The sequence below is a fragment of the Nelumbo nucifera genome, chromosome 1 (assembly GCF_055504915.1).
Source record: "Nelumbo nucifera cultivar China Antique chromosome 1, China Antique-T2T, whole genome shotgun sequence".
Lineage (NCBI taxonomy): Eukaryota > Viridiplantae > Streptophyta > Magnoliopsida > Proteales > Nelumbonaceae > Nelumbo > Nelumbo nucifera.
In genome coordinates, this window is record NC_142649.1 from 31,779,644 (window position 1) to 31,851,732 (window position 72,089).

Sequence of the window (72,089 nt, forward strand, 5' to 3'; positions counted from 1 at the left end):
GATGAAGTGGTTGGCCTTGAGATGAATCCATATTGGCATCATCAGTTGTTGTACGAGGCCTATTATTATTGGTTGTTTCCAATGGAGAGATGGCATCATTTGTGATCGGAAGAGGGACCACCACTGTAGAGGAAGTATTAGCATTGTTGTGATCAATAAGCTTGAAAGGAAATTGATCTTCACAAAATATTACATCCTGAGATATTGATATTTGCTTTTTGTCAAGATTAAAAACATGGTAACCCTTCTGGCCATGAGGGTATCTGATGAATATGCATTGTTGTGAACTTGGACTAAATTTATTCCTACCACATTTATATGTTGTGGCGTAACAAAGACATCCAAATGTGCGAAGATGATCATAGGAAGGCAGCCTTTGAAACAACATTTCATACAGGGTTTTGTCGGACAAGTTAGGAGTGGTTACTTAGTTGATCAGATATGTTGTTGTAAGAACACACTCCTCCCAAAACTGAATTGGCAATCTTGCTCGGAACCATAAGGCTCTAACCACCTCAAGAATATGACGGTGTTTCCATTCCACTCCCCTGTTTTGTTGTAGAGTTTCAACATACGAACATTGATGGATTATGCCATTCTCAGTAAAGTATGCCTGCATAGGCCCAAACAAAAATTCCAACCCATTATCAAATTGGACACATTTAACTCATGTACTAAATTGAGTTTGAACCATAGCAAAGAATGTAACATAAGCAAGTAACAATAAGCACCAGATTTGCATTGCATCAAAAAAGACCCATGTAGCTCATGAATTATCATCAATAATAGTAAGGAAGTATCTAGCCCCTATAAGTGAAGGAATACAATATCCACCCAGATATCTACATGTATTAAATCAAAGCACTTAGCAACATGTGTCTTACTAATGGGAAAACAATGTCAAGCATGCTTTACCATCATACAAATGTCACAACAAGTATTATTAGGTACAATGATATGTAAATCAGGAATCAATGCAAGAATATGATAAGAAGCATGTCCAAGTCTTGAATGCCATAGTCTGGAGTCAGCATCATGTATAGCGTGAAGAGCCAAGGATGGTGGACCAGGCAGGAGATAATACAGACCATCATGCATCAAACCGAGCCCAATCACCTTCTAGGAGATCAGGTCTTATATCACACATAAATTCGAAAAAAAAAAAGCAAGACAACACAATTAAGTTGTGAGGTTAATTTTCTGATGGATAATAGCTTGCATTTGAATTCTGGCACAAATAGAACATCCCGTAGGAACAAATTTGAGGATAGTGCCAAATCAACATGTGATTGTATTAGCATTACAATTCCATTCGGTAAGTGAATTGTCTTGTTGGGTGGAGAAAATATGCAAGTGTTCAGACTCATGGTAGAGGGTGCCATGTGATTTGATGCACCACTATCTAGTAACCAAGGTCTTGACTCTAATAGCCAATGTAAGCTAGAGGCCTTAGACTTGAGAAGACTCAAAAGTTGTTGGTATTGTTCCATTATGAGGCTTGCTATTGGGGGAGAATCAAAGGCATTTGAAGCATGCGAGCTTGACTTTGGAGTGTTGGCATTATTCTTTTCTTGATAATGGATTTTCTTTATGCCAGTTCTTCCCTTTGCATCCCAGCTAGGAGGATAACCAACGAGTTCATAGTAGAGATCCTTGTTGTGTCCTATCTTTTTGTAGTGATCACAATGGAGCTTTGGTCGATCTTTGGTGTTCTTGGAACCACCTTTGGCCTGATCAATTACATAAAAAGTTGTTGCTTCAATCGTTGGAGCATGTTGCTAACAACCAACTGATGTTTCTCCTCTTGTGTAATTAAGGCATATTCCTTGCTCACGGATGGAAGTGGCACCATTCCAGGAATATTGGAGTGAACAGTTTAAACCAATCATTAAGATCCATGAGAAATTGGTAGATGCGATCCTTCTCGTGTTCTACTATCGGATCTTTCATCACACCACAAGTGCAACATGTACAAACTAGCATTGGAATATAAGTTGAGAGTTCATCCTAGATCACTTCAACTTCGTGTAAAACATTGAAACAGAGAGGTTGTCTTGTCTGAGCAGCGCCAATTCTTGTTTTAAATGAAAGACACGAGGAGCATTTCCTTGTGAGAATCTCTCTTTGAGATCTAACCAAATTGCCTGAGCATCATTATCATCCATGTATGCAACATTGTCATGTAATTCTCTAGTTAAGGCATTGTAAATCTAGGATATGACCATTGAATTACATTTCTTCTAGGAAAAAAGCTCTGCTGGTTTTGTTTGATCTGGCTTCAAGATTGTGCCGTCAATAAAGTCGATCTTATTTTTAGTCTAAAGAGCATTCTTCATTGCTCTTTTCCAAGTCGGATAATTGTCACCGTTCAGTAGAGTGGTGACCAGCACCATGCCAAGATTGTTTGAGGTGCCAAGGTAGTATGGAGACGTAGGATCAGAGTAGTCTGCATCTCCAATGTCCACGTTTCTACCTGCATTACTTCTAATAGCCATCTTCTTGTGATTGAAAGAGGAGTAGAGTCGACAGCGTTATAGGGGAGACCAAGATGTAATGGAGGATCAAATTGAGTGCTCTAATATCATGACAAAAGCTACGGAGATGCGATAAGGAAAAAGTTGCGATGAGGAAATGCAAAGTTCAACGCAACTAGCGATGAGGAAAAACTATATTGCGTATTTCTTATTGGTACAAGAATGTATTTATAAATACAATTGACACCTTAACCTTTTGACGAGCAAGTGGCAAGAACCAAGATCAAGATCAAGAATTGGATGCCAACTAGAAAAGTTAGTTGGAACGTGGTCATGATGTCATAATAAGTAATGCCAAAGTAATCTTTTCACCTATAACTTGGAAGATTGGAAGAACCTTTTTTGGTTTCGTGATAACGTGATTAACCTTGGGGAAAACCTTTGTCAAAATGACTAATGGTGCACTCAAAGAAAGACCTACCCCTTCTACCTTCTTATTATTCTTTTCCTCTTTCTTAATTCTTCAATCTATAATCACCCTCTTTATGCCCTACCTTTCTTATAGAATGTACAATAGGATGGAAGATCTTCGTAAACAATCTTTTGCTAGCTAGAACCCTTTCCTCCCTATACCAAACGAGACACTCTAGGGATTATCCTTCAAGATTCAACTTCCACACGCAACCAAGCCTTAGTAGTTTAAGTGAGTTTGGATGTAGCATTATCAACTTAAGTACTATCCCTACTACTTTAACACAATCAACTAGATAAAAGCATCACTGTATATGTTAAAACCCAAATCATAAGCAAGAGACCATTTGAAAAGCCTGAACTGAAAAATCTTAATTCTGGACAACTAACAAAACCAAACCCTAAGGAATTCATCCTTAGCCTCAAACCAAATGAGCACATTACATGAGTCAAGAGAGGTAATTACCAGATTGCATTTCAAATGAAATTTGTTTGGATAGATAATGGGTTTACAAGTGGATTCCAATTTGTCCATGCTATTGGTTTCTTTGATTTGGATTTTATCTAGAAAAAATCTCTTTGAATATGCAATTGTCTAATTGTGGACTTAAAGAGAGGGAAATAAGCCATTTGATGTAAAGGTATGGCACAAGTCATTGATTTGATAAGGGTGACCTTGCCTACTTTGAGCTCCTTTTCTTCTACAATTTTGCTCAAAAGTGGAGTCATTCCTAAATATTTAGCTTTATCTTTGGAAATTGGGATCCTTAGTTTCCTTTATATTATTTTTTGGTGTCTTATTGGATTATTCTTTGAGAATATTCTCTCTTTTTTGTTGTTATTTACCTTTTGTCCCAATGCCTTCTTGTAGTCTTATAAGATTTCTAAAAGCTCATAATTACATCCATTGAGGGAGGCTTTACAAAAAAAATGAGGCAATTCTCAACAAATTGCAACAGAGGGATCTTTGGATCATTTATGAAGGCACACAACCCTATGTAGACACAAATATTTCTAGTGAGGGTTTCTACATAGTGTATGAAGATATATAGAAAAAGGTAGTCCCTATGTTTAATTCCTTTGGACACTTGGAATTTTGATCCTAGAAGTGGGGATGCAAACAGATCGGATCAAATTTGAATCAGGGTATATCTACATCTGATTTGATAATAAAAATTGTAGATCCCATCGAATCTCCCAAACATCGATTTAATCTAAATTTATGAAGGATATTAGATATTCGAGTATGATCCAATCTAATTTAATTTCTAAAATTTTTAATAAATTATTAAAAAGAAAAACATAAGATTTTATATAAAGAAAAACTATATATATAGGGAAAATTCCTTATTAGTACCCTGCACTTTGGGCCTAGTGTTACTTTGGTCCCCGAACTTTAAAATGCGATAATTCAATATCCAAACTTTCAAAACGTGTCAATCTAGTACCTATCATTAATCAGTTGTTAATCAACCATTAAATGCCTTTGAAAAAGATACAAATGCCCTTCAAGTGTCATCTAATTTTCTTTATCAACCATCCAAACATTGACAAAAAAATTAACAGTCCTAAATCCTTGTCTCTTTTATTTAAGAAAGTTAGGGTCCAGAATGCCCACTGAGATGTGACCCCAACTTTCTCGAATAGAAGAAAGGATTTGGGATTGTTAATTTTTTGTCAACGTTTGCATGGTTGATAAAGAAAATTAGATGACACTCAAAGAGCATTTGTGTCTTTTTTAAATGCCACTTAACGGCTGGTTAACAACTGGTTAACGATAGGTATTGAATTGACATGTTCTAAAAGTTCGGGCACTGAGTTGTCACATTTTAAAGTTTGGGGACCAAAGTGGCACTAGGCTCAAAGTACAAGGTGCTAATCGGGAAATTTCCAATGTGCTTTTAATCAGATCACATTATTTGATTCGATCTAATCCAAAAATCTAATAGGGCGATATCCAAATCCAACAATCCGACAAAATAGGATATGATCAGTTCATGATGATTCGATCCATAGACGAACTTTGACCATTATTCTAAAGGACACTGAGGAAATATATGCCATGGTCCACTTGATCCACTTTTAACAAATTAGTTTTCTTAGGCATTCCTTAATAAATTTCCATTCTAACCATCATAAGCTCTCTCTATGTCTAGCTTACAACACATCCATGTTTTAGTGCCCTTAGTTTTCCTAAGGGAGTTGAAGATTTCATGTACAATTATAATGTTATCCATAATATATCTTTTAATATGAAGGAACTCTGATATGGTGAGATTAACATTTCCAAGAGAAGTCTCAATATATTAACCATCACTCTATTTTTTTTTTGGTGATACACAACACTAATAACCCCCTTCTATGCTATAACAAACCAACTAACATACTGAAGGGATGGGATATCCATCACATGGACGTCCAAGTCTTGCGGAATAGATTGGGTGAATTTCAAAAAAAATTTCTCCCATCTTTGCAGGGAATCAAATTCCCTATTTTGAAAACATATTTTCAAGGATCAATCTTAAACCATGAATCAAATCAGATCTGAACCAAAAGGGGTAGGAGGGAGGATATACCTGATACGGAGAAACAATATCTCCCAATGGAGGTGCTCACGCCCAAGGAAAGATCCAAAATCTGCTCCCACTGAAAATGGCGCAGTGCAGTATGGAGCAGAATTAGCAATGTTCTTCCAAAAGAACTTGACCCTTCGCAAAAATCAACTGGATGGCTTGTGAGTGCAGCTCCAACCAATCTTTTCCCAAAATATTGGAATCAAGATCAGATCTTGATTTCTCCCAAGAACTGGAGATCGAACTAAAGGCAATGGCGGCGGCAGGAGAGAATTCGCAGAGTGCAGAAATCTCTCTTTCTGTGATTTTTCTCAGCTCTGAAGAGAATCAGATGTGTCTTTCTTAGGCTGCCGCCCCCTTCTTTTGTTAACCTAAAAGATCAGCTCCTAATCCTATTAGGAGCTGCTTATCCAAATCATATTTGGATAAGATCTCTCTTTAGGTGATAGGGATAAACCCTTATCTTATCTGCAGATTAGATCAACCATCTCCTAATCTAATTAGGAGGTTTCCAGATCTAAATCTTATTTAGATCTTGAACTCTCTAAGTGGATAGGGTTTAGGCCCAATCCTAACAGCTGATCCATCTCAGAATTCGCCCCATAATTAATTAAACAAACAACCCAGTTCAAAATGGGCTTTAGGCCCATTAAGCTTATGTACTCACTTAACCTTCCAAATTGCTGCCCAGTTGGGCTTCCTTGTAAGGCATGGGACCCAAACATTGATCTACATATCAGCCACATGGGTTTGGCCCAGCCTTTGTTACAAGGCCTGGCCGAATACACTGTTAAAGACAATGCACCCCCTGAAAACCCATCTTATGGGCTCTATGGGCCCAACAGTTACCCTAAGTGGTCCCTGGGCCAAGCCACCTTGTAACACCCAAGGACTGTGGGCAGATGCAAGAATAGCCCATCAGGTATTATCCTCAATGGTCTTACACTTAACCTCTCAGCCCATAATGATCAAACACTGCCCGACAAGAGAGGACCTCTCCCTCGGTTGCAAGGAACAGTGTTGCACTCTCCACTTATATGGATCCCGGGAATTAAAACCTTTTGCAAACCATTTCGAAACCATAACATATATGTATATATATATTATATTTTGCAAAACAAATCTCAACGATTGAAATCGGCTACCGGCAGTCTTGGTTTCCATTAGTGAGAGTGCATCCCCGATCATTACCTTTGTCCGACAAAGGGGCTGATCCTGTCACTATGATCACCCACTTAGGTGAATTCTCAGACAGTCCCAACATACCCAGGTTTTGACCCCCGCTAAGGATCTCACTGAATGGTATATCAAAGACAGCCGAATCCGACACCTAGTGTAGTATCATAATCGAGTCTAGGGGTCGGGTGTAACTTTCCAGTTTTGCCCATCAATCTCCAAGGTTCAGGGCAATACTGGAAATCTGGTCCGGTTCGAAGGTTCTATTAATCCTACACTGTATGTGCCTAGGGTCTCACCCTGGCAGCTGAGACAGGCCACCCCAACCGACTTGGTGGCACCACAGTGTCAGCCTTGTCAGGATAGGTCTCCCCAGACCGATCCACTGGCTGTGAACGTTCTAAACTAACACGAGTCTCATTAAGTGTCCAGTTTAAGGGTATTACACAGAAACATACCAAGGGAACATGAATCAAATATGCACTTTTATTCATTTACAATAAACTCAAAAAGTACATCATTCTGATTGAAGCTAAGGGCATACAAAACTGTCTAACGCATACCAACTGAGCCACCCCTCTAGAGCAAACCATCACTCTAGTTCTGATCTTATAAATGAGATTACAAAGGCTAATAGGTTTTTAGGTTCTCTATATTCTAAGGGTATGTTTGGTTCTAAAGAATAGAGACACAAAATCGGAATCAGAATGGTCCATTCCAATTCCAACCGTTTGGTTGTGTGTAATCGGAATTAGATTCCCACTCCAGGCTAAATAGTATTCCCCCATTTAAGGGAATGGCCATTCCCTACCCACCCTCTCAGAATCAGATTTCTATTCTAGTTGATTAAAACAAGAAAATGAAAATGACAAGAAAAAATCCTCAAACCTCTGATTCCAAGTTTCCAATCCTCTTTCTCATCTCTCTTCACTCCCTCCTTCAAACCCATCAATAGTTCGACAGCTGAACTCTGAAGATCTAACCTGAACTACTCCCAACCAGGTAAGTGATCATGGATCTCTCTCTCCCTCTTTCTCTTTTCTCTTTCTTCTAGGAAATGAAAAGTAAAAACCCTATTATAGTGCTTCCATTTTTGCGTCTTGAGTCGAGTTTGGAATTGAGCTTTCATGGCAACGACAACAGGAGGGTATGAAGGAGTAGGTGGGAAATTCTAGAAGAAGCCGTTTTGGAGAGTCACATCGACGCCTTATGATAGGCCGACAAGCGTTGTCCCGAACCCCATAGACGTGGGGAGAAGAGGGTGGTTGTCAAAACTTGTTGGTCCATCTTCAAGGATTATCACGAAAAGTGCATAGTTATTCTTCTTGTCTGTGTTCCACAAGGATCTCCCTGCTCCCTCGCCCATTTCTGGTTTAATTGTCCTGCATTTCTTTGATCACATGCTTGTTCTTGTTTGTTTCTGATGCTTCTGCACGACTCAGTGGTTTCGTACTTATCATTCGAGAGTGTTTGGATTGGATTAATTAGATCCAATCTGATCCATTTTAATTTAAATGGATTGGTTTGGGTTTGGTTTGTACTTGATTTGGATTGGATTGTATTAGATCCCATCCATTTATAAATAGACACAAGTTGGATTGGATTGGACCAAACCTGGTTTAGTTAATATCCGTATCTATCTCTTTACATGTTAATTGGATTGTATTGGACTTGAAATTTTTATAGATTTTTTATTAGGGGCAAAATTAGAAATCATGGTTGATTCTGATTGCAGCCTCTTCATGAACCAAACAAGTAGGGGGAATAGACCATTCCGACTCTGATTCCAAGGGATTCCCATTCCGATTCCAATCACAAACCAAACAAACCCTAATTCATTCTAGACTTTAAGATTAAGTTAGGTTCTTTCATCATTTTCTCATGGTGAAAACATGCCTTGATCTTAGTAATCACACTTCCATGAACAATGTCCCAAAACCTTTTGAAAAGATAGCATTGAGTTGGGGGTGGATTCAAACTGAATTGAGCCAAATATTGAGCTCAACTTGCCAGTATAGTATAAGGCTCAATTTGAGTCAGATTCTTGAGCTCGAGTTCGGCTTGAGTAAAAAGCTCATAAGCTTGAACTCGATTGTAAGCCAAATGTTTTATAAAAACAAAATATTATATATATAATTATTTTTTATCTAACATGTAAAAATTAAGAATTATAAAATCTAGTCATTATTATAATATATAAAAAATAAAAATATTATATATAACAATTTTATTATATATTTATATTATTTTCTATAAGACTTTTTACAAAAAAATAAAAAGTTTCACTTATTGGAAAGATTGGTGATGTTTTAGAAAAAAATGTTCATATTTGTGAGCTTAGAAAATAAAATTTATCTTTGGACAAAATTACCCTTTTCTTCCCTTCAAAGATTTTTGGGTGATGTTTAACCATTATCATGTTGTTGTTAAAATGGCTTTGCTAACCATCCGATAAGAGAATAAAAGGACCAATCATCTTAGATCAAAGAAAGGGAAGATCCTGCACTCACCAGCCCAAGGGCCCTACTCCGTTCCATTGCCTAGACTATCCGTCGTGATGCACCTCTTGGACTAAAAGGTGGGTGGGATTGCAACACGGAGGACTAGCAAAAGTTTTGCCAAGCTTGGTTAGTGACCATTTAGCTTTTTTTTTTTTTTTTTTTTGAGTAAACTCAATTTCATTGTAATAATCATCCTAGGGTTCAAAGTCAAAAACGTCAATACCTAAGAACTTGGACTTCACCGATCAATGGCTACAATCTGTAATAGTTGCAGCAACTCTTACTCGACTCATGACCACCCCTACTTGCTAGAATATACCCTATAGTTTCATGGATTTATTTAAACATGTCTTATAGTTTTCATTTTGCTAAAATACCCCTATAATTGTAAATAACCTTCCACTAAGAAGTGTTTGTTTTGTTATCTAAAAATAGTAACATGATCACCTAAATTGAGAGGAAAATGTTTAATGGCATGGCCTTGTGATTGTTTATTCTAGAAGTACCTCTAGCACTTCTTCATATATAAGATAAAATTGACTAAATAGAGTGGTTGCTCGTATCTTATTAGGGGCAAAAATGGTATTTTTATTTTTATTTTCTTTTGATTAAATTATTCAAATAGACATTAGGGTCAAAACTGCCATTTTCCAATGTCATCTAATGGAAAGTCGATAGTAAATCCATTATAAATTATAGGGGTTGTTTTAATAAAATGCAAACTATAGAGTAGGTTTTAATAAATCCATAAAATTATAAGGGTGTTTTTATAAATAACCCTTAAAAGGTGATTTCATACGTTAACTTCAGCGGTTCAGCCTCAATTTCTCATAGCATCCCGTACAACGCACGGTTCCAACTAGTGAAAAGTGAAAAACAAAAGAGGCGGGAAAAAAGAACAGACAGAACCAGAAGGTCCAGAACCAAAGATTGGACACTGGATGATTGGAACAAGAGACTGAGAAGGATGAGAGGAGGAGCCGGTGGGCGGCGACGCCCAAAGGACTCTCTGCAAGATCGATTTCCGGTCGATACTCGCCAGTTAAGCACCATCCGAAACCGAGATTCTGACGCCAGTTACTGCAGCAGCCGCCCCTCCAACTCCTCCATTGGGATCGGCCGCGCCCCCGCCGGCCCCATCACCGATCGCGCCCATCAGGCCTCCGCCATCCGCGTCATCAACGCCTACCTCGCCTCTCAATCCTGCTCCACCGTCATCAAACCCCCTCTCCCCTCTGCCAAAGACATCACTGACACCATTCGCTTTATCTTCACTCGCCTCGACTGGCCCTCTTTCAAACTCGAGGAAGATCTTCCCCTTCTCCTCAAATACCTTAATTGCCCCTTCAAACTCAACAAATCTGCCCTCAAAGCCCCCGGAACCCCTCACTCCTGGCCTTCCCTTCTCGCCGTCATTCACTGGCTCGTCGAGTTTGCTCTCTACAACGATCACATCGCGTCTTCTCCGACAACCACGACACATTCACTCTTCCGAGATAATAGGGTTCTTACTCACATCGTAAACAGTTATTCGCTCTACATCCGCGGCGACGATGAGGGTGTTGAAGCTCTCGACAATGAATTCAATAGGCAAATGGAACAAGAGAGTGATGCTGTGGCTGAGAAAGTTAAGTCGTTGGAGAAGGAAGTTGCTGATCTTGAAGCTCAGCTTGAAGCATTGAGATCGGGGCCGTCCGAGTGGGAGGTGCTCGAGAAAGATAAATCTATGCTGGAGAAGGATGTTCAGAAGTTTCACACTATTATTGAGGAGCTTACTAACGCAATTGTGATGGTGGAGAAGACGCTGAAGGAGAAGGAGAAGGAGTTGGACGCCAAGGTTCAGGAGCAGCAGAGGATTTCTGAGGAGAATGAGGAGCTGAAGAAGAGGATTGATGCGCAGACTGTGAATGCGAGGGATGCGGAGAGGATGAAGAGGGAGCTCCAGGCTGTGGAAAGAGATATTGTGGAGACAGAGCTTGCGAGGAACGCTTGGGAAGAGAAGTCGTGGGACCTTGATGTCACTATAGGACATAAGCTTAAGGAGCTTGAGAGCCTCTCAATTGAATGCAATCAGGCTCTTAGGAGGTGAGTTGCTGAGATTTGCTTGATGCTTTGCATTTTGAATTGTTTTTGCCAATTAATCTGTAACTAGTGTGCTGGAGCTAAGTCAATTATCTGCTTTAGAATGGTGTATTGCTTCATGAGCTAAATAGGTCAGAAATCATTTTAGTTTTAATTTTATAATCGAAGCATCTTGCCTTGTGGGTTTTTTAAGTCTTATTTGAAATTTTATTCTATCATAGTTTTTAGGACTGGTTTATTCCTTCTGTAGAATATAACAGGAATGCTTTTGTTAAAATTTATTTTTGAAATTGTTGCACCAGCATAAAAACAAACACAAGTTCTTGAATTGTGTTTTTGTTTTGAAAATAAAAAAAACTAGTTTTTTTTTTCAAATAAAAACAATTCACATTTGTAAAACAATCAAATGATGGTTTTTAAAACAGAAACAGATTTTGTAGTAAAGATATTACATAATTTATGTAACATGATATTAAATAACCAGATGAAAACATAATCTTTAAATCAGAAGTTTAAGGGCATGTTTTGGTTGGTGATGCCAACTGGCTCAGTTGGTAAAGTCTCTCTGGTTGTGGTTGAGACTTTGGGAACAAATCCTACTGACACCAGGGTTGGGGGGTTATGGGTAGGGGGACGGGCTACCCTCTGTGGTGTAGCCACATGAATAAAAGCATATTTTGGTTCTAATTTTTGAAACGAAAAGGGCATATGTAATGAAGAACATGTTTTCTGTATTTTTTTGATTTTGAGAACCAAATTGTTTTCATATCAGATGGTTTTGATTTGTTTTTGAAACTCACAACAAGAAAACAATTCACATTGAAGAACACTCCCTTCAATAACTACAACATGGTTTCCTTTTTGTCTTTTCTAGGATAAAGCTTGGAGTTAATTATCAATATGTGCTGAATCCCAAGGGATCAACCCCTGCTGAGGTGTTGGGAATTGACTACAAAGCAACACTTAAACCTTCCCTTGATGAATTTATGGATAACATAAAGAAAAGCTCCAAGGCAAAGTTAGAGGAATTGATTTCTCTTCAACAACAGTCTGTGGAAAATGCTTCTAAGATTGAGAGCAAAAGAAATCGCCTTGCAGCCCTTCAATCTAGGATTGATGAGGTATGTTTTTGGGATTCCCATACAATAGGGCATGATGTTTATTGGTTGATGTCATGAAAAATCTCCATTTTTTCTCGCATTCTTTTTAATAGATGCTCAAATTTGTTTTGGTTGTATATTCTAGAACCAAAAAAAAAATTGCAGGTATAACCACCTTCTATCTTTTATTAAGGCTGCAGCAGTTAACATGATCTGTCTGGTTCCAACAATATTGAATTTTTTTAATCTAGACTAGCAATAGGTGTTTTTGTGTTTATACCAAAACATGTTTCTTGTTATGTTTGGATAGGACCAAAACATTTTTCTTAGTGTTTGATTCAGATATTGATACACCATTGTAAGATCAATACGATTAGTCATGAGGGGAGATGGTCGCCGCTGAGGGGAGATAGGGACTGTGAACTCTGAGGAAGGAAGAAAGGGGGAGAGCTCAAATGTTTTGAAGAGGGTACCCCAAAAAACTCCTTGGGGAAGGAGGTGGGAAGCAGAGAATTGGTATAGCCGAGGAGGGCCTGATGTGATAACCAGGAAAAACTTTTCCTACAGCAAAGCAGTGGCTGTTGGAGCTTGGCCGAAATATGGTGCAACAGAACTGAAAAGTTGGAACGATAATCTGGTGGTTATCACAGATCAACAAGGGGTGGAAGATAGAAGAGAGTTCCTAAGAGGCTGCCTTATGGGGAGATTCCGGTGGAGAATAGAGATTAGAGAAGTAGAGGACTGGGTGAAGAGAAAGTGGTGAGAGGTGGGAGGTGTAAAGGTAAAGAAAATGGCGGACAAACTTTTTCTGTTCATTTTCCTGTTGAAAGCTGAAGCCGAATGGATCCTTAGAAATGGCCCGTGGCAATTGGAAAGAAATCAGCTACTACTCGATTGGTGGGGGGCAAGCGCTGGCTGTTTCTATCCGGAATCAGATTCAGATTCTGTCCATAACAGTCCAACCTCGGTAAGGATTTATGGTCTCCCCCTAATCTTCTGGTGCCCAAGCGTGATTAGAGCTATCAGAGATAGGTGTGGGGGGTTTCTAGAAACAGACGATTCTCCATCGGAGCTAGCCACCTGTGAGTGGGTCAGGATGAAGGTGTGTGGTGGTGAAAATATACCAGAGAAAGTAGAAGTTGCAGCGGTTATCTTCACAATTAGAGTCTGGTCGGAGATCCTCCCAACTCCTAGAAGATGGAACTTATCGAAATTGGGAGGGAAACAGAGGACTCCAAAACTGTTGTACTTTTAGATGTGGAGGAGAGTCAATCTTCAAGAGAAAATGCGAGAGAAGTGACGCTCAGCTGCCCTATGTCAATATGAGGTAGGTTGCAGAAGAAGTGGGCCCAGTTTTAGAGGAGTTAGGATTGAAGAGAGTTCAGGCAAAATCTGTTTTTGATAATTTGGCAGTTGAGGAATTAAAGTGGATACAAAGAGCTAAGACAATCTGGCTTAAAGCAGGGGACAGGAACACTCACTATTTCCATAAGATGGCAAATGCTAGAATCAGAAATTCTTCAGTTAGCAAACTAATTTGGGATGATAAGGTTGGAGAATCTGTTGCAGAAATCAAAGTAATTGCAGCTTCCTTTTGTAAAAATCTTTATAAGGAGAATTGGAAGTGTAGACCTCTCCCCTTAAATCTCCCCTTTAAGAGGTTGAGTGAAGATCAAAGAAGCTCCCTTGAAAGACCTTTCACTGAGGAGGAGATTAAGTCAGCAATCAGCAATTTGGGAAATGAGAAATCTCCTGGGCTGGATGGTTTTTCCAACATGTTCTATGTCAAGTGTTGGGGTTTCGTGAAGCAAGACATCCTAAATACTTTTTAGGCTTTCCACTCAAGTGCTTCACTGCGAAGAAGCTTGACCAACACTTTTACCACTCTTATACCCAAAATTGAGGGGGCTGTGCACTTAAAAGACTTTAGGCCAATAAGTCTTCTGAACAGCTTCTACAAGATTCTGGCTAAAGTTTTAGTTGAAAGGATGGAGGTGTTAAATAGTGTGATCTCAAGCACTCAAAGTGCCTTTGTGCCGGGTAGACAACTTATTGACTTGGTTCTAATTGCAAATGAATTGATTGACCCTAGGAAGAGAGAGGGGAGGCCTGGTTTAATGTGCAAACTGGATATAGAAGAAGCTTACAACCATGTAAATTGGAGATGCATAGATAGTGCTTTGGAAAAAATGAATTTTGGTAAAAAATGGAGGAACTGGATGAAAGTTTGTTTTTCTTCCCCAAAATTTTTCATCTTGTTAAATGGACAATCCGTAGGCTTTTTTGAGAGCTCCAGAGGGCTTAGGCAAGAGATCCCCTCTCTCCTCTGCTCTTTATTTGTATTGCCTAGATTTTATCTCTCTTCTGTCAGGAGGCAGCTAAATCTGGTATGTGGGAAGGGTTTGCAATTTCCCCAGGGTAGGAAAAAGTCAATATCCTCCAATTTGTTGATGACACTTTATGCTTCATAGATCCTTCCCAGGAGCAGTTGGAGAACCTACTAGGGATTCTCAGCTGGTTTGAAGTAGTGACAGATCTGAAAGTCAACCTCAACAAAAGTCAAATTATCCCAGTGGGTCAGGTTTCTAACTTGGTGGAATGTGCCATTGTTATTGAAGGGATGAGAATCCATCATATGGATGGCCGAACCCCGTAGGTAGGTTGGGTGAAATTTCAAAAATTTCTCTCCCATATGGGAATCACATTCCCTGTTTTAGAAAACTGCATTTTCAAGGATCAATCTTGAACCCTAAACCAGACCAGATATGAAACCAAAAGGTAGGGGAGGGATATACCCGATACGGACTAGCAGTAACTCCCAATGAAGGTGTTCACGCCCAAGGAGATTACCAAAGACTGCTCCCACTGAAGATGACACAGTGTAGGGTGGAGCAGAATCAGTAGGGTGGTCCTTCACCAAGAACTTGATTCTTCACCAAGAATCTGATGGAGGGCGAGTGAGCACGACTTCAGGTAAGCTTTTCTGCCAAAAGTTGATATCAAGAACCTTTCTTGATCGCTCTTACAGGTGGAGATTGAACTGGCAATGGTGGCAATAGTAGGAGAAGGCAAGAGCAGAAGATGGCGTCAGTCCAACTGTATGCTGTCTTCTCTCTTGTATCAGTATGACTGAAGGATGAACTGGGGTTTGCCCTTCTCCTCTATTTATAGGCTTAAAGAGAGGTTCTCCTAATCCCATTAAGAGTTTCCTAATCCAAATCTTGTATTTGGATCTGGACTCTCTTTAAGAGATAAGGATAATCCCTTATCTTATCTACAGATAAAGATCAGCCCTCCTAATCTAATTAGGAGTTTCCTGATCCAAATCTCTATTTGGATCTAGACTCTCTGAGTGGATAGGGATAACCCCTTATCCTATCTGCTGATCTAAATCCCAGAACCGCCCCTCTTTAATTAGTCTTATTAAGCCTATTCGAATTGGGCTTTAGGCCCATTAAGTCCATGTTCTCACTTATCCTCCAAACTGCTGCCCTGCTGGATATCCTTGTATGGTGTGGGACCCAAACATTGATCTACACATTAGCCACATGGGTTCAGCCCAGCCTCTGTTACAAGGCCTGGCCGAATTCACTATAGGAGACAATGAACCTGTAGAGAACACTGATGTGGGCCCCACAACTACGGTCCCACTGTGTTCGTAGGGTAGAAGGTGTTCTAGTCTTTCTAGGGTTAGCTGGTGGCCAGTTAGTTATTTCAGTTGTTATTTATTTCAGTCTTATTTTGTTCTATTTGTTATGTAAATACTAAGGGCAGATCTGTCCTTTCCATGTAATGAGCATAACCTATAAATACTAAATAAAGTGGTGGCAGCAGAATATTAAGCTTCTGTTCCTCCTTTCAACTCTTGTGTTCTACTGCTCTCTCTTCTCTCTTTCTCCTCTCTTCTCTATACCTTTTCTTCTATTTTCGAACCTGAAATCCATTAGGGTTCAAGACTGATAGCAGTCCTGAACGTCTACTTGGTATCAGAGCTAGGGTTTCTCATGTGAGTCTAGTCCAGCCGACCACATGAGAACCATCTAAGGCTAGAAGCTGAGAAAGTAGAGTTCGTTGACTGATTCTTGGAGATCGCCAGAGGGTTTACCAACTGTTTGAAGATTTGCCACGGTTGCAGAGTGTTGGTGATCAGGAAGAATCAGAGAAGGCTTGGGTTCAGGTAACCTTGGAAGGCAGCGAACAGCATTCTCTTGTAAGTTTTTATTTTCTGAGAGAAGTACTATCAGAGAAGATAGGTTGGACCTATCTAGAAAGGGCGGCCGAACCACTCTAGGGTTTTCTTTCTTCTATTCTCTAGGGTTTTGTCTTAACCCTGCGGCAAACCCTAGTACTGGGTTGAACCTTGTGATCTACCTGTGAAACTTTTCTTAAGTTCTCTCCTCAACATTGATCAGTTTTAGGGTTTCATATTAACCCTACTACAAGTCTTATCCGTACGGTATTGTCTGGAGTGTGCGGCTGAGAATTTGCTTTAAGGGACTGATTAAAACCCTAATTCTGCTTCAGCATATCAGATTATTCTCCAAGCTGTTTTCAGATTGTTTTTGGGGGGCTTTGAACTCTTCTAAGGGGTGAAAATTGTACGGACCGTTGCTGTTGTGTTTGCTAATTGGTTTCAGATCAGACTTATACCTGTTTTATGCACATCTACTGTGAATACAGATTGGTTTTATACTGATTTTGTGATTGTGGTTGATAGTCCAAGTGCTGTTTTGACTGTAGTAACCCTAATTTTGAGATTACTGGTTCTTGACCGGAATGGAGTTTAAGAATCAGGCAGAAGGTAGTTTTGGGAACAGCAGTTATGGTGGTGTTTCTGAGACAGGTTTTCAGATTACAACCGTAAGATTTGATGGATCAAACTATTTGAAATGGGCCCAATCAGCCATGATGGCTATTGGGGGAAGGGGTAAAGTAGGGTATCTCTTGGAAGATGTGAATGAACCCTCCAAGGGAGACCCCATGTATACTAAGTGGGTCCAAGAAAACTACTTGGTTATGACATGGCTGTGTAATTCTATGCAGCCTCATATCAGCCGAAATTACTTGTGGGCAAAGACAGCCAAGGAGATATGGGATGTTATGAAAGAAACTTACTCCCAACCCCTAAATGTTGCCAGAGCATATGAATTGAAATGTGAAGTGAATACCCTTAAACAAGGAGAGAAACCGGTTTCGGTCTACTTTTCTACCTTGAAGTCCCTGTGGCATGAGATTGATCACTTAGAGACTCTTGAGTGGGAGAGTCCCAAAGATTCACAGACCCATAGAAAGCACATCGAGACAAACAGGGTGTTTGAGTTTCTGGCAGGCCTGAATTCAGAGTATGATATTGTGAGGCAACAGATTTTGACCAGAGATAGTGTGACCCTCTCTTAGGCATACTCCTTAGTGCATAGTGAAGAGACCAGAAGGAAAGTTATGATGCAACCTCAGCCTCTTACACCGGCCCTTGTAGCTGTTAAACCCAAATCAGGGGGTGATTTAGAGAGGGACAGGAAGAAGGAAGATAAAAGGGATGTGGTATGTGAGTATTGTAAGAAACCTAAACACACAAAAGAAACACGTTGGAAGCTGCATCCTCATTTGGTCCCGGCAAAGTTGAGAAACAAGAAGGGTAATGCTCATGTGGCCGTGACTACTGATTCAACATCCTCGTCTGGCACAAGAGGCACATCCTTAGAGACCTTAGCTACAGTTCGGGCTGCTCTAATACAGTTGGAAAAGGAAGTTGGCAACTCAGCTCAGTCACCGCAGTCACCATCAGCCCCTGCCACATCTACTTTCGCACATTCAGGTACTCCAGCCTCAACCTACCATGCCTCAGCTCCAGGTACTACTGAACCCTGTTGGGTAATAGATTCAGGTGCATCCGACCATATGACTAGCTTGCCTTCATTGTTTACCACTTATCATTTATCTTTTGGTAGGGATAAAGTATCTATTGCTGATGGCTCTCTTGTCTCCATTTCTGGCAAGGGTGACATCAAACTATCGGATACTATCTCCTTGTCTTCTGTCTTGCATGCTCCTAAACTTGATACTAACCTTCTTTCAGTTAGTAGTATTACCAAACATATGAACTGCTTAGTAACTTTCTTCCCTGACCGATGTGTTTTTTCAGGACCTGGAGACGAAGAAGGTGATTGGGACTGGCCGTGAGACGAATGGGATCTATCTACTCGGGGAGAGTTCTCGTCGGGAAGAGTCAGTGGATAAGAAGTCACTTGTTTCTCAGATTGTGAGTCCGGTTATGCTTTGGCATAACCGATTGGGTCATTTGTCTTTTCGGTCCTTAAAGAGTTTGTTCCCTACTTTGTTTGAGTCTGTTGAGTTGTCCCAGTTGAAATGTGAAAGTTGTGAGTTTGCTAAACATTGTAGAAACTCTTATTCATTGAGTAATAGTTATTTTGATATTGTGCATACTGATGTTTGGGGGCCATATCACATCCCTTCCATGGGTGGGTACAGATATTTTTTGTTATTTGTTGATGACCATACTCGGTTTTCTTGGGTTTATCTTATGTGTTCACGAGATGAGGTTCCCGCCCTGACCCAAAACTTCCACCAAATGATCTTAACCCAGTTTGATGCCAAGATCAAAGTTCTTAGATCTGATAATGCAAAGGAATACTTTGCTAAGCCATTGGCATCTTACCTTCTTAATCATGGGGTTATCCACCAGAGCACTTGCCCTCCCTCATACACCTCAGCAGAATGGGGTTGCAGAAAGGAAGAATAGGCACATCTTGGAGGTGGTTAGAAGTATTATGTTTACCTCCAATGTCCCTATTCGCTTTTGGGGTGATGCTATCCTCACGGCGGTATATTTTATTAATCGGGTTCCTTCCCGGGTTCTTGATATGAAATCTCCTTTTTCCCTTCTATATCCAAATGAGGAGTTGTTTACTGTTCCCCTTAAAAACATTTGGTTGTACCTGTTTTGTTCAGCTTCTCGGACCCCATCACTCCAAGTTCGAACCCAAGGCCTCCAAATGCATCTTTCTTGGTTATGCACTGTAGAGAACACTGATGTGGGCCCCACATCAGTGGTCCCCACTGTGTTCGTAGGACAACATGTGTAGTTATTTGTTTTCAGTTATAGTAGTGTCAGTTTGGGTCAGTTTGTTAATTCAGCTGTTATTTATTTCAGTTTTTTATTTATTTTATTTATCATGTAAGTACTAAGGGCAGATCTGTCCTTTCCATTATGTACTGAACATAACCTATAAATGCTAAGAGTGGCGGCGGCAGATGTGTTAGAATCTGTCCCTCCTTTCAACTCCTTGTGTTCTCCTGTTTCTCTTCTCTTCCTTCTCCTCTCTCTCACTTTTCTTCTACTTTTGTAAACCTAAAATCTATTAGGATTCAAGACTGATTATAGTCTTGATCTTCTACTTGGTATCAGAGCCTATCTAGGGCTTCTCATGTGTGTCTAGTCCAACCGATCACATGAGGACTAGCTAGGGCTGGAAGCCTATGAAGAAGTATTCGGCGGCTGATTCTTGGAGATTATTAGGAGAGGTTCGTAGCAGTTGAGGACTTGCTGCGGCTTGTAGAGAGTTGGTAATCAGGAAGAAACAGCGAAGGTTAGGGTTCAGGTAACCCTGGAAGGCAGTAAACCGAGATTCATAAGTAAGTTTTTTATTTAGTTTCAGAGACTACAATCAGTCGAGATAGGTTGGATCTATCTAGAAGGAGAGGCCGAACTGTTTTAAGTTTGTTTCTAGGGTTTGACTGTTGGGCTGAACCCCTCTTCTCTCAGAGGTGATCAGTCTTAGGGTTTCATATTGACCCTATGACAGGTCCCACTTGTACGGACTGCTTGGAGAGTGCAGCTGAGCACTTTTTTTTCAGACCTACAGTTGAAACCCTAATTCTGCTCTCGCAGCAGTGGGCCCCACAGTAGTGGTTTCAGAAAATAGCATCTCAGATTGGTACTGTGCTTGCCGATTGATTTCAGATCAGATTTGGGTTGGTTTCTTGCATATACTGTGATAGCCGATTAATTTCAGATCAGATTTCAGATAAGATCAGATTTCGGATCAGATCAGATTTCAGATAAGTTTTGTGTTGGTTTCAGATCAGATTTCATACCTGCATTGATTTTACTATGTTTTCTGGTGTAGTGGCTCTAACAGTTTGTAGCCACTGGTTCTTAACCAAAGATGGAGTTTAAAGGTCAGGGAGAAAGTAGTTTTGGAAACAACAGTTATGGTAGTGTATCTAAAACCGGGTTTCAGATTACAACTATGAGATTTGATGGGTCAAATTACTTGGAATGGGCTCAATCAGCCATGATGGCTATTGAAGGAAGGGGAAAAATGGGTTACCTCTTGGGAGATGTGAAAGAACCTTCCAAGGAAGACCTGACATACACCAAGTGGGTTCAAGAGAACTATTTGGTTATGGCATGGTTGTATAATTCTATGCAGCCACATATAAGCCGAAATTACTTGTGGGCAAAGACAACCAAAGAGATATGGGATGTTGTGAAAGAAACCTATTCCCAACCCCTTAATGTTGCTAGAGCCTATGAACTGAAGTGTGAGGTGAACAACCTTAAACCAGGAGAGAAGCCAATTTCTGTCTACTTCTCTACCTTGAAATCCTTGTGGCATGAGATTGACCATCTAGAGACCCTTGAGTGGGAGAGTCCCAAAGATGCACAGACTCACAGAAAGCAAGTCGAGACAAATAGGGTATTTGAGTTTCTGGCTGGTTTGAATTCAGAATATGACATTGTGCGACAACAAATATTGACAAGAGATAGTGTGACCCTTTCTCAAGCATACTCCCTGGTGCATAGTGAAGAGACCAGGAGGAAAGTCATGATGCAGCCTCAGCCCCCTTTCCCAGCCCTAACAGCTATTAAACCTAAGTCAGGGGGTGATCCAGAAAGGGACCGGAAGAAGGAAGATAAACGGGACCTGATATGTGAACACTGCAAGAAACCCAAGCACACAAAAGACACTTGTTAGAAGCTACATCCTCACTTAGTCCCAACAAAACTAAGGAATAAGAAGGGTAATGCTCATGTGGCCGTGAACACTGATTCAGCATCTTCATCAGGCACATCCCTAGAGACTTTAGCTGCTGTCCGGGCTGCCCTCATACAGTTGGAAAATGAAGTTGAGAGTTTAGCTCAGCCATCTCAGTCACCATCAGCTCCTGCCACATCAGCATTTGCACATTTAGGTAATCGAGCCTCAGCTTACCATGCTTCAGCTCCAGGTAATACTGACCACTACTGGGTAATAGATTCAGGTGCATCTGACCATATGACTAGCTTGCCATCATTGTTCACTTCTTATCACTTGTCCTCTGGCCGAGATAGAGTATCCATTGCTGATGGCTCTCTTGTTCCCATTTCAAGCAAGGGTGACATCAAGCTATCGGATACTATCTCTTTATCTTCTGTCTTGCATGTCCCTAAGCTTGATACTAACCTGCTTTCAGTCAGTAGTATTACCAAACACATGAACTGTTCAGTAACATTTTTCCCTGACCGATGTGTTTTTTAGGACTTGGAGACGAGGAAGGTGATTGGGACTGGCCGTGAGACGAACGGGATCTATCTGCTTGGAGAGAGTTCTTGTCGGGAGGAGTCAGTGGATAAGAAGTCTTTTGTTTCTCAGTCCTTGAGTCCGGTTATGCTTTGGCATAATCGATTAGGTCATTTGTCTTTTAGGTCTTTGAAGAGTTTGTTTCCTGCTTTATTTGAATCTGTTGAGCTGTCAAAGTTGAGGTGTGAGAGTTGTGAGTTTGCCAAACATTGTAGAACCTCTTATTCTTTGAGTAATGAAAGGAGTAATTCCTCTTTTGATATTGTGCGTACTGATGTTTGGGGGCCATATCATATCTCTTCTATGGGTGGGTACAGATATTTTCTACTATTTGTTGATGACCATACCCGCTTTTCTTGGGTCTATCTTATGCGTTCTCGGGATGAGGTTCCTGCTCTGACCCAAAACTTCCATCAGATGATTCTCACTCAGTTTGGGGCCAAAATCAAAGTCCTTAGATCTGATAATGCAAAGGAATACTTTGCTAAGTCATTGACCTCCTACCTTCTTAGCCATGGAGTTATTCACCAGAGTACTTGCCCTTATACACTACAGCAGAACGGCGTTGCGGAAAGGAAGAATAGGCATATATTGGAGGTGGCTAGAAGCATTATGTTTACCTCCAATGTACCTATTCACTTCTGGGGTGATGCTATCCTCACGGCAATATATCTCATTAATCGGGTTCCTTCTCGGGTTCTTGATATGAAAACCCCTTTTTCCCTTTTATACCCAGACGAGGAGTTGTTCATTGTTCCCCTTAAAACCTTTGGTTGTAGCTATTTTGTTCAGCTTCTCGGGCCTCATCATTCCAAGTTTGAACCTAAGGCCTCCAAATGCATTTTCCTCAGTTATGCACAAACTCAAAAGGGTTATTGCTGCTATGATCCGGTTTCAGGGAAAAGGTTTGTCTCCATGGATGTCACATTCTTTGAGGAGACACCCTATTATCCTAGGGTTTCTCCTCAGGGGGAGAGCAGTGAGAGTGGGGCTGTTTTGAGTTTCTTTCCTCAGGGGGAGCGCAGTGAGAGTGGGGCTGTTTTGAGTGCTGTTCCGTTACCTATTCCGCTGGGTGATGAAGGCTGTAGTGGTGAGGGTGGTAAGAGGGATCAGGAGTTGAGAGTCTATCACAGGCGATGCAAGTAGGTTGATCCTAGTCATCGGCAGTCCTGGCCAGCTCCAGTTCCGTTTGTGGCTCCAGATCCAGAGTCTACTGAGACACCTTCCATTGTTGCCACTTCCCCTCCTGTGGATGACCTTGATCTCCCTATTGCCATCCGCAAAGGGAAACGACATTGCACCACTTCTACAACTCACAACATCTCACAGTTCTTATCCTATGATCGCCTATCTCCCTCTTACCGGTCCTATCTCACTTCCATTGCCGATGTCCCTATTCCAAGAACAGTGCAAGAAGCCTTATCAGTTCCAGAATGGAAAGATGCAATGCAAGTTGAAATGGATGCCCTGTTGAAGAATAATACTTGGGCACTGGTTGATCCACCAAAAGGAAAGAAACCGGTGGGATGTAGATGGGTGTTCACTGTGAAGCATAATGCTGATGGCTCCATTGAAAGGTACAAAGCCCGGTTGGTTGCAAAGGGGTTCACCCAGACTTATGGTATAGACTACTTGGAGACCTTTGCCCCAGTAGCCAAGATGACCACCATCCGAGTTTTGTTATCCCTTGCAGAAAATCATTCTTGGCCCTTGTTCCAGATGGATGTTAAAAATGCCTTTCTGAATGGAGATTTACAGGAAGAGGTCTACATGCAGTTGCCTCCTGGATTCTATGATACAGAGACAGGTAAGAAGGTTTGCCGACTGAACAAGGCATTGTATGATTTGAAGCAGTCACCTAGAGCCTGGTTTGATAGGTTCAGGTTAGCCCTTGGAAAGTTTGGTTATGTAGAGGCCCAGTCAGATCATACACTATTCATCAAGAGGGTGGAGTCCTCTCTGACACTACTTGTACTATATGTTGATGATATTGTGGTGACAGGAAATGATAGCCATGAGATTGAGTCCCTCAAACAGCTCCTTCATCAAAAGTTTGAGGTGAAAGATCTTGGTGCATTACGGTACTTTCTAGGTATTGAGGTTGCTAGATCCAAGCAGGGGATTTTTATCTCTCAGAGAAAATATGTTCTAGATCTGTTGGCGGAAACTAGAAAGTTGGGTGTTAAGCCTACTGATACACCCATTGAACAAAATCACAAGATTAGTGCAGAGGGCGGGGAGTCTCTTGAAGACAAAGTTATGTTCCAACAGTTGGTTGGAAAGCTCCTATATCTCTGCCTTACTCGGCCAGATATCAGTTATGCAGTGAGTGTTGTTAGCCAGTATATGCATTCCCCTAAAACTTCTCACCTTCTTGCGGCAAAGAGAATATTAGCATACTTGAAGAGATGCCCGGGTAGAGGTATACTGCTCAAGAACAATAATCACATGAGGGTGGAGGTCTATATAGATGCCGATTGGGCTGGGAGTGTTGATGACAGAAGGTCTACCTCTGGATATTGTGCTCTTGTGGGAAGTAACCTTGTCTCTTGGAGGAGTAAGAAGCAGAGTGTTGTTTCCCGCTCCAGTGCTGAAGTGGAATACAGGTCAATGGCTAACGGAGTGGCTGAGATCACTACTTGAAGAGTTGGGTATTGACTATGAAAAGCCCTTAATGCTGTATTGTGATAATCAGGCAGCTATTAATATAGCCCACAACCCAGTGCAACATGACAGAACTAAACATATCGAAGTTGATCGACATTTTGTGCGAGAGAGGGTCACATCACACGAAGTGTGTCTTCCGTATATCACATCTAATATGCAGCTCGCGGATATCCTCACTGTAGACAACATTGATGTGGGCCCCACAGCTGTGGTACCACTCTGTTCGTAGGGTAGAATGTACCTAGTCACAGCTGTGGTTATTTTGTTGTTCTGTTATTTCTAGTTTCAGTTTTATATTGGTTGTTATTTGTTAGTAGTTATGATGTAAACACCAAGGGCAGATATGTCCTTTCATGTAACTAGCATAACCTATATATATTAACTTAAAGTGGCGGTGGCAGAATATTGACATTCTGTTCTTCTCCTCAAAATCTGTGTTCTATTGCTCTTCCATTTCTCTTTCTTCTACATCTTCTTCACTTTCTCCTCTCATCGAACCTAAAATCTCTTAGTGATCAAGACTGAATAGCAGTCTTGAAAACCTACATGGTATCAGAGCCAAGTTAGGGTTTTTCATGTGAGTCTAATACCAGCCGACCACATGAGAATCTCCTAGGACTGAAAGCTGAAAAGGAGGAGTTCGTAGGCTGATTCTTGGAGATCGCCAGAGATACTAACAGCTGCTGGAAACTTGCTAGGGTTGTAGAGTGTTGGTGGTCAGGAAGGATCAGAGAAGACTAGGGTTCAGGTAACCCTAGAAGGCAGCGAACTATTTTTCCTTGTAAGTTGTTATTTTTTAATAGAAGTTCTTTCAGAGAAGATAGGTTGGACCTATCTGGAGGGGAAGGCCGAACCATTCTAGCCCTTTCCTTCTTCGATTTCCTAGGGTTTTACATCAAACCCTGGACCGAACTGTGTTTCTCTCTACTCTAGGGTTTGAAAGTGATCTGCGGCAAGCCCTAGTGGTTGACTGAACTCTGTGATCTATCTAGAGCTACTCTTAAGTTGATTGGTAGGTCCGATCAGATTCTAGGGTTTCTTATTAATCCTACTGCAAGCTCATCTATACAGTTTGGACTGTGCGACTGAATTGCTTCCTTTCAGGACTGATTAAAACCCTAACTTTCCCTAGCATATCAGTTTTGTTTTAAAGCTGTTCTCAGAGTTCTAAGGGGGTTAGAGATCTACGGACAGCTACTGCTGTGTTGGCTAGTTGGTTTCAGATCAGAATTACTTCAGTTTTGTGCACATACACTGAGAATACAGATCAGGCCTATACTGTTTTGATTGTGATTGGTGATTCAAGTACTGTTTTGAGACTTGATAGAAATGGAGTCTAAAATTCAGGCAGAAGGCAGTCTTGGGAACATCAGTTATGGTGGTATTTCTGAGATGGGAGGTCAGATTACGACCGTAAAGTTTGATGGATCAAACTATTTGGAATGGGCCCAATCAGCCATGATGGCTATTGGTGGAAGAGGTAAATTAGGGTACCTCCTTGGAGATATGAAAGAACCTTCCAAGGAAGACCCGACATATACCAAGTGGATGCAAGAAAACTACTTGGTTATGACATGGCTGTGTAATTCTATGCAGCCTCATATTAGCCGGAATTATTTGTGGGCAAAGACAGCTAAGGAGATATGGGATGTTATGAAAGAAACTTACTCCCAACCCCTTAATGCTGCCAGAGCATATGAATTGAAATGTGAAGTGAACACCCTTAAACAAGGAGAGAAACCGGTATTGGTCTACTTCTCTACCTTGAAGTCCCTGTGGCATGAGATTGATCACTTAGAGACTCTTGAGTGGGAGAGTCCCAAAGATGCTCAGACCCATAGAAAGCACATCGAGACAAACAGTGTTTGAGTTCCTGGCGGGACTAAACTCAGAATATGATATTGTGAGGCAGCAGATTTTGACTAGAGACAGTGTGACTCTCTCTCAGGCTTACTCATTTGTACACAGTGAAGAAACTAGAAGGAAGGTTATGATGCAACCCATATCAGCCTTTGTAGCGGCTACACCCAAATCAGGGGGTGATTCAGAGAAGGACAGGAGGAAGGAAGACAAGAAGGATGTAGTATGTGAACATTGTAAGAAACCCAAACATACAAAAGAGACATGTTGGAAACTGCATCCCCACTTGGTTCCTGCGAAGTTAAGAAACAAGAAGGGCACTGCTCATGTAGCCATGAACACTGATTCAGCATCCTCATCTGGCACAAAAGGAACATCTTTGGAGACCTTAGCTGCAGTTCGGGCTGCACTAATACAACTAGAAAAGGAGGTTGGAAATTCAGCTCAGCCACCGCAGCCTCCATCAGCCCCTGTCACATCTGCCTTCGCCCATTCAGGTACTCGAGCTTCAGCCTATCATGCCTCAGCTCCAGGTACTACTGAACCTTGTTGGGTAATAGACTCAGGTGCATCTGATCACATGACTAGCTTGCCTTCACTGTTTATTACTTACCATTTGTCTTTTGGTAGAGATAAGGTATCTATTGCTGATGGCTCCTTGGTTCCTATTTCTGGGAAGGGTGACATCAAGCTTTCAGATACTATCTCCCTATCATCTGTTTTGCATGTGCCTAAGCTTGATACTAACCTTCTTTCAGTCAGTAGTATTACCAAGCATATGAACTGCTCAGTAACCTTCTTCCCTGACCGATGTGTTTTTCAGGACTTGAAGATGTAGAAGGTGATTGGGACTGGCCGTGAGACAAATGGGATCTATCTGCTCGGGGAGCGGTTTCGTCAGGGAGAGTCAGTAGAGAAGTTGTTTTTTGTTTCTAAGAGTGTGAGTCCGGTTATGCTTTGGCATAACCAATTAGGTCATTTGTCTTTTCGATCTTTACAGAGTCTGTTTCCTACTTTATTTGAGTCTATTGAGTTGTCTCAGCTACAGTGTGAAAGTTGTGAGTTTGCTAAGCATTGTAGAAAGCCTTATTTATTGAGTAATAAAAGGAGTGATAATTTTTTTGATATTGTGCATACTGACGTTTGGGGGCCTTATCATATCCCTTCCATGGGTGGGTACAAATATTTTTTGTTATTTGTTGATGACCATATCCGTTTTTCTTGGGTTTATCTCATGCGTTCACGAGATAAGTACCTTTCCTGACCCAAAATTTTCACCAAATGATCCTAACCCAGTTTGATGCCAAGATCAAAGTTCTCCGATCTGATAACGCAAAGGAATACTTTGCTCAATCATTGACATCTTATTTTCTTCATCATGGGGTTATCCACCAGAGCTCTTGCCCTCATACATCTCAGCAGAATGGAGTTGCCGAGAGGAAGAATAGGCACATTTTGGAAGTGGCTAGAAGCCTCATGTTTACTTCCAATGTCCCTATTCGCTTCTGGGGGGACGCTATCCTCACGGCGGTATACCTTATTAATCGGGTCCCTTCTAGGGTCCTTGATATGCACTCTCCTTTTTCACTTCTACACCCACGTGAGGACTTGTTTTCTATTCCCCTTAAGACATTCGGTTGCACTTGCTTTGTTCAGCTTCTCGGACCCCATCTCTCCAAGTTCGAACCCAAAGCCTCCAAATGCATCTTCCTTGGTTATGCACAAACTCAAAAGGGTTATTGCTGTTATGATCCTGTCTCCGGGAGGAAGTTTGTCTCTATGGATGTCACTTTCTTTGAGGGGACGCCCTATTATCCTCGGGTTGCCCCTCAGGGGGAGAGTATTGAGAGTGGGGGTTTGAGTTCTTATCTTCAGGGGGAAAGCAGTGAGAGTGGGGCAGTTCCTTTACCTATTCCATTGGGTGATGAGAACTGCAATGGTGAGGGTGGTTAGAGGGATCAGGAGTTGAGGGAAAGCTGCAATGGTGAGGGTGGTCAAAGGGATCAGGAGTTGAGGGTTTATCACAGGCGGTGCAGGCAGGTTGATCCTGATCATCAGCAGTCCAGACCAGTTCCAATCTCATCTGCAGCTCCAGGTCTAGATACTTCAGTCCCAGAGCCCACAGAGACTTCCCCTACAGATGATCTTGACCTTCCAATTGCAGTCCGTAAAGGGAAACGACATTGTACCACATCCACAACCCATTGTATTTCCCATTTTTTATCCTATGATCGCCTATCTCCTACCTACAAGTCCTACCTTAGCTCCATTTCCAATGTCCCTATTCCAAGAACTATGCAAGAAGCCCTATCCGTCCCTGAATGGAAAAATGCAATGCAAGTTGAGATGGATGCTCTGTTGAAGAACAACACCTGGGAGGTAGTTGATTTGCCAAAAGGAAAGAAACCAATTGGATGCAGATGGGTATTTATGGTGAAGCATAATGCAGATGGATCTATTGAGAGGTATAAAGCTCGGTTAGTTGCAAGAGGGTTTACACCGACTTATGGCATAGATTACTTGGAGACATTTGCACCGGTAGCCAAGATGACTACTATTCGAGTTCTCTTGTCCCTTGCAGCAAGTCACACTTGGCCTTTATACCAAATGGACGTGAAAAATGCCTTTCTGAATGGAGATCTGCAGGAAGAAGTTTACATGCGTTTGCCACCTGGCTTCTATGATGCAGAAGTAGGTAAGAAGGTCTGCTGGCTCAACAAGGCTTTGTATGGTTTGAAACAGTCACTTAGGGCTTGGTTCGATAGATTCAGACTAGCACTTGTGAAGTTTGGATATGTACAGGCCTAGTCAGATCACACCCTATTCATCAAGAGGGTGGAGTCCTCTTTGACACTGTTGGCAGTATATGTTGATGATATTGTGGTCACAGGGAATGATAGCCATGAGATTGAGTCTCTCAAACAGCTTCTTCACCAAGAATTTGAGGTGAAGGACCTTGGTGTACTCCGGTATTTCTTGGGTATTGAGGTTGCTAGATCCAAACAGGGGATCTTTATATCTCAGAGGAAATATGTCCTAGACCTGTTGGCAGAAACTGGAAAGTTAGGTGTCAAGCCTGCAGATACACCAATTGAACAGAATCACAGGATTAGTGCCGAGAGTGGGGAGCTTCTTGAAGACAAAGTTATGTTCCAGCAATTGGTAGGAAAGCTCCTATATCTCTGCCTCACTTGGCCAGATATTACTTATGTTGTTAGTGTTGTCAGCCAGTACATGCATTCTCCTAGAACCACACATCTTCTTGCAGTAGAAAGAATCTTAGCCTACTTGAAGAGATGCCCAGGTAGGGGTATACTTTTCAAGAACAACAATCACATGAAGGTGGAGGTTTATACTGATGCAGATTGGGCTGGGAGTGTTGATGACAGAAGGTCTACCTCGGGATATTGTGCCCTTGTGGGAGGAAACCTTGTCTCCTGGAGAAGTAAGAAACAAAGTGTGGTCTCCCGGTCAAGTACTGAAGCAGAATACAGGTCCATGACCAATGGAGTGGCTGAAATCCTATGGCTAAGATCTCTACTTGAGGAGTTGGGTATTGAGTATGAGAAGCCCCTGATGCTGTACTGTGATAATCAAGCCGCCATTAATATAGCACATAATCCGGTACAGCATGACAGAACCAAACACATTGAAGTCGATCGTCATTTTGTGCGAGAGAGGGTCTCATCTCAAGAAGTATGCCTCCCTTACATCACATCCAGTATGCAACTAGCCGACATTCTCACTAAAGCCGTATCAAGAAAGAAGCTGAGGCGGATCTATCCAAGTTGGGAATGATGAACATATACTCCCAACTTGAGGGGGAGTGTAGAGAACATTGATGTGGGCCCCACAGCTGTGGTACCACTCTGTCCGTAGGGTAGAATGTACTTAGTCACAGTTGTGGTTATTTTGTTGTTCTGTTATTTCTAGTTTCAGTTTTATATTGGTTGTTATTTGTTAGTAGTTATGATGTAAACACCAAGGGCAGATATGTCCTTTCATGTAACTAGCATAACCTATATATATTAACTTAAAGTGGCGGCGGCAGAATATTGACATTCTGTTCTTCTCCTCAAAATCTGTGTTCTATTGCTCTTCCATCTCTCTTTCTTCTACATCTTCTTCACTTTCTCCTCTCATCGAACCTAAAATCTTAGTGATCAAGACTGAATAGCAGTCTTGAAAACCTACACTCACCAAGGCTATACCAAGGAAGAAGTTAGAGATAGACCTATCCAAGTTGGGAATGATAGATTTCTATTCCCAACTTGAGGGGGTGTAGAGAACACTGATGTGGGCCCCACTGTGTTCGTAGGACAGCATGTGTAGTTATTTGTTTTCAGTTATAGTAGTGTCAGTTTGGGTCAGTTTGTTAATTCAGCTGTTATTTATTTCAGTTTTTTATTTACTTTATTTATCATGTAAGTACTAAGGGCAGATCTGTCCTTTCCATTATGTACTGAACATAACCTATAAATGCTAAGAGTGGCGGCGGCAGATGTGTTAGAATCTGTCCCTCCTTTCAACTCCTTGTGTTCTCCTGTTTCTCTTCTCTTCCTTCTCCTCTCTCTCACTTTTCTTCTACTTTTGTAAACCTAAAATCTATTAGGATTCAAGACTGATTACAGTCTTGATCTTCTACTTGCACAAACTCAAAAGGGTTATTGTTGCCATGATCCTGTCTCAGGGAAGAAGCTTGTCTCCATGGATGTCACTTTCTTTGAGGAGACACGCTACTATTCTCGGGTTTCTCCTCAGGGGGAGAGCAGTGAGAGTGGGGATTTGAGTCCTTTTCTTCAGGGGGAGTGTAGTGAGGGTAGGGTTAATACTTTTGGGGCTGTTCCTTTACCTATTCTATTGGGTGATGAGGGCTGCAGTAGTGAGGGTGGTCAGAGGGATCAGGAGTTGAGAGTCTATCACAGGCGATGCAGGCAGGTTGATCTCGGTCATCAGCAGTCCAGGCCAGCTCCAACCTCTTCTGCGGCTCCAAGTCCAGGTATTACAGTCCCAGGGCCCACAGAGACTCCTACTGTTGCCACTTCATCCCCTGCTGACGACCTTGACCTTTCCATTGCCATCCATAAAGGAAAACGGCATTGCACCACATCTACAGCCCACTGCATCTCCCAGTTCTTATCCTATGATCGCCTATCTCCCTCCTACAGGTCCTATCTTACTTCTGTTGCTAATGTCCCTATTCCAAGAACAGTGCAAGAAGCCCTATCAGTCCCGGAGTGGAGAGGTGCAATGCAAGTTGAAATGGATGCCCTGTTGAAAAATAATACCTGGGAGCTAGTTGATCTGCCCAAAGGAAAGAAACCAGTTGGATGCAGATGGGTATTTACTGTGAAGCACAATGTGGATGGTTCCATTGAGAGGTACAAAGCTTGGCTAGTTGCAAAAGAGTTCACCCAGACTTATGGTATAGATTACTTGGAGACATTTGCCCCGGTAGCCAAGATGACCACCATTTGAGTTCTATTATCTCTTGCAACAAGCCACACTTGGCCTTTGTACCAAATGGACGTTAAAAATGCTTTTCTGAATGGGGACCTGCAGGAAGAGGTTTACATGCAGTTGCATCCTGGATTCTATGATACAGAGACAGGTAAGAAGGTCTGTCGGCTCAATAAGGCATTGTATGGTTTGAAGCAGTCACCTAGAGCTTGGTTCGATAGATTCAGACTAGCCCTTGGGAAGTTCGGTTATGTACAGGCCCAGTCAGATCATACACTGTTCATCAAGAGGGTGGAGTCCTCTCTGAGACTACTTGCAGTATATGTTGATGATATTGTGGTGACAGGAAATGACAACCATGAGATTGAGTCCCTCAAACAGCTCCTTCATCAAGAGTTTGAGGTGAAAGATCTAGGTGCACTACGGTATTTTTTGGGTAGGGAGTTTGCTAGATCTAAACAGGGGATCTTTGTGTCTCAGAGGAAATATGTTCTAGATCTGTTGGTGGAAACTGGAAAGTTAGGTGTCAAACCTGCGGATACACCCATTGAACAGAGCCACAGGATTAGTGCAGAGAGTGGGGAGCCTCTTGAAGACAAGGTTATGTTCCAGCGATTAGTGGGAAAGCTCCTATATCTCTGCCTCACTCGGCCAGATATCAATTCTGTAGTTAGTGTTGTTAGTCAGTACATGCATTCTCCTAGAACCACACACCTTCTTGCAGTAGAAAGAATATTAGCATACTTGAAGAGATGCCTGCGTAGAGGTATACTGTTCAAGAACAATGATCACATGAAGGTGGTCTATACGGATGCCGATTGGGCTGTGAGTGTTGATGACAGAAAGTCTACCTCTCGATATTGTGCCCTTGTGGGAGGTAACCTTGTCTCTTGGAGGAGTAAAAAACAGAGTGTTGTCTCCCGATCTAGCGCTGAAGCTGAGTACAGGTTAATGACTAACGGAGTGGTTGAAATTCTATGGCTGAGATCACTACCTGAGGAGTTGGGTATTGAGTATGAGAAGCCCCTGATGCTGTATTGTGATAATCAAGCGGCTATTAATATAGCACACAATCCGGTGTAGCATGACAAAACTAAACATATTGAAGTTAATCGACATTTTGTACGAGAGAGGGTCTCATCACAAGAAGTGTGTCTCCCGTACATCACCTCTAACATGCAGCTGCCAGATATCTTCACCAAAGTTGTACCAAGGACGAAGCTAGAGGCGGATCTATCCAAGTTGGGAATGATAAACATTTATTCCCAACTTGAGGGGGAGTGCAGAGAACATTGATGTGGGCCCCACAGCTACGGTCCCACTGTGTTCGTAGGGTAGAAGGTCTTCTAGTCTTTCTAGGGTTAGCTGGTGGTTAGTTAGTTATTTCAGTTGTTATTTATTTAAATCTTATTTGTTCTATTTGTTATGTAAATACTAAGGGCATATCTGTCATTTCCATGTAATGAGCATAACCTATAAATACTAAATAAAGTGGCGGCGGCAGAGTATTAAGCTTTTGTTCCTCCTTTCTACTCTTGTGTTCTACTGCTCTCTCTTCTCTCTTTATCCTCCCTTCTCTATACCTTTTCTTCTATTTTCGAACCTGAAATCCATTAGGGTTCAAGACTGATAGCAGTCCTGAACGTCTACTAAACCTTCGAGTCCATCACCATGGGCTCTTAATGGGCCCAACATTTACACTAAATGGTCCTTGGGTCAAGCCACCTTATAAAAACCCAAGGACTGTGGGTAGATGTAAGATTAGCCCATTAGGTATTACCCTCAATGGTCTTACACTTAACCTCTCAGCCCATAATGATCAAACACTGCCCGACAAGAGAGGTCCTCTCCCTCGACTGCAAGGTAGAGTGTTGCACTCTCTACTCACATGGATCCCGGGAATTAAAACTTTTTGCAAACATTTTGAAACCGTAATATATATATGTATATCTCTATATAAATATATTTTGCAAAACAAATTTCAACGGTTGAAATCGGCTGCCGGAAGCTTTGGTTTCCATCAGAGAGAGTGCATCCCTAATCATTCACTTTGTCCGACAAAGGGGCTGATCTTTTCATTATGATCACCCACTCAGATGAATTCTCGGACTGTCCCAACATACCTAGGATTTAACCCCCTCTAAGGATCTCACTGATTGGCATATTAAAGACAGCCCAATCCGACACCTAGCGCAGTATCATAATCGAGTCTAGGGGTCAGGTGTAACATTCCAGTTTTGCCCATCTATCTCCAAGGTCCAGGGCAAGACTGGAATTCTGGTCCGGTTCAGGGTTTTAAAAAAACCCACACTGCATGTACCTCAGGTCTCACCCTGGCAGTTGAGATAAGCCACCCCAACCAACTTGGCGGCACATCAGTGTCAGCCTTGGCATGATAAAATCTCTCTAGATCTATCCAACGGCTGTGAAGATTCTAAACTAACACGAGTCTCATATGTGTCCAGTTTAAGGGTATTACACAGAAACACACCACAATAACATGAATCAAATATGCACTTTATTCATTTACATTAAATGTCATAAGATACATCATTTTGATTGGAGCTATGAGCATACACTGTCTAACAGTTATGGCTTGTCGAGTGGAACATATTCCTATAAAATACTTGGGACTACCCTTGGGAGCTAAATGCTCTTCTTCAGCCATTTGGGACCTGGTAATTGAAAGATTGGGAAAAAAAAGCTTTCCACTTGGAAGGTAAAATATTTGTTTTTTGGAGGAAGAGTAACCCTTTTAAAAAGTACGCTCTCAAATCTCCCCACTTATTTTCGCTCTCAAGTATGCCTTCCTATGGAAGAAGGGGGTCTGGGTTTAAGGAAGACTAAGGTGACAAATTCAGCTCTTCTTAGTAAGTGGATTAGGAGGTTTGCCACAGAAAGGGGTGCTTAGTGGAGAAGCCTGATAGCTGCCAAGTTTGGGGTAGAATGGGGAAACTGGAGGTCGAGGAAACGGGTGCTTAGTAAGACGATCAGATTCTGGAAGGATCTTTGGTGCTTGGACCACCCTTTGGCTGAAGATTTCCTTACTCTTTATCAATGTGCCTCCAACCAGAATGCTTCAATTGCTGATTCTTACAATTTCTCAGGTAATGAGGTGACATGGGTTCCACAGTTTAGAAGAAATCTTTTTGAATGGGAAGTGGAAGAAGTTTTGAGATTGTTGGGAATTTTACAAACTCAGAATATTGACTGTAGTCAGGATGGCCAGTGGACTTGGAAGTGGTCTAAAGAGGGTAGCTTTTCAGTAAAATCAATGGCCTGTAGACTCAGTAGTAGGGTTGCAATGGGGGATTTTCCATCTAAGCAGATTTGGAACTCAGTCCCTCAAAAGTGAACTTCCTTTTCTGGACCATGGCTTTAAATAAATGCTTGTCCAGATCCAACCTAGAAAAAAGAGGCTTGCAGATTCCTAATGACTCTTGTGCTCTTTGTGGATCACAACCAGAGACTACTGATCACCTTTGTATTCACTGCCCGATTGTTGCCCAAGTGTGGGACCACTTCTTACAGGCTGTGGGGATATGTTGGGTCATGCTTAAATCTGTAAAGGAGGTACTCGATAGCTGGAAGATCAGTAATTTGAAGAAAAAAGGGAAACTAGTCTGGAGTATCATCCCAACAGTAGTGCTCTGGGCCATTTGGTCTGAGAAAAACAACAGAATATTTAATCAAAAAGTGAAAAAGCCCAGAGGAGATATGGCAGGCGGCAGTCAGTAAACTGATGCCCTGGATTTCTGTCAATTCAGAATTTAAACATCTAAGTGTATTTCAGCTGTTGAGTTCTCAGTCAATTTGGTGTTTGTAATGGGGGATGTCCCCAATCCTGCCTTGTCTTTGGCAGGATTCTGTTTGTATCGCTAAGCTTTTCTAATAAAATTACCTTACCTTTTCCGAAAAAAAATTTAAAGTTCTGAGTTTTGCTTCATTCTTTTGGATTGTTGGCGCTTGGAAGTTAAAATTTCTTTAACTGAAAACAGGAGCATAAAAACAATAAGAAATAGAATCTATATCTAGTTTAAGTACAAGTTGACGGGCAGACACATTACCACAATACCCTTTTTTTGAATTCTAACATTATATACTTACAAAAATGGGTCTAAAATGCTACCCATGTTACTACAATATTTGATACAGGAAATACATTCTTGTACATAAGACATTCATTTATGTCAAGTAAGCTTAGGGATAAAAAGGAAATGTTATGTAAATGTGTCCTCAAGAATCCATGGAGTGTTGAACTCTGATGTGTGTTCAACACAAACATGTTTTCCATTTAGGAGATTCTATGCAAGACTTGTATACCCTTATCTACCAATCTTTCTTTATACCTTTCAATAAACCCATTTGCCTTGTATTTTACCATAAAAGCCTATTTGTAACCAAAATGTTCCTTATCCTTAGAAAGTTCAAACAACTCCCACATTTAATTTTTAATTAAATCATTCATATCTTGTTTCATAGCATTCTTCCACCTAGGATGAGATGTAGCTTTTACAACACTTTCAGGAAAGGAGATAGAAGAAGTAGGTGCAAGTGCAATAACTGTGTTCTTGAAAGGCATAGATGTGATTGACTGGGTTGAGAACTTCTTCACTGGAGCAAGTATCAAAGGGAAACAGCCAAGTTGGAAGGAGTATGGGACTGGAGATGGTAAAAGATATGTGTTAGAAAGCAAGAGGAATAACAAAAGTTCCTACATTGCTCTTCTGGAATTTTTTGGGAAGGGCAGGAAGCAGCTGGTTTGTTTTCCTGAAGGAAGACAGGGGCAAGGGTGGAAGGAGGTAAATGGATTACTAAAGGAGTTTGGAACACGCCTGACAATAGCAGAAAAGGAGGTCCCGAGAAAAGAACAGGCTATAGAAAATGCAGTTAGAGGGGAGTACTTGAAGCAAGATCTAATGGCTTTGGTGAAGTGTAACAGTCAGAGCATGGTGATAGCATATACTAAAAGGGAAGATTGGGAAAGCAAATATATTATCTAAGTTAAAAGTCAGGTTTGTGATTGGAAAAGGATTGCATACCTGCTGATTTGTAACTTGAAATTAAAAGGATGTTTCATTATAATCCCCTTTGAGAACTGCAAGGCAGTTCTTGATCTGGTTGAAGATGAATTAGGTGTTTCAGCGGTTAATTTTCAGTATATGTATGGGCTAGTTACGATTGCAAGATGGAGCCCAGTTTCTAACTCAAAAGATTTCTTTGTTGAAGATGAAGTTCTGGTACATGTGTTAGGACTTTCTTTCCACATATGGAAGCAGGAGATAGTTGAATCAATCGCCCATCTTTGCGGTGCGACTCTTGCCAACACTTACTTGGGGGACCTTTGTTTTGTAGCACTTTTTCTCAATGGAGTCAGGCCAGAAGAAAAACCAAGAAGAGTGGAAACTCAAGGTGGAGGGATATTGTCACTCAGTATGGCTGGCATCTTCTGTAGAAGCAGGCATGTGAAGAGATGCTCGAAAGGAAGAAGATGAAAGAGTTGAAGAAGCCTTATGTGGTTCAAAGGGATTGGGAGTTTAAACACAGCAAACACTTTCACCAAAATGGGTAGAGCATATGGAAGGTCAAAAACGTGGGGTGCAAAGCACCAATTTGGAGTACATGTCCTTTGTACAAGTGGTCAAAGGTGGTAAACAAAAGCTTCAAAGTGGAGGGGAGATGAAAGGCTTAGTTGTGAATCGGGCCGATCAATTGAACTAGGGGCGAACATATGACCACTTAAACATTGTGGAAGATAAGGAGGTTGGTGATGTTGGATCAAGCCCAATTGAACCTGTTGGGCCCAACAACACTAATGGGCTTTCTTTATTAAAGAAGACGTGCCATTGTTAAAATGAGGCATGTGCCACTTTAAAAGGGCATGTGACCAAGAGAGATGGGGCTAGTGTTTTAAAAGCGCAAGGCGCAAAAAAAGTGCAAGGACCAATTTGTGCTTGAGGCGCAAGGCGAGGCGCACGCCTTTTTAAGAAAGGCGAAAAATTACAAAAAATGCTAAAAAATAGAAAAAAAGTCGGAAAATTCAAAAGAAATGCCAAAACATTTTAAAAAATGCAAAAAATATTAAACATAATGTTAATAAAAAATATAAACTTAAATTTTAAAATAATTGTTTTAAAAAACCTATTATCTAAAATTAAAATACATAAACATAACATATAAAGTGTATTCAAATGAAAATTTAAAAATAAAAGCAAACATATAAAGCATTTTCAAGCATGTAAAACCCACAATCTCTTTTTCTCCTTAATTGCATTGCTTCAAGTATTAATGTGATGTAAAACATATTGCATTCTTGATTCTATGAGTCACCTTTGTACCACGCCCCTCGAGGCAAGCCCGAGCAAGTCTATGTTAGGGTCTGAAATTCTTATTTCTCACATAAAAATAATGATTTTATAGCTTTCATTGCCTTTTAAGAAGATATTTTATTGCAATTAATGAATGAACAACATTAGCAAAAAAGCGCACGCCTAGCCGTTAGACTCAAAAAGCAGCAAAAAAGCGCAAAAATTTAAAAGGCGCACACCTGAGAAATGCCTTTTAAGAAGAAATTTTATTGCAGTGAATGAATGAACAACATTAGCAAAAAAGCGCATGCCTAGGCTGAGGCCAGCCGTTAGACTCAAAAAACAGCAAAAAAGAGCAAAAATTTAAAAAGGTGAATGCCTGGGCTGAGGTGCAAGGTGCATCGGGCGCATGCCTAGGCACACCAGGTGTGTGCCTAGGACCTGGGCGAGGCACATACCCCAAAATGTGCCTTGCCTGTCTGCCTAGGTGCGCCTTTTAAATCACTGGATGGGGCGATGATAAATACTAAGTCTGGTCTATCATTGTCTCCGTCGATCATGTCTAGCCAACCACTCCCTAGAGGTAACAGATCAATGACCACAAATTCAACCTGGATTTAGGTGTCAAGCAAGTGCAATCAAGTTGGCTCCTCGGAACAATGCAATCCTAAGTTTAGGAAGATCCCTTTGGTTGATCATCCGATTAGTTTGAAGTTTTTGGAAGCAACAAGGTGCAATGGAATAAAAGATCTTTAGGAAGGTGACTCAACGGAAGAGGAAAGCTACTCGAAGTTTGAAATTGATGACTCTTCAAGCCTTGGTAGTGTGGAACAATTAAAATCTAAGAATCTTCTCGACGTTGAAAGCCTCAACACCGAACAACACTTCTTGGAAGACGATTTGCTAGAAGTTGTCTAGAAGCCCTCTCAGAAGTCAGAACCCAGCTTCACCTAAGGAAACTGGAAATTTGGTAGGTTTCATATAAGAGAGTCAAGGTACACCTAATCCAACAAGTATTCCCAATCCAATAGAGTAGATACAAATTGGTTTTGGTTGAGCCTTTTATAACTACCCCATAGTTGGTTAACAAGGGAGGATTGGCCTCTAACCTGCTCCCCCTTTAGTTCTCCAACTTTGTTATTTGTTCCTCTAACAAACTCAGGTGTGTTTGTCTTTTTGGTGATGTGGGTTTTGTGTTTGGCACAAGTACTCTAGCACCTTAATCGGAAGGAGTGGCCCTGGAAATGAAGTTTTTGGGGGAGGATAGTGAGGGTAAAAGATAGGAGAAAGATTTGAGGAAAAGAAAGAATCAAGAGGAGTTGGAGAATATTTGGGATCAAACGTGTTTATCTTGAGACTCACAATCTACTGGAAGGGGTAGTAGAGAAGGTGGTTGAAGGCTGCGAAAATGTAGGAGATTTGGCTTTTGGAAAATTGCAGGAGGAGGAATTAGGGAGAATTTGGGGACAAATTTGTGTTCTCCTTGAGGAGTATAAACATGGCGAAGAATCTTTAGAAGAAAGCTGAAATGAAAAGGTCTAGTAGGAAAGGATTCATTTGTAAATTGGATCTTGAAAAGGCCTATGATTTGGTGGACTGGGGGTTTCTATTAGAGGTTATGCGAAATGGTGGATTTGGTGACAAGTGGTGTAGTTGGATCTTTGGGTGTATCAGTACTTGTCGCTACTCTATTCTGGTAAATGGTACGGTGAGGGACTTTTTTCCAGCTTGCAGGGGTGTCAGGCAAGGGGATCCACTTTCACCCTTCCTTTTTACCTTAGTAGCTGATGTGATTAGTGGGATCATTACTAAGGCTGACAGCGAAGATGCCATTAGGGGTTGGAGAATAGGGAGACACCAAGTCCCCGTCACCCACCTTCAGTTTGCAGACGACCTATTGATTTTTTGTGAAGGAGGTCTTAGTGAAAAGGTAGCAAACCTAAAGGAGCTAATAAAAGGATTTGAAAGTGTCTCTAATTTGAGAATAAATTTGGAAAAGAGTTGCATAGCAGGTATAAATTTGGAGGTAGGGGAGGTCGAGGCTATTGCGGAGTGTCTTGAGTGTTCCACCTCTACTTGGCCTATGTCATATTTAGGGCTTCCTTTAGGGGCAAATCCTAGGGAGAGTAGATTTTGGACCCCAGTGTTAGAAAAGTTTGAGAAGAGATTAGTCTCATGGAAGAGGAACTATATCTCTTTAGGAGGAAGAATTACCCTAATAAGAGCTACCTTGGCTAACTTACCTACCTATTATTTGTTTGTCTTTAGGATACCAGTTAGGGAAGCTAGGAAGCTGGAGAAGTTGATGAGAGACTTCTTATGGGAGCCGGGACAAGAGAAAAATGATCACTTGGTTAATTGGGAAATTGTGTGCAGAAGTAAAGAAGAGGGGGGTTTGGGAATTGGGAGGGTAACTAGAAAGAATCAAGCTCTGTTAGGGAAATGGTTGTGGAGATGGCCTTTGGAAAGAGAGAGATTGTGGCATGAGGTGGTGGGAAACATTCATGGGAGGTCAGAGAATGGATGGGATGCTGGTGTATCGAGGCAAGCTAACCTAGCAGCACCTTGGAAGGCTATTCACAACACCCTTCCTCAATTCCTCAATTTTATCAGGTATGAAGTTTGTTCTGGCAACTCTATTCTTTTTTGGGAGGATATTTGGGTAGGAGACTCACCGTTAAAGGATTTGTTTCCTTCGCTTTTTTCTATTTCTTTGTACAAAAAAGAGGTGGTCTCAAAATTTGTCTCACCTTTGGGAACACCCTTAGATCCTACTTGGGATTTTGGGTTTCGTAGAGGACTTAGGGATGCTGAAATTGAGTCTCTTTCTTTTTTGCTTGGGTGTCTTAATCAAGTTTGTCTGGATCCCTCCAAGCCAGATAAGAGGGTTTGGACTCCTAGACCCAATGGAACCTTCACTTGTGCTTCTTTTTTCAAGTCCATCTCTCAACTTTCTACTCACCAACCCTTTCCGTCAAAAGAAATTTGGTGTAGGCCAGTTCCCCCAAAAATTATGGCTTTTTGTTGGGAAGTTTTCCATGGGAAAGTAAACACTTTAGACAACCTACAAAAGAGAAGACCTTTTCTCTATATTTCTCCTAATTGGTGTATCCTCTGTAGAGCTCACGGTGAGGATTGTTACCATCTATTAGTATCTTGTCCCTTTTCTGTAGACCTTTGGACTTGGCTACTTTCGTTGTTTGGGGGTAGTTGGAGTCTACCAGCAGAAGTTCACATGCTCTTCAACCATTCTACCTTTTATTGGCCTACAAAAATAGGGAGAATTATGTGGAGATGTGCTCGTGCTGCCTTGACTTGGACTCTTTGGGAAGAAAGGAATCTCAGAATTTTTCAAGACAAGGAAAGGAACAACCAAGATTTGAAAGACTGTGTGTTAAACAGGGCAATACATTGGCTGAAGAGCTTGGAAATCTTTCATCAATTCTCCTTTAATGACATTTGGAGAAATTGGTTAGCAGTAGCAAGGTGTTCATCTTTAAAGGCCAAATCAATTACAAGCTGGTCTCCTCCACCCGAAGGCTCAATTAAGTTGAACTTTGATGGAAGTAGCATGGGTAATCCAGGATTATCCGGAATGGGGGGTGCTTTGAGAAATGAGAAGGGAGAGATTTTGTTGCTCTACTCAGGTCCTTTGGGAATTGGGAATTCCATCAGGGCAGAACTTTTAGTTGTTGTACAAGGGGTCCAATTTGCAAACCAGTTGGGGGTACAACACCTAATAATCGAGGGGGATTCCAAAGTGGTGGTGGGTTGGTTGAAAAATTCTGAAGAGGCTATGTGGCGATACAAGAATGAAATGAAGAAATTTAGTTGGTTGACAAGGAATATGTTGGTCACTGTACAGTGGGTGGGGAGATCAGCAAATACCTTGTCAGATGTGTTAGCTAAGCAAGGGGTAAATAGGGAAGAATTATTTTGGGCTCAGTTGTGATTCTTGTTTTTCTTTCCTAGTTTACTTGTAAGTTTCAAGGAGGGGCTGCAGCTCGTGCCTCTCGTTGGGATGATGTATGAACTCACTCTAATTTGCTTCTGAATCAATAAACTTATTATTATTCAAATCTTTAGAAGAAAGCCTAGAAAATGTGCAGGTCTAAAAAATTTCAAGAGTGAATTCAACTAATCCTGGTTTAATGAAAAGCCAAAGGAAGAAGAAAAGAATAGAGGTGGAGAGATTAATTCTTGACATAGAGGGAGACTAAGAATTTAGTGAAAGAGGGGAGAGAAGGAAGATTCCTAAGTAGGGCTTATAACATGGGGTAGGTTCCAAATTCCATGTTCCTATGAAAATCATTAGTTGGAATGTGAGACGACCGATGCACACCGCAAGGTGGACCGGTCGGCCCAACCCAAGGTCCAACTACGAGCTTTTTAACTACAACAACTTAAATATACACTATTGGAGTTGGAATTACCACGGCTGCTGGCACTAGACTTGCCCTCCAATGGATCCTTGTTGAGGGATTTAGATTGTAAGTTTAGGTAGTGCAAGTAAGAGAAGACTAATAAAGGATCTTCTTAGAAGGGAAAGGCTGGATACTGTAATGTTAAAAGAGACTAAATTAGCGGAACTTGCAAACATGTGGACCTTGATTGTTTATATTTGGAAACATGTGGTTGACACACCCGAATTTTTGGAAGAACATTGAGGAATGGTAGAGGGTAGAAATAAGTGGGGTGAAGTGGAAAGGTGTGAAGTTTGACAAAAAATTAAAAAGCCTGAGGTCAAAATTAAAAGAATGGAATAGGGATCATTTTGGGAGAATAGAAGAAGTGAAACCTTCTTTGATGGTTCAGTTAGAGGTAGGGGTGTCAACGGTATTCGAAAATCCGATTTCGAATTCGAATATTAATTTTCAATATCCGTCGGATATCAAATCGAATTCGGATATTGTCTGATCCGATTCGAATTCGATCCGTTTACACCCCTAGATAGAGGGATTGGATTTGTAGGAGTCCCATAGAATAATGACTATAAGAAAGAGAGTTGAGATGGAAGTTAAAGAGAGGTTTAGAAGAGGTCCTCTTGCAAGAATAATTTTCATGGAGGCAAAAATCCAGATGTAAATGGATCAAGGAAGGTGATGGCAACACCAATTTTTTTCATGAATTAGCTAATGAAAGGAGGAAAAATCTAGTGTCTAAACTTGAAGTAGATGGTTCGGTTTTTGAGTCCCAAGAAGAGATAGCCAATTGTTTTGTGACTCATTTCAAATCTATCTTGAGGAGGCCATTACGCATCAGAGAGGAGTTGGGAGAAGTGAGTGCTGCTGAGACTTTTTGAAGAGGACAAAGATTGGTTGGAAAGAAATTTTGAGGAGGTTAGGCAAGCAATTTTCTCAATGGATAGATCCAAGGCACCAGGGCGGGATGGTTTCACCATGGGTTTTTATCAAGATTGCTGGAACATAATTAAAGAGGACTTGTTTGAGCCTCTTGAAGGGGGTGAGCCTCTTGAAGACAAAACCATGTATCAATGGCTGGTAGGAAAGCTCCTTTACCTATGTCTTACATGTCCTAAGTCCTAACATCTCTTATGTTGTTAGTGTTGTCAGCCAATACATGTATTCTCCTAGAACTGCTCATCTGCTTGTTGTGGAAAGAATCCTTGCTTATTTGAAGAGATGTCCAGATTGTGGCATACTCTTTAAGAATAATGCTCATATGAAGATAGAGGTGTATACTTATGCTGATTGGGCCGGATGTGTTGATGATTGGAGATCAACTTTGGGGTATTGTGCTTTTGTTGGCGGTAACTTAGTGTCATGACGAAGCAAGAAACAAAATGTTGTTGCTTGCTCTAGTGCTGAGGTAGAGTATAGGTCTATGGCTCATGGTGTGGCTGAAGTGTTATGGTTGGGATCTCTCTTTGAGGAACTTGGGATTGAGTATGAGAAGCCATTGAGGTCGTATTATGATAATTTGGCTACTATTAATATTGCCCACAACCCAATCCAGCATGACAAAACTAAACATATTGAGGTTAACTGTCACTTCATCCGAGAAAAAGTTGCCTCACAAGATGTATGCTTGCCATATGTTGCCGCTGATATGCAGCTTGTTGATCTCTTCACCAAAGTAGTCACCAAAGTCAAATCGGAATCAGATTTGTGCAAGTTGGGAATGATCAACATCTATTCCCAACTTGAGGGGGAGTGTAGTGATATAGTGGACTAGACTTGATACTTCCCTTGTGGTCCCACCAAGGTTTTTAAAACCAACCCGGAGACCGAACCAATCAAGGGTCCGTTTCCAGGTCGAACGGTCTGACTATTCGAATCGAACGGTTGGCCCGTTCTGACAAAAAAATAAAAAATGGTCAAAACCATTGAATGGTTCGAATGTTTCAACCGCCCAGGTCAGTGGTTTGCTGACCAAATCAACGTTTTTTTGCAAAAATCCGGTTTTGGGGAAAAATGGAACCAGTCACCTGACTGGTTCCCGGTTTTGAAAACCATGGGTCCCAGTGTTTGAGTTGTTCAGTTACATTTTTTTTTTCTTTTCTATCTGTTATGTACTGTTATAGGCGATAGGGCATTTTCGTCTTTTTTGTTTCATGTTATTATAAGCACATATAAATGATATTGTTTAGGGCGGCAGTAACATAACACACAGCCCCCTTTTCTTTTATTTTCCTCTCTTCTCTTCTTTTCTAAATCTGTTCTGCTAACAGCAGTAAATCCAAGTATAACAATAAAGTGGATAGCTGTTTATGGACTGGTCATCCTTCTAGGGTTTTCATTGGTGCTTCCTTTTTTAGAGTGTTGGCTTCCCCTTCTCTTCCTTGGTGCAACCAATACTTACGACTTATTACAAAGGAGGAGACCTGGTTGGTGCTTATTTCCAAATTGGTGTGTTCTGTGTGATTCAAATGGTGAATCTGCTCATCACCTTCTTATTTCCTGTCCTCTCGTTCGTTGTATTGGGGATGGTTTTTTTCTTTGTTTGGTTGCAGGTGGAACACTCTAACTAGTTTGGATACATTGTTTGATCCCTCTACTTTCAGCTAGCTGAGAAAAAGGGGAAGATTACTTTGGAAGTGCACAAGAGCTGCAGTGGTTTGGACAATCTGGGAATAAAGAAACCAGAGGATTTTTTAGGAGAAACAAAGAAGTAAAGAGTCTTTGATTGAAAGCATAATGGTAAAGGTGACACATTGAGTGAAGTCAACAAAGTTGTTTTTTGACTTAATTTTTTATGATATTTATCAGACATTGGGGAGTGATTGCAGCATCATCTTCAGCAAAGAAGAAACTAATGAGAAGCTGGAAGCCACCAGTGGATGATTTCTTTAAATTGAATTTTGATGGGAGTTGTTTCGGCAATCCGGGTGCTACTTGAACGGGAGGGGTGATAAGAAGTGTTGAAGGAAACTTGGTTTTCTTGTATTTCAGGCCTTTAGGGGAAGGGGACTTCATGGGTGCAGAACCGAAGGAGATACGAAAGTGATAAGGTTCCATGGTATTTCAGGATTGAGATTAAAAAATTCAAAAGAAATGCTGGTGGTTTTGCATTGGCTTCCTAGATCAGCAAACAGCTTAGCTGTCCATTTTTCTAAGCAAGGGGTCAATAGGGAGAATTGATTTTGGACTCAATTTTAACTTAAGAAAATGGTTCTATCGTTGTCTTAAGCTCATGGGATAGTCGAGGCTACTCAAAATGTTGTGAGTTTTACCTCTATTTTAATTAATGTTATGTTTTATGTGGCTGATAAAAAAAGATAAGAGTTTTAATTGAGATTATAATGTAGTCATTTAAGCTTCAGCCATTCTGTTCTTTATTTATATTAGTTTTGTTTAAAAATAGAATGTAGTTTCTTTATTTTTTATAATGTGTTCTTGCTCAAGGATTTCATGTACTGGGAACAGTGATGAGAGCTTGGCTCTTTTCTTTGATTTTAGTTGTTCTTTCAATTTGCAAGGTGGGGTTTTTGGGTTTGGTTTTCGGGTAAGTTGGTGTCTTTTCCTTTATTGAAAGCCAAAGCTATTAAACTTCATTTATTGTGGTTTTGAACTGGTATACAAGTATATTTTGATATGTGGGCTTTTGGGTAAGTTGGTGTGCTTAGGCCCTGTTTGATAATTAAGTTGCACAAGTACTTCTTAGAAGTACTTATTTTAACAACCACTTAAGGCTGTTTGGTAACCCACTTTTCAAATCACTTATTATGTTTTTAAGCACTTATTGGGGTAGGGATGTTTGATAAGCTACTTCCCCCATAAGTGCTTATATTGACACAAATGATAATTTTAGCCCTCACTTCACTCATACATATATACAATGCTTTTCACATGTTATGCTATATATTTTAACTGAGAGTCCATGTGGACCCACACATGAATCGCCATGTAATAATAATAATAATAATAATCATAATAATCGCCATGTTATAATTATAATCCTAATAAATAATAAATAATCATAATAATAAAAAAATAATAATAAATAATAAATAATAAATAATAAATACTCTGGCCTCCCTCTCCATCTCATACTTCTTCTTCCTTTTCTTCTTCAGAACCCCCCCGAAATCCACTGTTCATCATCTCAACAGCGGCGGCGAATCCATTCCGATCTCCACCTCCAATCTCTCATCTCCCTTTTTTCTCCCACACCATCTCTCTTTCTTCTTTTTTTTTTCTTCTCCTTAGTCTTCACTCTTTCCCTTTCCCTGTTCATCATCGTCGTTGCAGCGGCGGGTTCAAACCAGCAATAGTGGTGAGTGGCGGCATTGAACAGGAACGATGATTGAGGAAGAAAAAACATATTTGCGATCCTAGAGTTCGATCTCTATGGCAAGTCTGAGGACTTAGGAAGAAAAAATAGGAACGGTGAGTGGCAAGGCTGCATACCAGCAACCAAATCTGGGTTTTGATCCTAGAGTTCGACCTCTGTGGCAGTGTATTCGATCCCAGATTTGCGAACTAACGACAGGTCCGCCGGCCACTTTTCCTCACCGCCGATCATCATCGTTGTTGCAGTGGCAGGTTCAAACCAGCAACAGTGGCGAGTAGCGGCATTAAACAGGAACGATGACTGAGGAAGAAAAAACATATTTGCAATCCTAGAGTTCGATCTCTGTGGCAAGGCTGAGGATTGAGGAAGAAAAAACAGGAACGGTGAGTGGCAAGGCTGCATACCAGCAACCAAATCTGGGTTTTGATCCTAGAGTTCGACCTTCGTGGCAGTGTATTCGGTCCCAGATTTGCGAACTAATGATACCGCCAGCCACTTTTCCTCTCCGCCGATGGTCGTCAGTGGACCTGCAACTAGTGCACCACTACCTGGTAGTAGAGATGTTCGAATGAATGGAGAAGTATAACCCTTGTGGGGGGGTATTTTACGTATTACAAAAAATTATTAGGGACTGGTTCGTCCCATTTTTTAGAGAAGTACTTCAAGAATTACTGAAAAAAAGCCAACTTGAAGTCATTTTTTTAAAGTACTTTAAAAAAAGTACTTCCCCACTTTTTTACCAAACACACAAAATCACTTAATAACCACTTAATGTGTGGTCTTAGCTCTTAAAAGAAGTACTTCTTATAAGTGTTCTCAAACAGGGGCTTAATGGTGTGCACAATACTGTTCTTTGCAGTTCAGTATGTATACAAGTGTGTGTCCATAGTGTTTTTTGAGAATTTCTTTTTGATGATCCATAAGAGTTCGATAATTTCATGTATTTAAACTTTTGCAAGCTGGATGGCCTTATGGTGTATTTTGAGAATCTCTTTAACAATTCCCCAACTATTAGTATTTGAAATGATTTGTCTTGCACTTTTTATTCCTTTATTATTTTTTTATTTCTCCAAAGCGCTATTAGAATTCTTCTTAACAATGCACTCATGGTAGCTTGAAAAATTTCCTTTATCTTGTAATTTTTTTTATTCTTTAATTTTATTCAATAATAAAATTAAAGAATAAATGCTTCATCTTAATTCTTTTATGTTCATCCCCATGCATTTGCACAGGTTCCCTGCTAGTTTATTCTTCAAATCTGGGAGTGTATGAAGTGTAGCACATAACTATATGTGATATTCACTAATGTGCAAATAAATGCAAATTATATGTGGCAATGTCCGCATTTCCATAGTTTATCTTTTTCAAAATTCCATTAATATTCTTTATATTTTTCAGAATTGATACTCACAGTGATGGTGGAAAAACTCAAAAAGCTTACTAGCAGGTCAACTTGTATCAAGAAAACCATTGTTTAATGATACAGATGCATGCTAAATTTTCAGGGCGAAGCTCAGTTAAACTTGTTGAAGAAGGAAATAGAAGACTACACATCCAGATGTGCGGTGGAAGCGAAAAGAATGCTGGAAGATGTTCAGAGGGAGGAACATAACTTGGATTTGGTGGAAAAAGAAGCTGAAGAATTTTTTAAGGTACATACTTTCCTTAGACTTATCATTCACAGCACCAACTAATGGGAATTGTAGAAAGAACTATAACAGGCTCTAATTGATCCAACATTTTTGTTCAGACCTCCAAACTAAAGTTGCATGATGTTATCAAACAATGTGATGAGGAAACCCAGATGTGTGCTCGGGAACTGCTTATGCTGATTGATACAGTCTCAAAGCACAAAGAATACATGGAGTCAACAATATCCCAGATGAAGAATGAATTCTTAGAAACTACTGGAGCTGTTGCAGATGCTCATAAGGCCTCCTTGAAATTACAGTTTGGTAGTATTTTCAACTAATCTTTTTTCTTTTTTTTGTGAAGACAGTATTTTTAATTTATCAGTACTTATAGATGCATTCTCAATGCATGGAGGTAAGCTGTTTTTTTTTTTTTTTTATCAAAAAGCATGGTGGTATGTGAATGTGAAGGCTCAAAATTGAAGAGTCATCTTTTCGTCTCTTATAAACGGCTGTAACTGTCAAAATTACTTGTCCTACTTTTTCTGAAGTAATCCATGGAGTAGTAAAGAATTTGCACAAATCTATATGCCAGATATCAGAATTGTCTATCAACCAGCATCTCACCCAAATTTACAGTCCTATTATGCTATCTACTTGTTAGCACGCTCTAGGACTATGCCCCAAGCCTATTTGGTCCATGGAGGTTGGAGGATTTTTGATCTCTTCTAACAGTGCTCTTATTGGAATCGATGCCCATAGGTGAGACATGGTACTTCCCACTTCTAACAGTGCTCTTATTTGGAAAGCTAGGAACCATTTTGTCTTCAAACAAAACCAAGGGGTTTCATGGCGTAAAGAACGATTCCAATCAGTATGGTTCGTTAGAAATGAAGGCAAATGGAGCGTATTTAGGCAATCTGGGATTGGGAATAGCAGCAATAGTAGTCCGACAACTAAGTTTTCTATTTTTTTTTCTTTTCGACGATGCAATTTTTTATTATTCACTGCAACAGATGCAATTGCTTAATTGTTGCCATTTTCTGAGACTTCACACTGAAATGTGTCAAAAATTAAAACTAGGTCATTCAACTAACATTGTCACTCACAACCGATGAAAAGCTGAAAACTCGCTGAATCATGGTTTTATTGGTACAACCACTGGTTAGATTGTTCAGCCCGTAATTACATAAAAGACCACCGGATCTGGGATCATCTAAGAATACTCTAGAGAGGGAACTTGCATGTGAAAAGCTTTAGATTCTGAAAGGCAATGTTGTATTTGTAAGACTTGGATCAGACTAAGGCCACGTTTGGCATTCTTTATTTTAACGACTTGTCTCCTTTTCATGGTTAAAATGCCCCTATAAACACTGAATTTTTAACAGCGAAAAAAATATAAATCTTTAAAATAAGAAATGCCAAATGTAGCCTAAATACTAGAGGATTATCCCATCCAGCCTGCAAAAAGCATCACTTCACCAGGACCCGGAATAGTCATTGGATCAGCGGGTCAGCGGTTCTGTCCGGTCCAGTCCAGCCTATAAAAAGATATTTATTGCCCACCACCATGTATATATGTATATATCCACAGAAACCACTCTAACTAACCTAAAAAGGGTAAGGCCCTCATAACTCCTCACTATGAGAAACTTCTCACACAACGTTGAATCATCACCTGAAGACCATCAGTGGACCTCAGTTCATAAGGCATTAAAGGACAAAATCCCAATGCTTACAAAAGGATGAATTCATTTAAGGACAATGGTAGCAATTTTGTATTTAGCACAAAGGTTATTTCAGGATGACACTCACCATAGCATGAGATGGCACATGAGTTAGGGTGGAGGGGGGATAAGGTAAAGGCCCTTAGAAATTTGTCACCCAAGTATTTTGTATGTTTGTGATGGAAATCACAGTCTGACAGAAAAAATCGGGAACCAGTCACTTGACTGGTTTTGTTTTACCCCAAAACTGCTTTTTGGCTAAAAACTGTTGGTTTGGTCAGTGGGTTTGCTGATCTGAGCGGTCAAACCATCAAACCATCAATTTAAACAATGGTTTTTGATCATTTTTTTATTTTTTATCAAAACGGACCATCCATTCAAACTGAATGATTGAACCATTCGATCGATAAACTAGTCGCTAAAACAATTCCCTGTCCAATCCAATTTTAAAAACCTTGGTATGAGGCCATGTGCATCATTCCTTTAGGGAAAGGACCAACACCCAACCTAGGAGACCTCTTGCCTCACAATGGACCATCGCAGCCAAAGTGAGATGTGTGGATTAAGCCAAGGGACGAGGCACTAGGCATTGGTGAAAGAAATAACAACAAAGCTATATGATCAAGGGACTGCGACATGATGGGACAGATTTACTTCACTTAAAAGAGGAAATGATGGACAGGCAAATAGCCATGGAATACTAGATGCCCTTTCATTTGACCAACCCAAGATGGGGGGCGCAGGTTGTGTGTTTACAATTAAAAAAACATATCATACAAAGACTTAATAGAGGTTTAGCCAAACCTAAACCTACATTCTCTTTTCAAACAACCTCTTGAGATATACAAGTATGATATATCAGCAATTGATTTAACAACAATTCGAAAATTGTGGCTATAACTATATATCCCTATGGTTAATCATAATTGTCACTAAGACTCCATTTGAAAGGAGTACAAATACAATATGTATAGTGCAAAACTTTATGTCTTGTACTATTGTGTATGTATTTATATTGTACATATATGTATTTGTACATACAAAATATAAGGTTTTGCACTTTACATATTTGCATTTGTACTCCTTCCAAACTGAACTTGTTTTCACTGTAGACTCTTGGCAGTCGGTCAATCTCCGAAGATTTAGAGATGGCGATGGGAATGAGGAGGTAGAAAAGAGAGATAAGGTCAGGGTTATATTATGTTGTCTCCCTAGGGAAGAATTGTTCTCTCCCTTTTATAGGGAGGAAGTTAAGGTTATCAAGGAAGAAGTTCTTTCCTGTTAGGAAAGATGATCTTTTCTGTTAGGAAATGAGATCTTTCCTTTTATTTGAATATTAAGGGATCATTATTAGAGAATCCTATTCCTTTCGGATTCTCTTCGTATGTGACCCTTTTATACTAACGTGGTGTGGGTGACGTCATCGTTTGGTAGGCGTACTTTTATTGAGCCCGCATGCGTAATTACGTGTAATCGAAATTTATTTCCGATCTACCATGATTCCGCGGTTTTGTGATGGTGTCGGGTTCATCGCAACTTTGCGCATGTTTGGGTTTATCGGAAATCTGTGTGTGCCTGGGGTTCATCGTGTCCTGTCACGGGTATGAATTCATCGCAATTGCGGATCTGCGATGAATTCATTGCAAATGTGCGATGGGTTTTGGACTCATCATATGTGTCTGTGTAGTGTTGGTTTGACACCTTTTGTAGTCTGAGGGTCTTAGTGACCACTATGTACCTACAGAACCTAAAGAAAATTAGAATTTACAACAAATGGCACAAATTAATGGTAAAGATTTTGTTATGGTCCCGCGTGTAGGATCCGTCACGGGTCGGTCCACGGGGAGAAAGCCCTATTTTCCCTTGCGTGCAGAACCTATTGTGGAAAAACGAATGGGTGATTTGTCCAAGAAACCACCCGAACTCTCCTAATGGGTGATTTTTCCAAGAGACCACCTGAACTCTCCTCACTCTTCTCTTGACTGGAAAATTGAATGCTTTATTTCAACTCGTAGCTCCTTAAATAGAAGATTACAGAAGGGAATTCCTTGTTGGATTCGGCTAGGCTAGGGTAATCCAACTCAAACTCAAACTCCTAATTACCTACTCCTAATAGTAACACAACCCTTACTTAAGATAAGATAAGATAAGGATAAGATAAGATAAGGGATATGGGATGGTGAAGCTGGCGGCGAGTTGGTGAGTAGAGCTGATGTGGTAAGATAAGTGTGGACCCACCCTGATGTGCTGTCATGTGGGCCCTACCCTATTGCTGCTGCCGAGCGGTGCGCGCATCTTGCGGTGCTGCTGCCGTGTGGTGCGTGCTGCTGCCGTGTGGTGCGTGCTGCTGCCGTGAGGTGCGTGCTGCTGTCATGCGGTGCGTGTTGCGCGCTGTCGGGCGGTGTGTGCTGCGTGCTGCCAGGCGGTGCGTGTTGCGCGCTGTCGGGCGGTGCGTGCTGTTGTGCGGCGCTACCGGGCGGTGCGTGTTGCGTGCTGCCAGGCAGTGCGTGCTGCGCGCTGTCGGGCGGCGCGTGCTGCTGTGCGGCGCTGTCGGGCGGTGTCTGCTGCTGTGCGGCCTGCTGTGCGTGCTGCTGCCTATGACTGCGCTGCAGTGCGCTGCCAGTCGGTGTGTCCATAACATCACACCCCTCCTAGACAACGAGCTTGTCCTCAAGCACGAATTCTGGATACGTGGCTTGGAACTCTGCCAATGGATCAAATGGATGCACACTCTCTCTCAGTCCACCAACAGCATGAACAACAGGGACTGCCCCATAGCTCAGTGCATAAAGCTGGTTCAGTCCACATGGCTCAAATCTAGAAGGCATGAGTAGGATGCCTGCACCAGCAGTTATTCGATGGCCCATTTTCATAGAGGAACCAACCCAACCCCTGACTTTGTCATGGTGTTGACTCTCAAAATGTTTGAGAAGCTGTTCCCGATCAGGTCTCTCAGTGCCCAACATGACTAGTTGCACATCCTGGTCCTCCCTCCAAGGAATGGACTTAGTAATGAGATCAACACCTTTCTGATGGTCAAGCCTGCCAATGAACCCAATCAGAGGAACCTTCTCCCAAAGAGGAAGACCAAGCTCCCTCTGTAGAGCTGCTTTGCATTGAGGCTTGCCAGTCTGAAGAGTCTCCGCAGAGTAATTGGTGTAGCCATCCGATGCCAGGTAAACATCTAACTGTGGGTTCCCTTCGTTTGCATCAATCTCATTCACGATGCCCTTCAGCTTCCAATCAAACTCATTTATCATTTGATGCAGACCCCAACCACCTTCTTTAGTTTTCAGCTCCCAGGTGTAACCATGGCTTACAGTGACTACATGATCTGCTGCTTTCAGGCCAGTTGCAAGGACTTTGAAGTGTTCCTCACCTCTTGGGTCATGTAGTTTGAACTAGTTTTGTGGAAGATCCACATAATGAAAATCGCGTACTGGACCACGACCCCGGTGTGCTATGTTGTGGATCACAAGAACGCACCGGGTATGCTTACAGAAGAGAACCTTGAGAGCAGCCTCCATATCCTGCCCATCCACCTTATATCTCTTGTGCACTCCTGTTTCTTGGGCTTCTGCACAGTTACCATACCGTGGTGCCACAACCATAACTCTATGTCCACGCCGAGCCAAATCCTTCGGTAAAGTCCCAGCAACGTCGCCAAGCCCACCTGTCTTTGACCAAGGAGCGCATTCTGCAGGTACCAATATAATGTTCGTGACATTGTCCCCGGCCAAAGGAGGAGACTTTACAGTTTCATCCTTCGTGCGCTGATCCTTGGGAATAGCTGCGGCTGTAGGGGCAGTGATCTGTTGTTCGCTGGATGCCTCTACCAAGTCTGGACGGCGACTATTTGTGTTGGTGATTCCCTCAGAACTCCTTTCTTTGTTGGAGAGGAATGCTTCCAGCCGGCGTCGCAGCTCCCGGACATATTCCTTGACTTCACGAACCTCCATGCTGGTTTCTGCTAGCCTATGTTCCAGTTCATTGACCTTGGATGATAGCTGCTCCATATCACCCATGACGTTTGGCTCTGATACCAAAATGTTATGGTCCCGCGCGTAGGATCTCGTCACAGGTCGGTCCACGGGGAGAAAGCCCTGCTTTCCCTTGCGCCTTCCCATGCGTGCAGAACCTACAATGGAAAAACGAATGGGTGATTTGTCCAAGAGACCACCCAAACTCTCCTAATGGGTGATTTGTCCAAGAGACCACCCGAACTAAAGCGGTAATGCTATTTGATGGAGGGTGATTTGGCCCGACCTTGTAGCATGTGAACACGTGGACATGACCTGGCATAAGTGACGACTCAGCATGACAGCCTGTCCATAACTCGGCATAACGAACTCGTCGGAGCCCAACCGGACAACTCGGTGGATGTGGCAACTCGCCGGGAATTAACACCCAGCTTACCCTGAATTCCCTCTAAGGGAGGAATGCCCCAAGCTCCCTCCAAGAGAGGAATCCCGAGCTCCTCTTAAGACTTGAGCTCCTCCGAACTCTTCCTTCCTGAGAAGGGAACTCCCTGACCTGCGGCTAAGCATCCCGAAGTGGATACACTTCGGGTCAGCACCATTAACACTCTTGCCCATACTTGCCTAAGGCTCGCCTCAAGCATAAGCACCTCGACGCACCCCCAGCACCTCGGTGTAAGGTAGCTCGGCCCAAGGTAGCTCGATGCAAAGTAGCTCGGCAACCTGCAGGAAAGATCTGCCTAACAATAGTACCTGCCGAATCTGGAGGTTGCGCCCACGTTCCTCGTCAGGTGGCGTCGTGCCTGCTATTTCTGAAAGATGTGGCATACCCGATAGGTCCGTACCCTGCAACGGATGCCTACACCCGCCACCTCAACTCTAGCAGTAACGGTTGCGGCAAAGGCGGTTACACCTGATTTGACAGAACTCCAATATAAAAGGACCCCGATCCCCAAGGAGCAAAGGTACTGAACTTGCGCTATCTGCACTCTTAGCTCCTTCTCTCTTTGCATTCTCTATAGTTCTCTTAGAGTTCTAACTTAAGCATCGGAGTCTTCTCGTCGGGCGAGCTCCCCAGGAATTATTCACCTCCCTCTTCTTCTCAGGTACCATCCGTCACCAGCTAGGAGTGCCCGGATCACGCTGCATCATTTGGCGCTGTTTGTGGGAATGCTTCAAAAAGCCTTCCTCCAATCTCTGCAACTCTCAGAACTCAGCATCCATGGCTTCCTCTAGCAATTCCGAACGAGGTGCCAACCAAAATGTCTCTAAGGAGCGACCTCAGCTTCCCACTGTCTGCATTGGACAGTTCACCGTCCCCCTCTCTGCGGACGGAATTCCCAGACTGAATGTGCCTCAAACAATGGCACCTGTGAACGTTCCACTTCCTTCCACGATTGGAACAACCTTCACTGAACCCTCCATCATTCCTCCGGTGGCCAGCCAAAACCAGCTTGAAGACCTGGTGCAATGCATGCGAGCTATGCAAGCTCAGATGCAACAGTTCCAACAGTTTCAACTCTATCAGCAGCAAGTGTTGCATCAAGTTTCCTAGTATCAGTATCAACAACAGTTTCCTCCACTGCCTCAGGCCTAGCAGCCACTTCCTCCTCGGCATCCGGCCACGTAGCAAGCCAAGCCTCGCTATTGGAACGAACATCCTTCTCACTGGGGAGAGACCTCAGCATCGTCTCATGGTAGGAAAGAGAGACTAGCTACCCCGACCTCGCAGCCTGCAGTCAGGTCGAGGGCCTCTCAGCCAGTTAGGCTCGCGTCGCCTCAGCATTCGCAATTCGAGCTCCCGCTCGCCAGAAACCAATTTGAGGTACTGGCCGTAGATTTGAGGCAAGGCCCCTCAGTTCGCAGCTACCAGTAGCAGTCCGAGCCACTCCCTGGGTCCATCGAGCTCGGTAATAAAGAGGCCAGCAGTACTAACACCGAGCCAGCAAAGAAGCAACAAAGGCGTCGCCGAGCTACCACTCACGACCTGCCCGAGCTCAAGGGTAAGGAAGAGGTAAGCTTGGGTGAGGTAAAAGCTACTCCGCTTCTCTCAGTTCCATCCCCCTATCTCCAAAACACCTTGTTTTTCCTATGCCCAAGGACTTTAAAGTTCCCCCGTTTGATAAGTATGACGGATCCTTCGATCCAAATGACCATGTTGACACCTTCTAGTCCTAGATGCACTTGGCGAGGGCTAGTGAGTCCTACATGTGTGTGGCTTTCTCCACCAACTTCAAAGGGGTGGCCTGCACATGGTACCAGAACCTTGCGCCCAGATCAATAAGAAGTTGGGTGCAGTTCGTGCAAGTCTTCACTTCTCATTTTGTCACTAGCAAGCGGTGCCCCAGAACCCAAGAGAGCCTCCTTGGCATAGTCCAGAGGGAGGGAGAGTCCATCCGGAGTTATGTCAAGCGGTTCAATGATGCTTGTCTGCAGATACCCAACCTGGACCCTGCAGTTCGGCTCACTGCGGCCAAGAGGGGCATCACGCACAAAGAATTCAAGTGGCATGTGGTTGTTAATCAGCCCAAGACTGTGACCGAGTTCCTCAAGCTCGCAGATCAGTTAATCAGCCCAAGACTTAGCCCCAAAACGATGGAGAGCAGTTAGCGAGGAGGTCGGGAAGCTCCTCACAGCTGACTTTATCAGAGATGTCCATTACCCGAGTTGGGTGGCCAACCCCGTTCTGGTAAAAAAGGCTAACGATAAATGGCGCATGTGCATCAATTATACCGACCTGAACCAAGATTGCCCAAAGGACTGCTTCCCACTCCCTATGATCGACCATCTGGTGGACGCGACCTCAAGGCATGAGTTGCTGAGCTTCTTAGACGCCTATTCGGGCTACAACCAGATCAGGATGGACCCGGCTGACGAAGAAAAGACTGCCTTCATAACTGAGCTCGGCCTGTACTGTTACAAGGTCATGCCTTTTGGGTTAAAAAATTCTGGGGCAACCTTTCAGAGACTTGTAAATAAATTATTTGAGCCATTGATTGGCAGGAAAATAGAATGTTATGTAGACGACATGATCGTCAAAACCCAATTTTCACATGATTTAATACAAGATTTGCATTCAGTTTTTGAAATTTTGCATAAGTTTAACATGAAATTGAACCCGAATAAGTGTGTCTTCAGTGTTACCTCGAGTAAATTCCTAGGGTACATCGTTAACCAGTGCGACATTGAGGCTAACCCGAACAAAATTAAGGTTATCCTAGAAATGAGACCACCCCGGAAATTGAAGGAGGTTCAGAAATTGAACGGCCGTATAGCCGCTCTGAGCCGTTTCATGTCCAAATCGGCAGATCACTGCCTGGCTTTCTTTAAGGCAATAAAAAGCAAAGGCTTTGAATGGACCGAAGAGTGCCAGCTCGGGTTCGATGAGCTCAAAAGGTACCTCGCCAGCATCCCAATCTTAACCCGACCCGAAGAGGGCAGCAACAGGGCAAAGAAGGTTCCTAGTGGTGGCAGTCGATTATTTTACTAAGTGGGTTGAGGTTGAACCCCTCACAACGATCACAGCTCGGAATGTGCAGAACTTCTTCTGGAAGAGTATAGTATGCTGCTTCGGACTACCTCGAGTACTGATCTTCGATAATAGTAAACAGTTCGAGGAAATCAAATCTAGAACCGGTGCAAGGACATGGGGATACAACAAAACTTTACCTCGGTAGCGCACCCTCAAGCAAACGGTCAAGCGGAAGTCACAAACAGAGCCATTCTCCACGGACTGAAGGCACGACTGGACCGAGCTAAAGGACTATGGGCAGATGAGCTACTCAGTGTTCTATGGGCTTATCGGACCATGGTGAAGACCGTTACAGGAGAGACTCCCTTCAACCTCACCTATGGCACCAAGGCAGTTATCCCAGTAGAAATCGAGGTTCCCACGCTACGTCTAGAAGCGCACAACAACAAAGCAAATGAAGACGACCTACACACCAACCTCGACCTACTTGATGAGGTACGGGACCTCGCGTACATTAGGACCGCGGCCTACCAGTAGAGAGTAGCTCGGTACTATAACGCCAGGGTCAAAAAGTGGAACTTCCGCGTCGGAGACCTGGTCCTTCAAAGAGTTATGCTGCCTAAGCCCGGTGTTGGTAAGCTCTGGCCAAATTAGGAAGGACCCTACGGAATAAAGCGGGTGCTCAGGGAAGGTACATACGAGCTCGAAACCCTAGAAGGGAAACAAGTACCTTGAGCATGGAATATTGTCAACTTAAGGCAATATTACCTATAAATTACCGAACTGAGTGGACTACAAGTCACTCTCTGAGCCTAAGGGCCAAAATGCCGAGCTAACAAAAAGACCTCGGCACTATAAGACCCAATCGCCTCTTCAGCATGGGCAAACTTCAGGAGGGGTGGACCGTAGTCGTTCCCAGAGCCAAAGGGCCAAAACGCCGAGCTAACGATGACCTCAGCACTATAAGACCCAGTCGCCTCTTTGGCATGGGTAGACTCTAGGAGGGTGTAACTGTAAGTCACTCCCCCAGCCTAAGGGCTAAAATGTCGAGCTAACTAAGGACCTCGGCACTACATTTGACCTAACCGCCTCATCGGCGTAGGCTTAGTATGCCAAGGACGCAAGCAGCTCGGGTGTGAGCCCTACGGTGCATAGCCCACCTCGGTATACAACAAGTTGGAACCTCTAGGGATAACCATCAATTCAAGTAACCTAGGAGTAGACAGGTCAGGCATACGCCTTACTATGTCGCTCACCTCGATGTACGTTATAAAAACCAACCCTACAAAGTACTGGGAGACAGTTCGGGGTGACGACAGTTGAGAAACCCTACTTCGGGCACCTAACTCTAATAGCTCAGATAAAACAATCATTTCGGCAAAAGAATAAAGTGATAACACTTAAAAAAAACAAATTTCATTGATGGAGGGTTCTATACAATGAGCTCGATAAAAAAAGAAAAAAAAAAGAAGAAACTAAAGTTGAGCTCGCAGGCTCATAGTACAAGGACAACTATTTTGAGGGCTGGTCGTTTCTACTCAGGACCTCCTCGGGAGCTTCAGCCAGGTCAGTGACATCTACCTCTTCGTCGCCACCCTCCTCTTCGGAATCTAGATCCTCTATAGCTTGTCGAACTATGTCATTTGTGATCCGTGAAGTGGTGATGGCACTTGTGTTGAGCTCAGGGTACGTGTGCCTTATCAACCACCTACTAAGCTTGAAGCCCTTACGATAGGCCTCCCCCAGGACGGTATCGAACCTGTCTGACTTGACATAGTCCATAAGGGCCTTGACCTTTGTCTCCTCTATGGCCTAGGTGAAGATCACGGTTTTCTCCTCAACATCAGCCTTGAGGAACTCCACCTCGTGCTCCAGGGCTCCCTTATCCTCCGTAAGGCCTTTCACCTCGAGCTCTAAGGCCCCTTTGTCTGCCTTGAGGGCGTTCACCTCGCTCTTCAGCCCGTCCCTCTCGCGTGCCAACTATTCTTTCTCTGCCATCAGTGCTTCGATAACGTTCTTCTGAGCTGAAGCATCACTCTCCAGCCAATGGATTTGGTCGCGAGCTGCCCTCAGATCAGTATGGGCTGCGCGAGCCGAGTCCTCAGCAGCCAGAGCCCGCTTCAGGTGCCTCTCGGACTGAAGGGTCAAGGCGTGCACGGCAGAGTTCACTTGACAAGAGAAGATCGGTTAGCACCGAAGAGATAATGACAAAAAAAAGAGAGAAAAAGGAGAAGTCTTTAGAACTTACCACCATAGAATGGGTGGCAGCCTGGGCCCCGAGCTGACCAGGAGTGAGGTCGGCCCATTCGAAAACCTCTTCGGTGTAAACAACACCCTTACTCTTTCGAAGGTTGCACTGTGGGATCAAGATACTCCGGGCTCCCTCCTGGATCCCCGAGCTGGAAATCGTCGTCTCAATTGCGCGAATGGGCTCGGCAGAGGCTTTAGCAGCTGCATCAGTGGCTTCGGCAGCGACCTCAGGCTCCACAGCTGCCTTAGAAACAAGCTTTGCCACCGTCTCGGGCTCTCGAGGTGGTAAATCCTTCTCCAAGTCAATGACCGGAGAGGCATCAGGAAGCTCAGGCTCAAAGGTAGGGACCTGCGGAGACTCGATGCGAGCTCTCTTGGCAGCTCGCTTCTTTCTCCCCTTCATATGGCTGAAAAGCCTCTCCCCCTTAAGCTTCTCTTCCTCCATGGGTCCTGCAACAAAGCTCAACGTCAGCAACTCAAAGGTACAATCTACAAAGGTAAAATGTTTAACTCTAGGTAAGATGACCTACCTGGGCTCAAGCCGGCCTGTATGAGCTTGCTCTCGGTGATATAATCCTTGTAATTAAACCCGAGCTCAGCCCATGACTAGAGCGTCTCCCTTGTCTTCTTGTCTAGTATAACGCCAGGGTCCTGAACAGCCGCCCTCCAATGAGTGGGGAAGGGCCACCCCGTGGTGTTTCGGACTACAAAGTAGTCCTGGTTCCAAGCCGGGACTTTGCTGGGAAGCTTGTGCAGTAACTTGAAACCCGGGCGAGGGGAAATGTAGTAGGCCTGCCTGTGCTCGGGGAGAACACTTGAAGCGCTCTTCTTTATTGAGAGAATTGAACAAAAAATATCTAAGTCTAAAGGGAGGACGTACTCAAAGCAAAGGGAAATGGTCCCGACCACCTTATGAATGGAGTTCGGGTGAAGCTGGTCTATTGTGACGTTGAAGTGATTCAGAACCTCTATGATAAGGGGGTGGAAAGGAAGACGGAGCCCGGCTATGAGCTGCTCCCAGAAGATCACGATCTCGTCAGGACTGTGCTCCCATGAGAAGTTTCCCGCAGGCAGACTGTAGGTATACTCCCTAGGTAAGTTGTATTGTCGGATAAGGTGTCAGAGCCTCTCCAGGGTCATGGTGGAAGGACCGAACCTATCCGACATCCGACCTCAGTGAGAGGTGGACGCTAGGTTACCCGAGGCCTCCCGCGCCTCGTGAGACTGGACTTCGGTAGGGTCACCCTGAGCCGAGGTACCCACCTCGGGCTCATCCAATTGACTATCGAAACTAGACATGGTGAAAGATAGAAACGAACTGGAAGAAATAAGGAAACTGATAGATCTTCACGATGGGGTCTTGCGCAGTTAGCTGGAAAAGTAGCAAATAGGGGGTCTACTACAGATTCCACAACCAAGGCTAAATACATTGCCATAAGTGAAGCTGCCAAGGAAGCCATTTGGATGAAAAAGTTCATTCAGGAATTTGAAGTCATTCCCATCCATCACATCATCCATTCCACTGTTGTGTGACAAAACTGGAGCCATTGCTCAGGCTAAGAAGCAACGAGCCCACTCGAAGTTAAAGCACATCGAGAGGAAGTACCATGTACTGCGGGAGATAGTTGGAAGAGAGGATGTCCAGATTCAGAAGGTAGCATCAAGGAAGAATGTGACAGACCCATTGACTAAGACACTGACACAGAAAGTGTTTGAGAAATATGTGGAAAGTATGGAACTCCGGCTTGTACCCAATTGGACCTAAGCGCAAGTGGGAACTGTTAAACAGTGCATGCCCTTAGCTCCAATCAGATTGATGTACTTATTGTCATGTACTTATTGACATTTCTATGTAATACCCTTAAACTTGACACTTATGAGACTCGTGCTAGTTTAGAATCTTCACAACCATTGGATAGAACTACGGAGGTTTATCCTGCCAAGGCTGACACTGATGTGCTACCAAGTGGGTTGAGGTGACTTGTCTCAGCTAACACTGTGAGACTTGAGGCACATGCAGTGTGGGTTTTCTTGAAACCATGAACTAGACCAAATTCCAATATTGCCCTGGACTTTGAAGACAGATGGGCAAAACTAGAATGTTACACCTAACCCCTAGACTCGATTATGGTACTGCACTAGGTGTCGGATTGATTTGTCTTTGATATGCCAATCAGTGAGATCCTGAGAACTTATGGCGAGGGAAAAATGACCAGGATCCCCACTATTTATAGCCACCATACTCGGGCATCAACGGTCAAGATCAAGACAAGCAGTGATAATAACGTGGACATGACCTGGCATAAGCGGCCCGGGTTGCTCTTGATTGAGCCGAGCAATAAACTAGTCTGACCAATGAGCTGCTTGACAAGAAGGCCTGAGCTCCGAGCCAAATCCACCAAGCACACCACGAACTCCCCGCGCTGGGTTAGAACCCCCAGCACGGGGAGTGGGGGGCAATTGATGGAGGGTGATTTGGCCCGACCTCATAGCATGAGGACATGTGGACATGACCTGGCATAAGTGACGACTCAGCATGACAGCCTGGCCATAACTCGGCATAACGAACTCGTCGGAGCCCGGCCGGACAACTCGGTGGATGTGGCAACTCGTCGGAAAGTAACGCCCAGCTTACCCCGAATTCCCTCTAAGGGAGGAATGCCCCGAGCTCCCTCCAAGCGAGGAGTCCCGAGCTCCTGCGAACTCTTCCTTCCTGAGAAGGGAACACCCCGACCTGCGGCTAAGCATCCCGAAGTGGAAACACTTTGAGTCAGCACCATTAACAATCTTGCCCATACTTGCCTAAGACTCGCCTCAAGCATAAGCACCTCGGCGCACCCCCAACACCTCGGTGTAAGGTAGCTCGGCCCAAGGTAGCTCAGTGCAAAGTAGCTCAGCAACCTGTAGGAAAGATCTGCCTGACAACAGTACCTGCCGAATCTAGAGGCTATGCCCACGTTCCTCATCAGGCGGCGTCGTGCCTGCCATTTCTGAAAGATGTGGCACGCCCGACAGGCCCGTACCCTGCAATGGCTACCTGCACCCGCCACCTCAACTCTGGCAGTAACGGCTGTGGCAGAGGCGGTTACGCCTGACTTGACAAAGGCAGTTACGCCTGATTTGGCAGAACTCCAATATAAAAGGACCTTGATCCCCAAGGAGCAAAGGTACTAACTTTCGCTATCTGCACTCTTAGCTCTCTCTCTCTTTGCATTCTCTACAGTTCTCTCAGAGTTCTAACTTAAGCATCGGAGTCTTCCCGCCGGGCGAGCTCCCCAGGAATTCTTCACCTCCCTCTTCTTCTCAGGTACCGTCCGTCGCCAGGTAGGAGCCAGGTTTTCGCCAGGTAGGAGTGCCCGGATCGCGCTGTATCACTATTGCTAGCCACACATCTTCTCTACAGCCAGGTTTCCGATTTATTTGGCCAAGGAAGAGTGCTTGGCGGAATCTAAAAATCGCCTAAACAAGGCAAAGTTCTTTCTTTGCATCAAAATACCCGAATCTAGGTATGGTTTTCTTGTAAAAATTGGGAAAAAGCCCTTATAGGTTAGCATTGGGATTGTTGTGTAATGGGATTTTGTTGCTGAGATAGCATTATTGGGTTTGACCCGATTATAGTTGGCATCTACAATTACCCACGAGCTATGATAATAACGACTCGGAATTTCATTTTTGATAATATGACCTTACTAAAAGTGACAATAAAATTGTAAATTGTTTATGCTTATATGTTGACAGAACAACTGTTTTAACCAAAACCATCTTATATACTGTCTATAAATTTTCCTTTTACACAAATCAGAACAAAAAGTACAAGAAAACCGGGAGACCTCTATATATTGTTAACTATATAATCAGTTAGCAAACCTATACCGACCCAATTATTAATAGGACACAAACCACAGAACCAGAACTGATAATCAGTTCTATTGGGTAGACCCAACAGGCTTTTTCTCTCACAAAAATAGATTATGTGATTAAGATAGTAAAACATTGTAGCAAGGTACGAACTCACAAGTTTACAGCCAACAGTCTTTAATTGCTTCTGGTCTAAACTCTAGATAGTATATCTGTATATGGTATTCTGTAAAGTTCAAATAGATATGTTATTAGGCATTTAAGAAAAAGTATGCAATAAACAAAACCAATTTAAGCTAATATTCATTAGTCAAAAAATAGGATATGGAAAAGAGAATATTAACAGTTTTGAAACAATTTCAACATTAATAGGGTTGAAGGATGGATTTCAAATGAGTAATTGAGGACAGTAAGCCGAGCCCAATGAACTGTATTAGTGTGAGGCCAAGCCCAACCAGATGCTAAGGTTCCCCTTGCTCAAGCTTCAACCGAAGTGGCCTGACATCAAAGCCCAATAAACAGTTCCTATTGTAGTATCATTGATGGAAATAATGAAGATTAAAGCAATAGGGATTCACCCAGAGAGTAGTGAAGGTGATAAGTATTCCACTTGAAGAATTTGCATTGCATTTGGCCTGGACCTATTTAAATTTTAAAATATTCTCAACCCAAGCCCGTCCAAGTTGCATCCTATTCTTGGCAAGGGCTTTACCCAGGTAAGTAGTTCTCTATGTTTTATAGATCTCTTGGGTTCTACTAATTTCATGATTCTGGTTGGAGTGAACTTCCAAATCGCCTTAGTGTGGACAGTGGAGAAACTGTTTTTTTCTTGAGCCTGTAAATGGACTGGCCTGGATAAACTTTAGGCTGTTTGGTTTGATGAAAAATAAGAGAGAAACTGAATATTAGAGGAATAGAAAGTTAAGGGACAGTTATTAAGGAATTTTACAAAATTTGTTATGAATTTCCCTTAATGTTCTATTTCTCTTATTTTCTCTTATTTCCGATCAAACCAAAATAGCCTTAGGGTAAATTATAGGGATCTCTGCTGTAGTTTGGGAGGTGTGACACTTACCCTCCCCCCTCCCATTTTTTTTTTATAAATCTTAGTAGTTATGTAATAAAATATTATTATTGAATCTAATAAAAGATTGATTAGGGGACTGGTGAGAGATGTGATCTCTTCTCCTCTTCTTCCATTTTCTTCTTCTTTCTCTTGCTTTGAACCTTCTCTTTTCTCTAATTTTCTTTGATTGAATTATTGATCATTTTTTTCTTTGATCGAATACAACTGTTTATTGCAGATTTTTATTTTCTTCTCCTTTTAAGTTGTTATTCTTTAATTCTCCCTTCTGGATCTGCATCAATTTCCCTTGCGTGTCATCCCACTAGGGCATCAAGTCAGGGACAAATAAAGATTTTGCACTAAATTCAACACATTACTGAATGAAATAACACATATTCGTCAATAGATTTACCATTAAGATGCCATTAGAAATACTGAATTATAGAAGAAAATTCTTCCTGCACAAAAAGATTACAAAGTGAATCTAATCACCAACAAATATGGAGATCACCTTCAAAACTGAGTCAACCTTGGAATAATGCATGTCCTTTGCATAAGCAATTGGTTCATATGCATATGCTTTTGAATATATTGGCTCCATACAATTAGTCAATATCATTTTCCATTTCACCTTAGACACTTGAAATGAAGACGAGATTTAACCAACCATTATGGACATATTTCAAGATCTGCTACAATCCTCAGCCTCTGGTATATCTTTTTTTTTTTTTTTTGAAAAAAAAAGTTACATTTCCAATGAAACAGAAGAGGGGGGGGGGGGGGGGGGGGGCGATGTACAACCATGAAAACCATCATTTCAGTGGGATCCAGAAAGGTCACTGGGTCCACGGGTCAACAGTTCAACTGTCGGGCGCAGTCTGAGTCTGATTCCTACAACATTTGTAAAAGGGTATTTTGTTGCCCACCACCATGGTTTATACCTTTTTCTGTATCTTTTACTCTCTATGCTAAGACTGAAAATACTATAAAACAATTGGCATAAAATAACAATCCATATCTAAATCTAATAACATCAAATTATATACTTTTCTTGCTTTTCACTTTTTACTTTATCTTCAAACTTCAATCTGAAAAAAAAAAGCACAATGATATGATCTTGCTTTCTCTTTCTATTTGACTTGGTACATCTATGCATGATGATCAAAGATAAATATATTTACTAAGAACATTAGTTTAGTGTGTTCAATCATGTGCAGGTAGTCCCCCTTCAATCGCCTCAGGAATATACCCACATAGGCTCAATTCATGCGACAAAAAATTGAGCATATCATAAATATAATGAGAGCGTAAATGAGATTTATCACCAGCCACAAATTCATGGATGTTGCAGTCAATCTCAATAGCACTGAATCCCGGTTTCTTCCTTATTCCGAGTGCCTTCATTGTATTCCTAACTTTTCCTACACCATCCCACCTACCAACAGCAGCGTACATGTTTGAAAGAAGCACATAATTGGAATCACAGCTAGGATCCAAATCAGTTAGATAACTCATCAGTTTTTCAGCTAAACTGAGATTCCCTCGATTCCTACATGCAGCCAGCAAGGAACCCAATATAATTTCATTTGGCTTCATGGGCATGCTTTCTATTATATGCAACGCATCTTCCAACTGACCAGCCCTGCTAAGGAGATCCACTATGCATCCATAGTGCTCAATTCTAGGGGTAATTTTGTAAATCCTCTTCATCATATCATAGAATTGGAGGCCCTCATCAACTAGGCCGGCATGGCTACAGGCAGTAAGAGCTCCTGTAAAACTCACTCCATCTGGTTCAAACCCCTCCTTCTGCATCAGAGAGAAGTATTCTAGAGCATCCTCTGCATATCCATTAACAGCAAAGCCCACAATCATCGAGTTCCATGAAACCAAGCTTCGTTTAGACATTTTCTCAAACTCCTGTCTTGCGAATTCAATAGATCCACACCTTGCATACATGTCTATCAACGAGTTGCTTAACCGGATGTTCTCACCAAAGTCCCGTTGCAATACAAAACGGTGTATCCATAAGCCAAGCCCAAGTGCCCCCAAGTTTGCACATGCTGAGAGGACAGAGATGATGGTCACATAATCAGGCTCTATTCCTGAGAGCTGCATTTCTCGGAACTGTTCCAATGCTTCCTCAAAGTATCCTTTCTTGACAAACCCACCAATCAGTGCAGTCCAAGAAATTTTGTCTCTCTTTGGCATCTGATTAAACAAGGCAATTGCATCCTCGACAGCCCCATTTCTCATATACCCATCAATCATTGTGTTCCAAGAAAACGAATTCTTCAGATACATTTCATCAAACATTTGGCGAGCAAGATCTGCACGAGCACATTTAGAGTACATATCAACAAGCGCAGTCCCCAGCATTACATCATACTTATCCAAGCCCAATTTTCGAACGTAAGCATGGATTGAAGCTCCAAAACTAAGAGTCTCTAAAGGGTAATCGGCACAAGCAGAAAGAAGAGTTACAAATGTAACGTAATTGGGCTCCACGCCGCTGATTCTCATATGGGTGAACTGAGCGGCTGCCTCGGCCAGTCGACCGTTTCGGCAGCGACGGGAAATGGAAGAGGTCCATGAGACGATGGGATCGATAGGTTGGTCGTTTCGACTGAGGACAAACTGCTTTTTATCAACTGATTGGCTGCGATTAGGGTTAGGAAGGTGGGATTGGGTTGGATTAGGTTGGGTAAGAGGTGAGGATAATTTGGGAGGTTGTGATAGTTGAGTCGTGCTGGAAGAATAAGCAGAAACGCTCATAGTCCAACTGCAAATTACCGTTGACCGTTTAAAATGTAGTTATGAAAAGCAGATTACAGTAGAGAGAATGAAGGCGGTTCGGATCGTCTGCGTTTGGACAACAAGGAATTTCCCTTCGAGTATATATCAAATCGCGCTGGATAAAAGGATACTGGTTCTCTCTCTCTCGCGCTGAGTTGTCCGTCGGAGATGTTTAACTACACGACGCTGGATACCGGTTTTTTGTCTCTCTCTAAAGGAGTGTTTTGTGGTGTGTAGACCTGTTCATGGGCCGGGCCGGGCCGGGCTCGGGCCGGGCTTTTACTGTGTATTAATAAATTTTTTTAAGGCCCGAGCCCGAGCCCGGCCCGACCATCGGGCCTACAATTTGGGCCCGAGCCCGGCCCTCATAAAAAGCCTGAAGCCCGAGCCTGGGCCCGGGCCCGAAATTTAGCCTATATTATTATTATTGTTAATGTTGAAGCAGCTGAATAAAGAGAGAGATAGATTGAAATTATAAAGAAAAGAATAAAATATATATATATATATATTAAATTATAAATATATATTTTAATAAATATTATATTATTTATATATTTTATATAATATATAAAATACATATTAAAATATATAATACTGAGTCGGGTCGGGCCGGGCTCGGGTCGGGCTTTTTTGACAAATCCCGAGCCCGGCCCGAAACACAGTCGGGCTTACTGTGTTAAGCCCGAGGTCAGGCCCGCGGGCCTAATTATATGACCAAGCCCAGCCGGGGTGCGGGCCGGGCCGTCGGGCTACCCGGCCCATGAACAGGTCTAATGGTGTGGATGAGAAATTGGTGGGTGTGAACTAGTTCACACTACACCTTATGGTAGGACCAATTCACACTATACCACAGTTCATAGCTATTCTGAATTGTGAACAAACTATATAAATTTGACCAATTCACACTCACAGTGACGTTCTGTAGCATGGTGTGGACCATTCTACATCACACTTTTTATTCCATATATCTCATATACATTTTATTAATGATATACACAGTTAATCATAAATATCTAAGTTTTGCATTTTATAAGATAAATATTTTAAAAAATGCATCAATGAATTAATATTAACCAATAAATATTATTTTTTATAAAACAATAATAAAATAATTAAATTGCCCGGCTTGAGCTTGACCTCTTTAGACCCCAATTAACCAAATTACCCTTGAATTTCCAAAATTATCAAATTACCCACAAACTTCTCTAAAGTTACCAAACTACCCTTATCCATATTATCAAAACTGACCAAGCTTTCTAATTTAACCTAATTCGAAGGAGGCACTATTCATCTCCTTACTCCTTATATGAGAACAATGCGGTGGTGGCAACCAAAATCTCCCCCCATTCACTCTCTCTCTCTCTCTCTCTCTCTCTCCTTTTTCTTTATTCCTTCTTCTTCCTCCTATTCTTCTCCTCTTCTTCTTCCTCTCCTTCTCCCTATTCGCATCGCTCTCAGACCGTTGTCCAACTCTGCTCTCCGACCATAGAGGAGACTTCGCAGCCACAACACCCACCCATCTTCCTTCCATTTTATCTACGATTTCACACTATTTTTTTTCTCCCATCCTCTATCATCTACATTGACTCCCTTCACCATTCTCGGGCTCCTCCAACTGTTTACAGACCCCCCATGTTTTCCTTCATTGGTTGAGCAAAACTGAAATTGGCGGTCATCACCTGAACCATTTATTAAGGTATCAGACAGGAGTCATACTCGGAAGAACGCCTCCTCTCACTCACTTCCTAGTTGCAAGCACCGATCATTACGACTACCGCATCTCGAAGAAGAAGGGAGTCAGTGTAGCATGAGATCAAAAATAAACCGTGGAGGGGACATATCTATGAGTTTTTCCCGTTGACGCTATATTGGGGTGTGGACAGGGCTGGTCCATGATATAGCATGGACTGGTCCCATCCACACCCAACCGAACGGGTCTTTATCTCGTGGATGGGACCGAAATGAGATGAACGCAGTGCCAAACACCGCCTAAGTTGTCATTGGTAAATGTTTTCAATACATAGTTGGGATATGTTGTGGGGCACTTGTAGGAAGCAAATGTGAATTCACCATAGTGCCATTGGAATTGAATCCAACATATCTAACAAAAAAAAAAAAAAAACAAGACAAACACATCTAACAAAAGAAAAAGTGTTGAATCTGACATGGGTCTATGTGTTGTATTATCTATATCTATACTATATAAAAGTGTGGATGTAGTGTGAAATTCTTTTTGAATTAAAATTATCCTCTATTTCTTTGTTTGAAAAAGGGTATAAAAGTCCTTTTAATATAATTTTAATGCCAGTTTTAATGACTATTAAAATTCTCATATTTATGTAATTAATCTATCTCTAATTGTAAAGGTTGAAAATATAACTTCAATTATTAATTTCCACCTCGTTTAATTCCCTCTCATTAAATCTTATACTTAGGCTATGTTTGGTTCAAAGGAAAAAAGTAGGGAAAGGAAGGGAAAGACAAGGAAACCTATACAATAAAGGTTTCCCTACCTTTCCCTTCCTTTCCCTACCTTTTCCTTTAAACCAAACATAAACTTAAGGTATTAAATCCCATTTTCTCTTATTAAATCTTATATTTAAGTCATTTTTCACTAATAAATGCTATTAATTAGATATATGCCAATATTTTTAATAATATAAACTCATATATTTTAGAGCTAACTAAAAAACAAAACCATTTTTTAACCAAGTGGTGACTAAGCAATTCAACCATCCGAATCAAATTGATTAACCTATGAAGTCATAGTTAGGTAATAAAAATTTAAAAATAGAAATAAATATAGAAATTTTCAAAAATATAGAAAAAATTAGACACATTTATGATATTTTTATTAGTCAAATTAAAAAAATAAGTGCAATAAACAATAAAAATTTTTATTGATAATGAAAATGAAATACATAATTTAGAACTGGCCAAAATGAAAATTAATAATTAATAATAAATAGTTCAACTTTTGGCTTAAATGTGTTAATTTTAATGTCAAAAATAAATAATAAAAATTAATAAAATATATAAATATATAAATGAAAAAAAATATATAAATTTTGCAAAAAAAGCATTCAAGCACATGTGTAATATCATATATTTATCATATTAAACAAAAAGTAAATATGACATATCATAATTATTTTTACAAAAAAAAATATAGAAAAAAAAATGAATACATCTGTAATTCTATGTTTACTCTTTTATTAAAAATATGAATAAGATTGTAAAACTATCTTTTGACTAAAATACTCATTTTTGAATTTAGTCATTATTTAATTGTAAGGTTTAAATTATAAATTAAACTACTACTTTTCACCTCATTCAATTCCCTCTATTTAAATCTTACATTTTTTTGATAAATAAATAAAAAAAGAAGATACACCTAAAAGATAAAAGATTACAAAAAGAGTAGTCTAGCCAAGTAGGTAGCTCTGTCAATGATACTTGAAAGTTCACAACTTGTCTGATTATCACACATTTGGATGAGGTATTTATGTAATCATATTTGGACTTTCCAATATGCATCCAATTAATAATAAAAACAATATGTATATATAATACATAAAGTTTATAGAAAATTTGGATATTATTACTATCATTATCATCATCTAGAATTGCTATGTGCAAAACACATGCACACTTACTAGTTTAGGGTAAAAGATTTAAACATACCCTGAGTTTTCATAAATTGATTTAATAAACATGTCCTATATTTTTCAAAAAAAAACTTAAATATACCATGTAAGTTAACCCTACAAGAGTTAAACATACCCTCCTTCAATGAAGAAGAAGAAGAAGAAGAAGAAGAAGAAGAAAATGGAGAAGAAACAAGTGGGATGAGAAGAGAAAAAATGACCAATGGACTCGTTTAGTTAACAAAAAAAGAGGACAAAGGAAGGAGGGAGGGAGAGAGAGAGGACAATTAACTACTGGACCAATGTAATGAAGATGGAATATCCAATTTCAGATAACGATATTGATAGCATCCAAAAGGTGTTGCATTTAATTTTTGAAAATAACAATGATGAAGCGCATTTTGGCAGCTCCCGGCTGGCAGGTGACTTGGATGCCTGGCTGAATAATCCCTACCTGGAATGTGGCTTGGATGCCTGGCTGAATGGTTCCTACCTGGAAGGTGACTTGGACGCCTAGCTAAATGGTGACGAGCTGGAGATGTGGCTTTGACACCTAGCTGAATGGTGACGAGCTAGAGAGGTGGCTCTGATGCGACCTGCAAGGACACAATGTCAGAGTGCCTAAGTTGCTTTACCCGAGGTGGGCACTCCGATG

The 72,089-nt window shown here is 41.8% G+C and overlaps 2 protein-coding genes and 1 pseudogene across 3 annotated transcripts; 1 reads left to right on the top strand and 2 right to left on the bottom strand.

Moving 5' to 3' along the window:
- The first annotated feature begins 10,083 nt into the window (after positions 1-10,083).
- Positions 10,084-49,224, top strand: LOC104589511 (kinetochore protein NDC80 homolog). Of its 2 annotated transcripts, none has more exons than XR_016081369.1 (4): positions 10,084-11,280; positions 12,152-12,398; positions 48,409-48,662; positions 48,761-49,224. XR_016081369.1 is itself a non-coding variant. In XM_088896641.1 (4 exons), exons 1-4 carry the CDS (start codon positions 10,163-10,165, stop codon positions 48,980-48,982), a joined length of 1,734 nt encoding a protein of 577 aa, XP_088752767.1. In that variant the 5' UTR covers positions 10,084-10,162; the 3' UTR covers positions 48,983-49,224. The 2 variants fall into 2 exon arrangements, 1 of the variants encoding a protein (XP_088752767.1); XM_088896641.1 differs by having other exon boundaries at positions 48,516-48,662.
- Positions 49,225-53,019: 3,795 nt separating this feature from the next.
- LOC109114156 (granule-bound starch synthase 2, chloroplastic/amyloplastic pseudogene) lies at positions 53,020-56,033 on the bottom strand (annotated as a pseudogene).
- Positions 56,034-66,010: 9,977 nt separating this feature from the next.
- PDE247 (Tetratricopeptide repeat (TPR)-like superfamily protein) lies at positions 66,011-67,977 on the bottom strand. Its single transcript, XM_010248049.3, has one exon. It carries the CDS (start codon positions 67,764-67,766, stop codon positions 66,195-66,197), a length of 1,572 nt encoding a protein of 523 aa, XP_010246351.2. The 5' UTR covers positions 67,767-67,977; the 3' UTR covers positions 66,011-66,194.
- Positions 67,978-72,089: the final 4,112 nt, after the last annotated feature.

Bases quoted from the DNA above. Each gene is read 5' to 3' on its own strand.
- LOC104589511 (XM_088896641.1), top strand. From the start codon at position 10,163: ATGAGAGGAGGAGCCGGTGGGCGGCGACGCCCAAAGGACTCTCTGCAA. The intron at 11,281-12,151 runs GTGAGTTGCTGA...TGTCTTTTCTAG, and splicing joins TGCAATCAGGCTCTTAGGAG to GATAAAGCTTGGAGTTAATT. The intron at 48,663-48,760 runs GTACATACTTTC...ATTTTTGTTCAG, and splicing joins AAGCTGAAGAATTTTTTAAG to ACCTCCAAACTAAAGTTGCA.
- PDE247 (XM_010248049.3), bottom strand. From the start codon at position 67,766: ATGAGCGTTTCTGCTTATTCTTCCAGCACGACTCAACTATCACAACCT.